This window comes from Lipophrys pholis, assembly GCF_963383615.2.
Source record: "Lipophrys pholis genome assembly, chromosome: 5".
NCBI lineage: Eukaryota > Metazoa > Chordata > Actinopteri > Blenniiformes > Blenniidae > Lipophrys > Lipophrys pholis.
This window is the reverse complement of record NC_137628.1, coordinates 13,391,326-13,463,414: the sequence shown is the minus strand read 5'-3', so window position 1 is coordinate 13,463,414 and position 72,089 is coordinate 13,391,326. Positions and strand designations below refer to the sequence as shown.

The following is a 72,089-nucleotide window of genomic DNA, read 5'->3' as shown; positions in this document are numbered from 1 at the left end:
GAAACGCTTTTTGAAAAAGCTTTGAGTCTGTTCCCCGTAGACACCACCGCCGTGGTAACTACAGTAGAAAAACACTAACAATGGCGGCTTCCAGAGTGTCATGACTCCCAGTCCATATCACTCCGTAGAAAGTCACCCGGAAGATCACTCGTTGTCTGTCCACATGATTGTCTGTGTACTTGCTAGTTAAGGTTCATTGTGTATTGTAAGCATGTGTGTGTGGTTTTATAAGGAAAGACCACCAACAGCGCCGACTCGTGACCTGGCACGCTAACTGCAGTGTTTTCAGTGTTTCTGCCGTTGCTGTGTAAATGGACGTCCTTTCCAGGACATTGCTGTGTAAGGGTGAAGCTTTTCTGAAACGAAACAGCAAAAACGCCGCGTTTTCACTGGAAACACTGTCGTGTGGGTGTGCTCTTAATCAGGATTAGGCCGGGTGTTGTTGAGTTTGCGCTCTTAATAACACGTCTGACCTCTACGTTTATTCAAAATGAAAAACGCCGTTCAGATTTCACCGTACATGTTGTGAGAGACATGGCTCACACCAATGTAAAATAGGAAACCATAAGCGGCTCAGGCCCTGGAGCATTTCCATCTCAATGTAATAATAACTGTTTGCCTTTTGCTCAGTCACTGTTGATAAAGGAGACGCCGAGAGAGGGAGCGCAGTCTATTTACCGTAGCCGGGAACTTTGCTCTTTTTTTATTGGTTCCTTTTTCCATTAATAAAGGAAAAATCAACCCCTCAAGATAAAACTTACAACTATATGTTTAAAGGTTCAATGTGAATGAAAACTATGTGGAAGGACACAACACTGACGGAACCTTTCGACTACATTCTGCTTAAAAAAAAAAGAAGACGCCTACTACAATGATCTCACGATGATCTCTCATAACGCTAAACCCTCGAGGGCGATTCGATACTTCAAATATATATGAGGTGGGGTGGGGGGCAAAATGAACTGGTGCTTCAAATGTGAGACCATCTTGGAGCTGCACAGAGAACAAGCAGCTCTCCTACTCCTTTCGAAGGAAAAGAAAACTGCAAATCTCAGCTCTGAATCCAAAGGAGTGAAGATTGTGGCAGACGGTGTGGTTTTTCTTCCCAAGGCTATTATTGAACACAGTCAGCGAGTGTCGAATCTACTGTCGGATAAGTGAGTTATGTAAAGCCTCTATGAACAGATCACTTGAAGGTACTACAGTACCCCCTTTGCCAAGAATATGCCCTCTTCTTTTTTGTTCCTTTACTATTTCAACATGTGCCGGTCCAAACCTGGCATCGGTGTTACATGGACAGATCCAACCCTCAGAGGGGAGGATTCCTTCTACCTACACACAAACTCTTGCCTGTAGTTTCTGGATCATTGTTTGCCTGACCCTTCTGTTTCCATGAAGCCTCCATCCCCTTATCTGCAAGTGTGTCTCTGTGTTCTCCGTCCGTCAGCTTTACTCAACCGAATGGAACCATGCAGACTTATTGCCATGAGAACAAACAGGGCACGCTGTTAAAGTCTGTTGCTGTCAAATTGAGCTGACAATAAACAGAAGTAGCCGATGATGAAAAGTCAACAACGTCCCGTAAAGGGGACAAACCACAGACATGCTTATATGTACATATGTTTATAGGAAAACAGTGACGCCAAGCACCCCGGCGTAAACAGATAAGCAAGGTAATGAGTGGACTCCGTGCCGGCAGCACACACTGTTTGAAGGTGATCCTTGGTCATAAGTAATAATTGTATCCTGGAGTAATTGTTGGTCTTTTGACACCAGCCAACCATAACATTGTTACCACTGACCTGTGAAGTGGAGAACATTGATGATCTCATTACAAGGTCATCTCTCTGAGAGTGGGCTAAATTAGGTAGCAGGTGGACACTTTGTTCTCGAAGTCGATGCGTTGAGATCAGGAAACGTAGACGAGCATGACGGATGGGAGCAAATCTGACGACGGCCAAAAATACCGACGGCTGAGTCGGAGTATCGTCAAAAGTCCAGGGGGCGTTTCTAGTCTGCAGTGGTCTGTGTCAAACCAAAAGGTTTCACCAAAAGACGAATGTTAAACCACTTTCTCAGCGATGAGCGTGAATCCCGGTCCTTATAGTGAAAAGACGAGCTTCAGCAGCTCAAATGTAGATGTTTGTTAGCTCTGATATGCGTCCATCGATCTGTCAATCAGGCTGCATAACATTAAGTTAACATGTGATGATCTTGTTGATTATGGCATTAACAATATGAGCGATAAGTGCAAATATTTACGTTGATGATGTGAAATCTTGGCCCTGTGATGTCTTTTCTTCAAAATGACAGTGACCTTCCTCTTACCTCCAACTTATACCAGTTGGGAATGGGCCTTGTTTTGTTTTCTGTTTTTTTTTTCCATTGACTGTTTCTAGCAATTCCTCTTTGTGTTTCTGACTTGCGACTCTTCGCCACGTGGTATGAAATAATTAGGGTTTTCAATTGGTCAAAAAAATCGATTATTTGTGATTGATTCCGGTTCGCTTCTAGAATTTCACAGTTTTGAATCTGAAGGGCATGCACCTTGAACGTATTTCAGTTGGTCTTTTTCACTTTTTATAGTGCGCATGTTGATATGCGAGGAGCCGTGCAGGGAACGCTGGTTAGCGCTCTCATCTCACGTCAAGAAAGAAGGTCATTGGTTTGAATACTGGCCGGGCCTTTTTGTGTGGAGTTTGCATGTGTTCCTTGGGTTTCCTCCGAGTATCAGGTTTACCACAGTGCATAAACATGCATATGAAGCTAATTGGTAAATTTCCAATACGTCTGTCTTTCTCTAACCTGGCAACCTGTCCGGGGTGTATCCTGACCTCGCATATTCTTTGCAAGAAAATTTGTTGTCCTTCTTTCCGGCTATAATACCGAGACATCAGACAACGACCCCATAGATGGAAAGCCGTTAAGAACAGCAGTAGGTTTACGGAGTTGTTGATGAAATGATTAAGAGTGTATTGCTTGGTAAGTCTATTTGATGATTTTATCGTTCATTAAAATTTTTCTTTTTATATCAGATACACCTGTGATGAAGATGTGATTAATTACAAACCCTTTATTATTCTTTTTTGTTTTTTATACTCACACTACCGGTGAATACTTTGCACTACCCTTTAAAAACAGTTTGAGAAACATGAAATCAGCAACAGTACATCCTAACATATTTGATATTCTGTTTCTTTGCCTTGTGTTGATTATTGCAAATATACCTCACATCTGACCCTTTATTGTAGTTTGCTGGTTTTGTATTTGAAGTATATATATATATTCATAGACAGGCCTCTTCCTTGTGAATGGTCCTGTTGTGTTGCTGCAGATGCTTTCGCGATTAGATTTATTTGATGATCTGCTCATCCGCTGGCCGAGTTCTCCGCTGTTTATATTTCCTCCCTGTGATCCAGGTAGATCTGCTTACTGACAGTATGACGCAAATCGAATGTGGTTTTAATGGGCGTGCGGGGCCCGGTGGAGTAAACAGCAGCCTGCATTTGTGGTTTTGTGCTGAAAGTAAGTCGTGAGTCAGTGTGTCGTTACACCCTTGGGTGAAACCTGACGTGAATACTTCCACTGCAGGGTTGAGTGGGGCAGTGACGCTGATGGAGGCTCTAAGCCTGTTTTATGCTGTTGTTTCTTTAAGATTCATTTCATCTGCCTTTGTCTTGCTCAGGGTGTCTTTGTGTAATTCGTAAGCAGCAGTAATACCACTGCTGCCCCATAGCTTTGGCTACCTCTCCCACCAGGATAATGGATGTCAGCCGTGTTGCCAGAAGGTTTTATTCATGTCCGGAGCTGATTGGGTGACTCATTTAGACAATTTACAATTTGATTACACTTTCACAAGCCAATCATTCGATCTCTATCTGTCAACTGGGACTGGCTTTTGTTAGTTGAAGCTGACACGCTAGTAAGGTGACCTACACGTAACCCATGGCGATGTATTCGCTTAAAAAAATGAATGAGGTCAAAAGAGGCCACTTTCAAAAAGTTGCATTCCTCCCCATTTACACGTAGGCGAACTCTGAGCATTTAAAAAAATGTCCACCTTGGAAGCCGCTTTCAAAAAAGTTGGTTTTACGTTGGCTCCAATAACAACATTTTTCCGTTTTCACTTCAAAAAGTTGTTGTATAGACGGGGCCTTAGTGCAGTTTTCTGCCTTTCAGGGTGCTCAGTGCAGCGACTCAGTTAGTGACAACGGCAATGGGCTTGAAGTAGCTATTAAAGTTCCTTCACCAGTTTCCTCAGCAACCGTTTCATTTGTAGAGTTGACCATGTTGACTCATTCAAAGGAGATCTGATTCAGAAAGTCAAAACCGACTAAATACACCCTTTGTACCTTTCAGACATTTTCACAAAATGCTTTTAGAGTCAAATCACTGTTTGCACATGTGAATGTTTCTAAAAGTGGAGAAATAATAGTTAAATATTAAACCCATCCAAATTCGAGAACTGTTTTTCCCTTTTGCAGGGAAATGGTTAAAGGGACTCACTCGCTTTTTGCCCATTGACTCCTGAATGTTTCCCCAGAGGTCATTTCTGCTTATGTTAGTCATACGTTTTATCGCTTCCTTTGCAATTAATATTCAATATTTTGCACAGCTATTGACACAGCCACTGAGAAAATCTTTATTTCATTACTGCCCCCTTGGTGACCATGAGGGTGAAACACTGATGTGACCCTCGCTTTCTGACATATATGATTTATGTATGGAGTCGTATGCAAATCTTACTTCATTCCCAGACATGTTTTTTAGACATTGTTGGAATATCAAACATGTGGTCCTTTGTTTAATCTATTAACAAAGGGGAAATATCAAGGTGGTCAGACATAAAATTGACACTTTGCACGCGTTGTGACTGAAACATATAAAACACAGTAGCTTGTTTCTTTCTTCCTCTCACATGTTTTATCTGTCACCAAATACTAACTTTTAGTGAAAAGCGGAGCTTCCTAATGTTTTCCATGTTATTAGATATGATTGGTAATGGCTGTTTGACTCTCCTCAAATAAGAAATAGAAGAAACACGAACATATTCACAATCTGCTGAATATCGTCATGCCAGATAAAGGGTTCATGAAATTTGTAATATTTCTCATCTCATCTCCTCATTTATATCTTTTTATCACGATTTCTTTTCAAAACTTTGAAGGGAAGACCTTTATGGAAAAGGAATCCCACCCTAAAATGATTCTTTATTGGTTGCCAAGGTGGAACTTGAACTGACATCTATCAAAGCTTTCCATTGATTAGTTGGCCAACGTTCGCAACCAGTATCCAACTTTGGGTCTTGACTGAAACCATGTCGTGAACCATCCCATTCATGGTGAGGTAACGCGTTTGGACTTTTAGGAGGAGCTCAACATGCTATAGCCGCTGTTCCTCCATATTGAGAGGAACCAGTTGAGGTGACTTGAGCAGCTGAAGAAGAAGCCCCCTGGCCACTATCTGTTGGAGATTAAACAGACATGAACAATTGGTACGAAGCCCCAAAGACGACTGAGGAGATTATATCTCTCAGCTGGTCTGGGAAACATTTATACTGTTACACAGGATTGGATGTTTTGTGTGTACAAGCCAGAAGTATTTCTTTCACCTCATCGGAACTATCCTCCCCAACCTGCAGGACATTTGTGACAAACGATGCAGGTTAAAGGCCAGGAAGATTTTGAGTGAGTCCACCCACCCCAGCCATAGACTGGGGCGGCAAAACCTGAAGGCAAACACAGAGAGAATGAGGAGCTTCTTCCCTCAGGCTGTCCGCCTGCTGATAGGAAAATAGACCCCACAAGTTGCCTTGTATATATTGTGTTCTCTCAATATTGACACGGGTCTACCTATATTTACAAACAAATCAAGCCGCTCTGCATTAAGCGTTTCCTGAACATGGCATACACATTGCTATAGTATAGTAGTGTATTTTTTAAATACATCTTCATTAATCGGACGTTATTCGGACTAAAGAAACCTTTTTATTCTTCAAACTTGCATGTGTGAGACATTTGATCCACAGTATACAGCCGTTGCTTTCAGGCCTCCTCTCCTCTTTAAGGACAGTCTCAGAGTGATTTCTTTAAGTCCCTTTTCACATTGGACATGAAAATGGCTTCCGATGTTTTTTGTTTTTTTTAAAATATATATTCTAGTAAAATTTTCTTGTGTTTCCTCTTCTGGCAAAACCTCCACATTCCATCTTGTGTAGCACCTTTTTATAGGTTCAATGTCTGTTGCCTCCAATACAAACAAGTCAAATCCAAATTATTGATGTACTGTCTAATAAATGAACTCGACTGGCTCTGCAGACGCCACTATTACTTACTCACGCCGCTCCCTGATCTATTTGTTGTTGGTGAGCAGATATATATGCAGCTCTGTCTGTGGTGGATGATGAGTTAGAAACAAGGAGAAGCGCTCACGTTGGTTAAAATGCTTTAACAACCAAAGATGAGGCCTTGTGTATGTCTATATGTATACATATATATATATATATATATATATATATATATATATAAATTTCAGTTAGCACTTCGCAACTTCTCACAACCCAATTCAGCTTTATAGTCAATTAATTGCCCAAAGAATTGCCCAGCCCAAACTCCTCGTGTCTGTCCTGAATCATGTCTTGAATTGAAGGATATCCATCCATCTATCCATCCATCCATCCATCCATCTTCTCCTGCTTATCCGTTTCCAGGTCGCGGGGGTGACAGTCTGAGCACCGTCACCCAGATCACATTGCACCTATTAAGAACCTTTCCTGTAGGTGGTGAGCCCACGGGAAGTGAAGGATATCTATTTCCAGGTAAATTAAAGCTAGATAGAAATGCTGGACCCAAGTTCTTTTAGATGAATAAATATCAGTCGTAATGGGAACAGACACAATCGAAAGATCGCTTCATTGGTGTTTGGTGCTGTTTCCTACATGAGGATGAAATGTGTTGATTGTTAGCATTCTCTTGCCCCTCGACTGGTGCAGCAGTCAGAGAGCTGTGACCAGAGAGGTCAGAGTCTGTGTTTCGGGGCCGGGGGGGGGGTTGACAGGCAGAAAGAGGTCAGCGGCAGTCAGACGGTCAGAACACCGCAAGAGCAAAAGGTGTGTTTGGCTGCTCAATGAAAAGCTGGATCATTTTTCATCCCCGCAGAATGAGCAATGGGCTGACTGAGAGGCTTTGACACTCTCGATGGCTGAATTGGAAATTTGTCATAAGTAGGAGCGTGAACGTGATAAATGATTACATAAAATTATTGTGCTTGCCCTGCCCTGAGTTTCAGAGTAAATGGCCATTCAGGTCGCTTCAATGTGACTTCAGTCACTTGTTGTTGGGTAATTTCCTGTGGCGGGAGGGCTTGATTTCACTGTAATTAATCACTTGGGGCTCATGTATCTCAGCTGCTCTGACACTGTGCAGTCAGCAGTAAGGGTGTGTTAGACAGTGCATATTTGCACTTACCAATATACTGGGATCGTTTCCATTCATACCTTCCGATCAGTCTTATAATTAAAATTCTAATTATGCTGATGTCAGTCATCAATTTATTTAGGCTGAAAAAGCCTGAATAGTTTAACCCCCCCCCCCCCCCCCCCCCTCCCCCCATGACGAGCACACATGAATTTTATTTAGATTTTATGGCACAATTGTCAAAGAAATGTGCAATGAATGGGTGCTTTTGCTGTTCTTTACAATTTAACATAACAGCTTACAGTTATTGTAATATTGCTGTGTCTTTTTTACGGTGAGACACATATTAAAAATTGAGCAGCTTTCTTAAGCGCTGCTCATTCTCAATTGGGAGAGGTCTTTGAGTTTAGTGTCCTCCCCAAGATCACTTCGACAAAGCCCCAGTTGCCTCCTAATGACCACTTTGAATGTAGAACATTGTCTGTTTTTATAATTTTCTGGATGTCACGACCGCTCCAGGAGTTCTATGTATGAAACGTTTGCTTGGTAATGGTGACAGGAACAGCAAGAAAAGGAATAAAAGGGCACATGTAATCAAAACAAATGTGTTCTTTTGAAAAGTTGACCAAAAAAATCACAAGGTTGTGTAAATATTGTAAATGGATCTTTTAAACCCATAGAGATACATATAAATTAATTGATGGACAAAATGTTATCATTGAATAAGCAGAATGTAGTCTGGTTGCAAGTGTAAATGTCTTTTCGTTTTGTATCGTATTACAAGTGAGTTTCATGGGCAGAACAACACTTTTAATTTTTCCTTTTGCAGAAAAGTTATGCTTCCAAGCGAAAACGGGAAACTTTTGTTGCATTTTGGTTGTCTGTTTACATGACAATGGTGCTCGGAGTCACTGAAAACACGACTTTTTGAAAACTGCACCCAAGATGGAGCATTCTGATAACGCTCCAACTCTGTCTCAGTGAAAATGGGGACAATGCAGCTTTTTGGAAACGCTGCTAGTGCACATGTGCACCAGTATGGATAGATGGACAATAACAAGAATGGCGGCCTCCAGAGTGGCATGGCTCCCTGTCAATATTCTCCAACTTGATTGTTCATCTATCGGAATGTCTGTGGATTCGCTCTTGTTAAAGTTCATGGTTTCATTACAAAAACAAACAGCAGCGCCAACTTGTGGCCTGGCATGCTAACTACATAGTTTTCCGCGTTTTTGGCATTCCCATCTTAACGGACATTGTTTTCAAAACGTTGCCGTGTAAGTACATATTTTTTCGCATAAGGAAAAGGCAACAACAGTGTGTTTGTACTTGAAACAATGTGTTAACGGAGCCTAAAAGTCTTTCACCTCTTACATACTACTAGGTGAGATAGAAGTGGTCGGCAGTGGGACAAACCACATGAATAATGCATGTGATTCAACATTTTAGAATGATGTTCACGATGGCATTTTGAGGGTACAATTTGGACAGGGTCGAATATCCAGTCTATCTAAACCAGCTAACTTACTAGGTAGAGTCTCCCATTTCAAAACACAATTTGGATTTGTCAGTAGCCAGAATAGGCTAGCACCTTCCCACTGTTCGCATTGATTAAATTGTCATTGGCGTCATTAAATAGGAATAATGGTGTGTCTGAGGCGTGATGTAAGAGGTAAATATGAAGCTTAACTGTATCACCCGATGTGGAGAAGGATTACCCTGGATTAACCTGATTAGTCCTGCAGGAAGCCTCCCATCATCTCAAGATCAGAGCTACACTATCAACACACCTAACACTCCTTCAATCTTATTAACATTGAATTGTAACGGCTTTAAAAATGAGATTCAAACCTGGTTCATATGTTTTATGGAGGCATTAGTTTGTTGGAATGTGAGGGAAAACAATGGCAGTTCAGAACAGGACCAGGACTGTAAAAGTAGCGAACATTTAATTAGCTGACATCGACACCAAGCCGGCCTGCAAACTCAGGCTTCCTTAATTGGTCCATGTCTGCTGAGAATGGTAAAGCATGATAAATGCACCTCTTGGAAAAGTGTGAAATTGTGAACACATTCCTTTTAACTCCTCTGGGGATCGGAGGAGCATCGTTGAGCCTCTCGACTGTCCCGAAACCGTCGGTACAGGCTTGACCTGAATCTGGACTTTGTAGTGTTTGTCGTTTGGACAATAAGATAAACGGTGAGTTCCTCTTTTACATTTTGAGAAGTAAGAACCTTTCTCGTGCTTTCTTCACACTGGTTATCCTGTGGTGAGATTTCTGCACTGTTGCTTTCTTTTCGACCCCTAAATGCAAGCAACGGTGAATTTCAATGTCATTCCTATAACTCACATGTGCAAAATACTTTTGTTAGTCAGCTGCTGGGTGCCCGTTCCTTTCTGCACTGGTGGTAAATTTTGAGGAAATACAGCCCAAGTGGCTGCTTTTTAGGGAAGGAAAAAAAGGCTTTACTTGTCTATTTTCCCTGGCCAGAGATTTCCTAGGCTGCCCAGAGATTCAGTTCAGTGACCTTCCAATCAAAATCCTTCCTTGTGTGACATTGAGATATTGCTGCCTGTTTTACTTCTATTTATTCTTAGATGCACAAAACCAATGCACCCATATTACTTCGTCCAGCTCCCCTGATAGATTTGTGGCTTTTCATGTTGCAAGGAGCAGACATTGCGGTTGTGGTCAAAGTGGCACTGGCCTTCTTGAGAAACCGAACTGAGTCATTCCATGAAAAATGACTTTGAATTGGGCCCCGATTATTAATACAGGGTGGGCCGCTTTTAATTGATTGAGCTGAGTCTGGATGTTCATCTCTACTATTTTTTATTGGTGTCACATTGAAAAGTGAAGGTTCTGACGTCAGTGTAGCAGGAGTCAGCAGGATGAATGAATTCATTCATTTAAGTGTCTGGTGCCAGGTCCTTTCCTAATTGCCAAGTGAGCATTTCTGTCACTCAGGAATAAAATACCAGATTTCTTTTTTTATTATTTTTTTTTTACTGTAACTGTTGTGCTTTGAATATATTTTTTTAAGTTCTATCAGAGGAGTTTACCCCACAATACATTTAGATCCAAATGTATGTAAACCATTTTGAGGTCCCTGCCTAAATTGGTCGTAAATTAGATTTGCCTGGATGTAGTCAACAAAAAGCCACACAATTCCTTTGACAACAGTAATAAACATCAACATTGCTGCTGGGAAACTTTAACCAAGCTCCTCTAGTAGCTGCTGATCGTACTTGCACAAACGTTCAGGGGGATATTTGGCCAATTTCTCGTCACGGAGCAGCTTCAACTCAGCCAGATTCTCCGGATGTCCGCTGTGAGCAGCTCTCTGAGCTTATGCCGCAGCATCTCTGCTTGATTCCGGTAAGAGTTAGACTGAGCCACTCCAGAAGCTGAATTTCTTTCTCATTTTTTACTGGATTCACATCTGTTTCAGCTAATTGTTTTGCTGGATCCCTCAACGTCTACTAAGTTTCAGCTGGTGGACAGCCGCTCTGACATCCTCCTGTGGAATACTTGATGACCTGGGTAATTTATTGTCTTTCTAAGATGGCATACGATCAAGGGTTCGACGTAGTAAAGCAGCCCAAAATTATGATGCTCCCTCCACCATACCTGAGTTTAGACTTGCTTAATCTTGCCATGGATTATCATGCTGGTTCTTTTTCAAATAGTAGACTAGTGAATAGAGATAATTCATTCACTGTTTCCGGTAGCCTCTTTGTTACCTCTCAGTATTCTGCACCAAGCAATCAATTATTATTAATGACGACGACAAATATTTCTGTTTTGGGACCGTGGTTTGAACTTTAACCTCATAGCAAGTCTGAGTCCTGAGTCTGAGTCTGGGCCAGGCGTTTCTCTGCAGAGTTTTCATTCTCTCCCTGATTTTGCTGCGTGCTTCCTCCCACAGTCCAATAACATCCATTTGAGGCATGATTGGTGCATTCAAATTGCCTAGAGGTGTTAATCTGAGGGTGTGTGATTGTTTGTCAAGGACTGGTGACCAGTCCAGGTTGTACCTCGTTGTCCTATTTATGCTTGGTCATCGAGGATAGCTTACAGTTTTCTGCAACCATGAATTGGAGTTTGAAGATGGATGGGTGGGTGGATGGACGAATGTATGGATGAATAACTCTGTTAAGGGTCACCAAAGTCTGGTTTACATACTGGAAAATAGGGAATGTTAGATTGCTGTACTCTATAAAGAAAACAAATAATGAATAGAATTGTGACTTCGTTAGGTCCACCACATTTACTGACAATTTCATGCTGAAACCCCCCAAAATTTAAATAGGGCACTTGACACTCTTTGAGACACATTCGACAATTTCACTCATGGGAAAATGTGAGTTGTAATTCCATTTTAATAATGGTTGTAACAGTTTCTGAACCAAGACAGGTGGACGTTTCAAGACACTTAGGTAATGCTCAGTTTTAAGTAGCTGAAATGTCAGAAGATCTTAGATTTTGACTTAATCATTAATTGATTTGACCGAATTATGACACATGAATACCCCATTTAGCCCACTGTTGAATATTATCCTACTCGAATAAGAAGTATCTCATTTATTTTATTGGGCAAAAACACTGCACGCAGACACTTGAAACGCGACTCTCACAGACGGTTAATTGTGAACTTCTCCACTGGTATTTACAGTTTGTGACCGAGACGCTGGCTTTGGCTTGTCTTCTTTGATGGACACCTTGTATTTATACTCTGAGGAGTTGTCTCAGCTCACAGAGCGCCTTCTCTTTTATGTTGTCATTCCCAGAGTGTGAAAGCGATGGACACAATGAGTGAAAGCGAGAAAGGATTGTGCTTCTTCTGCACGTCTCTGCCTCTCCGTCTTTAATTCACTCTCAGCAATCAGTCTTTCTTCCACTTCGTGTGTCTTGGTCACTAATCGCTTCCACTCTTTCTCACTCACCCTGCTGACATTTGCTGCCCTCTGTGCCTTTTATTCAAGTACTTTCTCCACCAGCGCACCTTTAGGCGTTTAGATGTTAGTTTGCCGTTTTCTCAAGTCATGCCTACCTCTTTATCGGCCCATACTCTCCCTCACTTCTTTGTGAAACCTCTGCGCCCTTGCTCGTGTTGTCGTTTGCCCTTGCTCTGGGTTTTTTTTTGTGCGCAGTTTCCAAGTTTGTCCTTTCTCAGCTGCTGCCGCTAGTACAACCGGACCCGTGTTATTCAAGCCCCGCGGCGTGCGCTCACGCACACCCACCCTCAATCACCCAACAAAGTCCTTACCATAGCAGTATGTCTCATCATTGTACCTGCAGTGTGTGAACGTAAATCTGTGTGTGTGTGCGGCTGTCTCCATGAATTAGTTTTCACTTTACACCATGTCAGGGAGAAATAATGTGGAATGCATTCTCAGCAGATAACTGGTGAGGAAAAAATTCTGTTTCCCCATTGGTTTGCACACTCTTCTCTCACATGCCTCTAGACGAGCTTGGGCACACTCACACTTGCACACTCAAGCAGGAGAAGAGGTTTTTTTTGTTGGGGCGGGGGGCGGGCAATTAAGTATCACAAATTAATATTTGGGGTACTGTAATTACTCTTACCAGACATTTCTTTAAGAGTGTTTCTTTATCTTCCGGTCCAACCTCTTTTTTCATTGTTGTTTGTCCTCTGCGGTTGTATCGGATGTCTGGTTTATTAATGTCCCGCCGTTGCTGTGTGAATTTCTCTTCTTTCATTATCTATTTATTTTATGTTAACGTCAAATGTGTTGGCCAACTTATCGAGGCTCAGTTCCTGAAGTTGATGAGTCTGCGAAGAAACTATCTTTGTCCAAGCATCTTTATAACAGCATGTCTTTGGGGTTTCTAGCCTTTGAGTTTGCGCACTACCAAATAAGGTGCTCAGAGGAAGGATAAATGGGAACTTGAAGGCGATTGAGGCTCATGGATATAGCTGAGGAATGACTCAATGCCACTACTCTAAAAACTTTGCTTTAAGCTGTTACAAAGTCAGTCCAAATTGCTTCTAGATGTGGAAACTGATTGCCAAAGACCAGCGAGACTGCCATTGTTGGACCTGCTCAGCTCTGAAAGTACCAACAAGGACCATCACAGTGTCAGGACTGGTGCAAATACTAATGGAAGGTGGTCTGGATTTGATCATTGTTCCAAAAATCTGGGACAATTGGTCCAAACCCCCAGTTGTAGAACAAATTGCTGGAAACACTGTTAATCCCTAGTCTACCTCCACTAATCATAAGAAATCAGAAAAGGACCTCAGAACAAAGGAAAAAAGGTGGCTAGACGTTCAAGTTTCTTTTTTTTTTTAATGTGGTCTTGACTAAAAGATGGAGAGAGACATGTTGCATTTATACAGTAACTTGACAAATGCTCCCTTTACAGTGTGGTATGGTATGGTCCAATGACAATGATTTTGTTCAACAAGTTAATCTCTGTTTGTTGCAGCTGTGCCTCAGTTGGTACAGTGAGCTGTCTTTCAATTGCACGTTTGTCAGTTGAAGTTGCTGTTGCCTTGTCCATATGTCATAGTGTCTTGGGGCAAGATACTCAACCCCCATTTGCTGTGATGTGTGTGTGTGTGTGTGCGCATAAAAGAGATGGATCTTATCAAGCCCGTTGAAACTGCTTTAGTTATAGAATATATAGATAAAAGTCAATTATTGTGGCATCAGATGGACCTAAACAATGTTAGGCCTGGTTTACATGGCAACGTTTCAAGTGAAAATGCATTATTCTTTGTTTTTCGTTTTAAAAAAGTTTCACAATGACACAGCAAGATTTTGAAAATGATTTTAGTTTACATAGAAATGGCAAAAACACAACAAATTATTCAGTTTTTCAGTGCACACATGCATGCAGAGAACAATACGGTAAAAGCATTAACAATAGCACACTACACAAGCGTACACGGACATTTGCATGGACGGTGCGAGTGTGAGCTAATTCACTTCAATGGGATCTTATAAAGTGAAATGTACTCACTCCCATTGTTTCCTCCTGGCCTGCGGTGTGTTGTGCAGCTTGTGTGCTTGGTGAGCCAGAATGACATCGCGGTGATCCACCAGTCCTCCCCTCCGGCGAATCAGCGGGACCGTGGGGTCACTGTTGCTGGCAACCAGGGATCATATAGTTGGATTGCAATTCCGGGTGACTCTCAAATATGAAACTACCAAGTCCCAGGAGAATATGGACTGGGAGTCATGACACTCTGGAGGCAGACATGGTTGTTATTGTCCATCTACTCGTGCATGTGCAGAAGAACTATTCACTAAGGTGGTGGTGCACATGTTTCAAAAAGTGGCGTTTTCCACCTTTTTCATGGAGAATATTATCAAAAAGTTCCACTTTGGTAACGCTTTTAAAAAGTTGCACTTTCAGCGGCTCCGAGCACCGCTGTCGTGTAAACGGATGCCCGAAACGCAACCAAAGTTTTCTGTTTTCACTTGAAATCAGTGCTGCGTTAACAGAGCCTTAAGGTTAGGGTGCCACAACATTTGTTCACTTTTGACAAATATATTAACACGGTTTCCCTCAGTAATTGTGTTGCACCTTCTGCAACCACAACCTTACTGTCTACTACTGGGATCAGTGAACTAAATCTAAAATTGCAGTCAGAAAAGGTGACCATTAAATCTATCCTTGCTTTGCAGAAAGGTAAAAACATTATCCTTGTGACGGGTTGCTTTCACAGAGCATGCAGCCATTGTCCCTGCTTTTACAGCTGAAGTGCATACATGATTACTTAGCATCCCTAAGATAAGCGCTGGCCGTGTCAGAGTGTCCCCCGATCATCAAAGAAAAAGAGGAAATCAGCAAAGTTCCAGATTATGTGTAGTGACAGTATTTTTATTGTCCACCGCTGACCTTTTAAACTGGATGTCTGCATAATCTCTACATGAAAGCTGGCATTTATTATCCTGACTGCAAACTGACAGCAAAATATAATTCAACTCATCCCATGTTCCTTCAAAACAAACGGAGGATTTTTACCATGTTTGTTAAATTGGCAATAATGCGTACCCTTTTAGTGCAGTGCTCTTTCTAAAAGACACCGCGATCTTCAAACATGCTGACATCGTGAAGCTGACGAACCTCTGGAAGGTGGTGTTAGTGGCTAATGGGACAATATCTGTCATGTTTATTCCGCTGCTAATACTTACCTTTGAAACTTGTTTGGGGGACAATTTATCTGTGAAAGCTCCTTACTGGAGACGTATTCAGCATAATGCTGCATTGAAGCTGCTTTATGCTGAGTTGACAAAAGATTGAGGCAACTTTTGGAACCATTTTTCTCAAAGTACTATCACTGAGGGGAACATTTTTTCAGTATGAAGACACTCCGGGAATATACTGTGAGCAGGGCTGACTTTAGAATCTTGTCGTGTTGCCTTTATTTTCCCCTCTCTAAAACCAGATTCCTCCTCTTTATACCTCAGTTGTCCCTCTGAAATCTCTCTGGACACCTCTGAAATCATTTCTTCCATTTTTCTGTCAGGTGTAGAGTTTTTCTCTCTCAGGTTATTCCCTCTGTGTTCAAGTCTGAGTCTGCCTTTCATGTTCTGCTGGTCACCACTGTCACAAGGAAAAAAAAACCAAAAAACAAACAAAAAAACCCCACAAAACATTTTAAGTAAATTTGATGCAGCAGAGCTTGACATTATTTCTTGTTTTGGTTTTAGGAGAAGTTTTGTTTTGTTTCTGAAAGTAGCGCCCTTTTGTGTCATAATATACTGTATATCAAAATATATCACATTGTAAGAAAATGTGTGTTTTCCGAAGATGGAGCCGGAATGGTCACAAAACGTTGTGTTCTCATCCGATTCCATGGAGATGGAGTCACAGAGTCACAGCCCCTTATGTACACGGAGTCCGTTTCTATGGAGATGTTTCAAAAACGCAATGAATGTTTTCTGTTTACATTTGAAAACATCCTGTAAACAGGGCCTAACGTGTATTGGTTAACGCCTATTGAGATCCATCGTCAGTAAGAAGTTAAAGGGTTTTATTTAGAAATATAATCATATAATCTGCAACTCATGATTTTGCTGTAAAGCTTATTTTGAAATTGTAATTTACCTCTGTGTGTGTTTTATTATCAAAAATAATAGTTTTCCCCTCACCCTTCTCTGCCACCTTCCTCCCTCCCTAGCTCCATGCTGTCCCCCCTCTATCCGGACCATGGCGGCTCGGTGGTGTGGCCTCAAACTTCGTCCTGCTCCTCCTCGTCCCCGGGCCTCCACCGGCCGCTGCGCTGCCGCCCTCCGCCCATCAGCGGGAGCAGCGTGGGCCCAAACCCCACGTACTACCACACTGTGTATGACGTCCGGGTGGAGCAGTACAGCGAGGTGCCCTTCAGCAGCGGGGGCGGCGGCTACGGCGTTCGCTCCGGCCGCGGCTCCATCTCCCTGGTTGCCAGCAACAGTGACCCCACGGTCCCGCTGATTCGCCGGAGGGGAGGACTGGTGGATCACCGCGATGTCATTCTGGCTCACCAAGCACACAAGCTGCACAACACACCGCAGGCCAGGAGGAAACAATGGGAGTGAGTACATTTCACTTTATAAGATCACATTGAAGTGAATTAGCTCACACTCGCACCGTCCGATATACTGTAATTACACTTTGCTTATGTACCAGTCATGTTTTGCCGTGGGTGACTCAAAATACCACCTTACCCATCAGCCTGGGACGACACAAAGGAATTGTAGAAACTTTAATGGCATGCTTGACATTATTACCTTTGCGATCTGTCTGTATGCATCAGAGAACGATGGTATCGTCTTTGACACGATAGCTCGACACCTTCAAAGTTGACTCGCGCGTTTCACTCGCTCTCTAAAGGGAGTCATTTATTGGTGGCCAAAGGTGAAAAAATCAAGGTGACCAAGACTACACAAATTGTTGTTCATCTAATATCCCTGGATGGAAGTCACTCATATGCAGCTCATGTGTTAACCGTCGCCCAATATCCATCGGCTTTAAGTGATCAAGATGTTCAAAAAGACAACACGAGTTACTGGAGGTATTTCAGGTAAAACGAAGGTAATTTATACCAGATTTGCAACGCGAGAAAATTGTTTCTGTTCGATGTGCAACATTGTTGACATTTGACTTTTCCTTATCAGTGACTTTAGGCCATTTGCACAATGTATGATGGATTATTGATCTAAATTAGGAAATAAGATGCCGTGTCTGTCGAGTGCAGCATTAAGCCGCTGTTGAGATGCATTTGCAAAAAGATTTTTTAAAAAGGCTGCGCTGACTTCCTGGTTAAACATGACGATTGTCGTGCTTGTAGCCGTGCTTTGTGTGAAGATGGGATCCTCTGTTGTTAATCTTTTCAATCTCTAATACACAATCGGATCGTATTGATTCGTGTAAACCAAAACGATCCCAAAAACACATTGAGTCATGCAAACTCCCATAGAATGGCCTCTACTGGAATTGATCCTGAAGCCTCGGGCTGTAAGACAATAGTGCTCACTACTGCGTCCTCGTTATTGGTGTACTCACACGTTTTGACCTAAACAGAATACAGGCAGTATTGTGTGACTTTGCAAGCAAAGGGAAATAGATCTGTTTTATTTTTTTTGAAGTACAAGATTGTGACATTTTCAGCGTTGTAATGAATAGATGTGAAATGGTTAATCCCTCCGATGCTGACCTTTGCGTTCATGTTTTTCATGATCTAAGCAATACCAAAGAAATCTTCTAACAGGTCATTATCATAAAAACGGACGTATATTGCTCTTTTGGCAGTATCCGTCCTGAGACACGCTGACTGCGGGTCTTGAGGATTTTTCTTGCAATTAAATTCTCCGGCAGTCGATTTGACTGACTATCGCACCATCGGGGGAGGGCCAGTAATCAGCGAAATGTAAGTGATTGTGGCGGCCATGTGAACATGCAGACTCGTCACTCAGGGCTGAAGTCGACTTAGATCGGTAGCTATGATCGCTTACCTGGGTTGACCCTCGCACCGCCCGCCGGCAGAGGTTGACTTATTGTGTCCTTGAGCCTGTCGAGGGCCGAGGTTTCACGGAGGCCGCGGCCGGTGACAGACAGACACTTTATGCTGCCTTGTTTTTTTTTTTTTCATTTTGTTGACAGATGAACAAGCAGACAGCTGCTGACCCAGTTGCGGATCAGACCAGGTGTGTCAGCGAAGCCCGGAGGGGGCGAAGCTGATTTTTATTACAGATGACAGGTTAAAACCCCACTTACCCTGTCACAGGGCAGATCCATGGATGCAGAGATCAACCCATGTCCTGGAGAGATTTTCTTTTATTTACCCTTTGGTCCCGTCTTGTGTCTCAGTGCCTCAGCGCTCTCTCTCCCATTTGCATTCTTCTTCAGGGCTCCCCACGGTAGAACGCTGGTAGCATATCACACGCAAACGGCAAATACTTCAAAAAGACCCATAGCTGCTAGAGCTCATCATCTGTCCCCTGTTTTTACTCTTCTCTAATTATGATGGAGAGCGTGCTCACAGCTTCTGCTGCATCACCTGTCTGCTGTCTCGCGCTCTCTGGCACCACGGCAGCTCAGTGAGTTCATTATTAGCAGAATACAGGACGCCATATGTTGCCAGAAAGGATGAAATTAATCAGACGACGCTCCCGTTATTGAATAACAACATATTACTTCATTAAGGTCAGTGGAAACGTGGTAAGAACCCCATAATGAGAAGGGACAAGTGTTTAAAAACAGAAAATGATTTTATAATTACATCAAATGTTGAGTCACATCTTGATTATCTCCACTGCTTGTTTTTTAGATGTTTGGGATCTTGAATTTCACCCATCCACTTTAGACACTTTAGAAAACATTTCCCACGGAAATGACAGGTTTGAATAAGGTTGTGTTTTCGAAAAGTTGTGTGATGTCCCAATTTACATGCGACAGAGTCAAGACGAGTCAAATTGTGTTTTTGTGCTTGTTGAATTTACAACCCTGAGGTGAAAATAAAAGAGTGTCTGTGAATCACTCACAGTTCCACACACTTTGAATACCGAAGATGGTGTGTTGGTTTAGGAGAATATTTTACCAGACATAACAGTACAATTGTTCAGTTGTTTAAGAGCAGAAACAATCCTGACAGGAAAACCTCAGAATTGCCAAATATAGACGTAGCATTCAGTCAGTCAGTCAGTCAGTCAGTCAGTCAGTCAGTCAGTCAGTGAATTTGGCTCAGTGGAAACTTACTGCACAGCCATGTCGGTAAGTCCCAGCAGCTGTATTTGGGTGAAACAATAGAGGTTCGCTGAGCTAACGCTGGGTAAAGGCCACAGCACACTCAGATCTTCAGCAATTCAGGCCCATGTTTACATGACAACACTGTTTTGGAAACGATGTCCATTTACACAAAAACGACAGAAAAGCTTAAAACCGTTGTAGTCAGCATGCAAAGCCATGACTCCGTGCCGTTTTTGTATTGAAAGCACACACAAATGCCTGCAGAGAACAATACACTATATACATTAACACTGGCGAGCGCACGGATATATTAATGACGGTTGTCCAAGTAGGATTGTTATTCCAGGTGATTCTCAACCATAAAAGTCCCAGGAGAATATGGACTGGGACTCATGACATGTTGTCATTGTCCATCTACTCGCACGTGCAGGAGAACTATTCACTGCAGCCGTGGTGCGCATGCGTTGTAGTTGCATTTCAGAAAAATTGCGTTTACCCTGTTCCCACGGCGACGGAGTCGGAACCTTTTCAAAAGTTGCACTTTCAGTGGCCATCGTCAGATAATTGGACCCGTAAAACGCAACACTACTAACTATTATATGACTGTCCGCTTTCCTCTCCGCTTAATTTTGTTTTCTGTTGGTAATATTTTACATTAACATTTATTTTTGTGCTTTTTTTTTTTTTTTTTAAACTGAGCAGAAGAGTAATATCAGCTTTTCATTTCATAGATTCCTGCAATATCCGACATCATTACATTTTAAACCGCTCGAAAAAACCTGAAAAAGTACTCTGTCCATGAACTTACCGGATCACGGCGTCTTAAACTATCACCATTTTCCCAGGAAGCCAAGCCATGCTTCGTTTTGCTGTTTTCTCACGGTGGTCTTGATGAGCTTTGACCTTGAGTGTTGGGAAATCCTGACGTGACAGGAAGAGCATCCAATGACCAGCCAAGTTGTCGTTGGAAATTAAATGACTTCCTGTTGGAAAAAAAAAAAGAAGCAGCCGAATAGACTATCATCATGATTTTAGATCTATTCAAATGATTTTTATTATTTTTTTTAATTCTTTATTTCAAAAGTGGTGAAGTACAACAGGTTGCAATAAGACAAGTCATCACATTATCCACTTTCTTTTTCCTTTTTTTTTTTTTTTTACAAAAGAGAAACAAAACAAAACAAAAAACAACAACACAGAAACGGAAACAAAAACAAAACAAACAACAACAAAAAACAACAACAAACTCACCTATCCAAATGATTTAAATACATAATGTTCAGGTTTTTTTTGTGTTGAGAGAGAAGTAACCCTTCATTTTACTTACTGACCGTTTATTTCCCCCCCCCCAAAAGCCTTGAAAGTGAACCCAGACTGCTCCCTGTCTCACTCCTCTTGCTCTCGACTGTCAGCTGCACTCGGTTACTGTAGATGACTTTTCAGCTGTGACATTGCTTGAGGTCAGAGTAAACTGAGAAAGCCTGTGGTTTGTGAAAAAAAAAAAACACAGGGCAAAAATAGGCCAAGGCAGGGTCGGAGGGAAGAGTTAACCGCAGCAGGTATTGACTCGTCATGTTGTCCTGAAACGACGTGAGGGTTTCACTCCTTTCAAAATCACCAGAATAATTCATTCCTAAATGTTTCAATGAACTCCACTCGGCTGATTCCTGATGAACGACGAGTTAGAAGGAAATGCGTATTTACACAACGTTATTAGGATGAAAACAGAACACTTTCATTGTGTTTTTTTTACACAACAATGTTGCTCGGAGCACCTGGAAATGCAACTTTTTGGAAAATGGCTCCCAAGGTGGAACTTTCCCAAAACACCGTGTCTCCGTGTAAACGGGTGTAAAACGTAACTTTCTCAAACGCTGCTCCTGTGCATGACGGCAAAATTGTTTTGCACCATTTCAAACCCCCAAATACTGAATTATTTGTGTGAATGCATTTAGGTTTATTCATCACAGTGCTCACTTGAACTGAACCAAAAAAAAACGTTCCCAAATGATGCAACAAGCCATGAGTTAGCGAGTTCACCACAAACCGAATCACCGCACTTCTTTTTCCTTTTGAACGTTTCCCTCTCCGCTTCTGTCTTCCCCTCTCTTGGACTTGACTGATTTCTCCACTCTTCCTCGGTAGCGACCATTTGCAGTGTCCTCACGCCGAGGCCTTGAGCTCTGTGCCAGAATCGGCCGCCGCCACATCGCCAACACACACTCGCAGACAGAGTTGCACAACAAGAAACCTCTGCCCCCCCCCCCCCCCCCCCCATCGAGTACACAGCGTAAGATTTCATCAGTCACGTGACCCGTTCCTGTAATTCACTCATCGGCAGTTTATCATCCTCACACTCTCGTACAGTGTGCGATCATCAGGGCTGAAGGGAAGAGACGTACCTCAGCACAATCACTCACGGAGACGTGTCCTTACTGGACGACTTTCTTTTGGAAGAGCACCAGCTCTTCCCTTGTTTTTATGTCTGTCTTGTGAGTTTCCTCAACAGCACATCTTTTTAAATGATCCCTTTGCCTTTTTTTTTTATTGAGGATAAAAATGAAGAACGAGGGAATATTTCCCTCCCGTCTGCAATTTTTCATATGCGTTTTGCGGCACCATATCACTCATTCACAAAAATCCCTTCTTTTCTTTTTCCTGAGAACTACAATATGAGGGTCTTTCAAGCATGTTATAGAGTCCTTAAGAACAGGACACAATACTCCTGATACTATACAGTATATAATCAAAACCCACTTCATTTGATGTACTCACAACTTAACACGACCCACTGACAGCTCTGCATGAATTCCAGCGTTTAAAGAGGTGATAAACCTCAGTTTAGCTTGAGATTATTAAATGTAGTCACCGGTACATATTTTTAGTATAAGGTCTTTTTTTTAATGAAGGAAAGGAAATAGATTCTAATTTTAGCATTCTCCAAGATAATTGAGTTCCTGGTTTGGATTTTTTTTTTTTAAATATATAGTACTGTATATTATACATAAGAGAGCCTACAATATAGGAAATTAATGTTCATCCATTCATCCATCGATCGTCTTTATCCAGCTTAGGGTTGAGGGGGATTTAAGCCAATCCCAGCTGACTGTGGACAACGTGAGATTGCACCCTGGACAGGTTTCCAGTCCCATCACAGGACAATCACATGGAGACGGACAACCACACGCACTCTTTCACACCTCCAGGCACATTAAGGAACTGTTTACACGACTACATTTTCAAATGAAAATGAAAAAGTTTTTTTCGCGATTGGGGTGTTTGTTGACATGGCAACATCGCTCGTCCTATTTCTGGGATGCGGAGGCGCAGCCACATTGACGCATTCCAGGGAGCTGATGGGGGTCAAGGGTCTTGCTCGGGGACCCACAGTGGTGACCCGCCAGCTGTAGGATTTAAACCTGCAACCTCCAGATCCCAAGTCCACTTCTCTAACCTCTAGTCCACCACTGCACGCATGTGCATGTGAGTTCATTACAAAAAGCAACAATAGCGCCAACAATTGGCCGAACATGGAAGCGACATAATTTTCAGCAAGGTGTTAGTGTAAACGGACGTCGTTTCGAAACATCGCCATGGCAACGCAGAAGTTTTCTTGAACGACATGCGAAAACAAAATGTTTTCACTTGAAATGTTGTCATGTCAATGGGGCGCAGCAGTCACACATTAGCCTCAATTGCATGTTTTTGGACAGTGGGAGACAATCTGAATACTCAGAGGGAAACCAAGGAAGGTCTCCAAGTCTGAAGTCGGGCAATATTAACCGATGCAAACTTTTAATACATTCATGTGTTATTACATTTTGCCTCAGTTTTCCTGAAAAGACTAAATATTAGTCACTTGATTGGGCATGAAAAGGTCGACGAGATTGGATGTGCATTATTCCGTAAAGAGAACAAAATGCCTGGAGTTTGAAGGGTTCATACGAACCACAGACCTTTCGTCTTTCAGACACCGTGTTGTGAGAATGGCTGTTGCTGGGGGGGCGGGGGCGGGGGGGGGGGGGGGGGGGGGGGGGAGATGTAAAGCGTCTCTGTCTCCGTCCCTCCCCTGGTGGCTGTCTCTCTGTTGTGTTGTATTAGTGCCAGCATCAGTCAGTTAGTTACGCTGGCTTGACGACGCCACTCTGCTGCCAGCTGCACTTTCTGCCCGCAGAGTGCACATCATTCATTTTAATATTTACCACCTCTCCTTCCTTCCCGCGTCCACCTTTCCTCTTCTCGTTCACTCCACAGTCCTTTCTTTCCGCCGTTCCACCATTTCTTAAATCCATCTATCACCTGACCACTGCTTTCTCCACTATCAATTGCGGCCGCTTCCTTCCTTTACTGTCCACATCATTTGTTCATACATGTCACTACTCTTCATCCTTTGTCTTCTTTTTGTTTTTGTTTTTTTAAACATGCATTCCAGGTCATAGAAACAGTTTTTGAGAAGGAAGGGTTGTGGTTCGTTTGTTTATGAGGCATATTAGTAACATCAGTATTTTCCCAAGGTGAACTAAAACATGATTTATTGCAATAGACGAGGGATATTTCAGTCACAACCGTACAGCCCGTGCTCATTTCAGTGGCTTTAAAGTAAAACTGATGTTACTTTGTGAATGAGAACACTGTTCTGGTTAATTCTAAATATGATCTAAATATGATATGATGGGAGCCAGAAAGTAAAGTATCAGCATAATAATCTTAAAAAAAAAAAAAAAAAAAAACAACTTAAAAGTGTTCCCTATGTTTAGATAAACCCATGTGAATTTTGAAATAGTTCCCATCACATGAACTTTTTGAAAAATGTATGAACAGCCTAAGCTTTACAATGAACTTCAACCTGGAGTCCTGCTTGTCTCTGCTGAACTCAGCTGGCTGTCAATGCTACTATCTGCTATTCAGCCCTAGACCTCTACTCTCTGTGCAACAGAGTAATCCCTAGTAAAACTAAGCTGCAACAGACTTTCAAACTTTCACTTTTGATAAGAAAAATTACAGTCAGTCATTTTTTTGGTCATGGACTTTGCTCGCAGACAATCTGCTTTTGGCCCACAGATTCTTCACTATTTTGACACGCAATGTTAAATGGACTTCGCAGGCTTCCTGCCATGTTGAGAACGTAAGACCAAATAAATAGTCAGCGAGGAGACTTGTCAGCATTCATATTCAAACACATAAAACCAATCATTTTGAATCCAGCCAGCTAGTTTTAGTATTCAAACTGGACAAAATAAGTCATTCCAAACCTGTTTTGTTTTTTTTAACCGTGATGATGGACCGTGTTGCTACTCTGCTGGTAATCTCTTTTGATCGATCCTGTCATGCTGTTTAGGTGTTATGACATGTTGGTCCCGGAGGGGTTATATATTCCTTCTCACCCCTTGGTCACCTCACATCAGAGGTCTACCAGGCATATCTAACTGGGTCCCATTTCGAAAGCTGGAAGAAACGAGCGTTGTGCTGGTGTATTTCCACTGGGAGCCCCTCTGGACTAACAAGGAAAAGGATGAGAGGGTGAATAGAAGTTGCGCTGGTGATGTTTCGAACCCAAGTCCAACCACTGACCATATCGTCTCTTGACCTGCTTCAGCCTATCTGCCATCATTCATCCTCCGCCCCAAGTACAGATGAAAGAACAAATCTGCAGTGTTCGGTTCTTAAAAATGCAGGACATAACATCCTGCTGTACAGAATGATAACATGGTTGCTTACATGAAAGACTTCATTGCGAACTCCGCTCTAAAACATTCCTGACGGTAACAGAAAACTACCCCGGAACAGAAGTGTCTGGAAAGCATCGTTTAAAGTAGCCTCTCTCAGAGGCGACTATTCTCTAGCACAGAATCCAGCGCCGATTGAGACTATCGCCTCTCCCTCAATCTACAACCCTCTTTCCTTAGTGACCAACACCCAAATCCTCTGTGATTCATTTCTTCCTCGCTTTTATTCTGCTTCGATCAGTCTGCCTACCGACACACACCCGACACCCCACTGACAGTCCAGGTAGATCAAAGCTCTGACAGCTCAATACTTCTTTGAGTGACGACCGCCCCGAGAGTCTGGCGCAAGCACTCTCACCATGTTTATATGTATACATACGTTACATTCCAGGTACATTGCAAGGACTCACACTAGTTTACTCTAGATATACTTTAACCTCAGTGATACCCACTTCTACCCAACCAATACTCAACACATATTAACCTACATGTGTTTTTACTTCACTTTTAAAGATAAACAGGTCCTCATAATGCCAGCAATAAGTACCGTTCTTTCTTACACACAAACATAAGGGCTATATTTTCGTGTCACCCTACCCTAACCTTAGCACTAAATTCTTAAATTAACCTTTAAATATATGTGAATAGTTGTAAAGTACTGTATTTTAGGTCCATTAGCGCTCACACATTACAGATGTCTAAAAGAGAGAACCATACAAGACAGTCAGACACACACAATGTATGTTTAGATGCTTTATGAGGACAATCTGACAAATAACCCTAAAAGCCACTTTTCTAAACCTTACCTCGAACTTACCTGAATGCCTTCACCTCAAATTTTATTGATTTCCCCAATGGGGACCTATTTATACCCCTATAATGACATGAGTCTCTATGGTCAAGGGGGCAATTGGGTGACGGTCTCTACCATTACAAAACACACACACACGCGCACACACACACACACACACACACACACACACACACACACACACACACACACACACACACACACACACACACACACACACGCACACACACGCACACACACGCACACACACTCGCCTTCAGCGATGGAGTGTTCTGATGGAAAAGTGCTGCCCTCTTGTGTTCATGCTGATGAAGTGATTTTCACCCACAATGACGTTCGTTTGATTTTATGTGCTCAAGAGAATAAATCACAGTTCTTTCAGTGTGCGTGAGTGTGTGTGTGTGTGTGTGACTGTGCGTATTTGCTCCAGCAAGGTGATACAGGACTAAATGCGTCATGGTGACACACACACTGACGCAGGCAGGCTCTGTGCCCACACAGTGGACATGATTCAAGGATTAGACTAACACTTTGAAGGGTTTTGAAGGTCTGGGGTCTGTGTCCGGGGTGGTTTTTCTGTGCAGGGGGCCCCACATGGAGCTCATCTGCATTGTATCTGTTCAGAGGGCAGAACAGACCGTATGTTTTATTATTCTGATTTGGAGCGTTGTTCTTCCTTCACTGAGCCTCATAGTTATTCTTCACCTTGTTAAATAAAGTGCAGCTAAAAACCATTTAACATCCAAACTCATTGTTGTTTCTGACATTTGTAACCATTCGGAAGCTAGAAGGAGTTGTTTTGTGTTTATACATCCTTAGAGTAAGCTGGAAACCAGCTCCTTCAGGGCAGGCTCCCACAGCCACCATCCATAGGTCACTCATAGCTGCTTCTGTGAGCCTTTTCAACAGCAGAAACTGAGAAATAAAGTGTGTAAATACCACGGTCAGTGGAGGCTCACTAGTGTTCTCACTAGTGTTTCAGCATTTAAGACCGGTCTTGGTCTCCAAAACATATTTTCATGGTCTTTGTCTTGACTCGGTCTCTGCCCCTCAAAGTCTTGGTCTTGACTCGATCTCGGTCCCTCAAAATCTTGTTTTTGTCGTGGTCTTGGGATGCTCTGGCCTTTTACTGATCATCTCTTCAGCCCCTCTGGAGTGGCTCCCTGACATTTTCAGATAATTATTTGTAAATAAAGATTTTGTTTACATTTTTGTTTTATTTTCATTCCACACTGATTAAAAAAAAAAAAAACGGTCAAATCTCAGTTAAAAACAGCTAAATAGATTAAAACAGCTAAAACATCCAGAATAACTAACTAACTAACTAACTAACTAACTAAATGAAATTGCTAAAACTACTGAAAAAATACAAATTAAAATGAATACAGTGAAAATTATTAAACTCAAATCATCAAAATTGTAGTATAAAAGTATTTTTCAGCAAAAGAAAATAGGTAAAGTAAAGATTTTCTCAGAAAAATAAAAATACATTTCTTTTTGGTCAGTTGTACTCTTTAGTACAACTTTCATGGTGACATAAATGGTGTAAAGGTGTGTATCGTTGCCCTGACTCTAAAAACTAAGCTACTGTTTATGAAGTAATTACAGTACTTTAACTACTTTTCCTGAGCTAGACATGCTCTGAACTTTTGCGCTAGTATTCATGTTTTCCTTCACTGAGAAATCCAGAGGTGTTGCAGTACTCGATGAGACCACTAGGTGTCAGGAGACACAAATGTATACAGCTGGGAGTTCTACTGTATCAGTTTGAAGTTGCCATGTCTGAGGAAGTTTATTTCTAAGGTTCAGGAGCTGGTTCGATCTGGACAGTGGCATTTTTTTTTTTTAACCTCTCCTAAATTTGCTTTATTAGATTATTTTTGTCCAGCTGCAGATTATATGATACAAATCATGGGATAATGTTGCTGCTGTACACTAAATGAAACAAATAGGATGAATAGAGTACCTCCCTTGGCAGCCACCATTGGTGTGTGAGTGCATGTCTGAATGTGTGGGTGTACGGGTGAATGTGATTAACAGTCTAAAGCACTTTGGGGGTTCAAGCGGTGGAAAAGCATTATATATGTGGAATGCATTTTAAGCATTAATGGCGAGTACACGCACATTCGTATGGACAGATAATGAAGTTGGATTGCTATTACAGTGACTCTGAACTATAAAAACCACCAAGTCCCAGGAGAATATTGACGGGAACTCGTCACACTCTGGAGATAGCCATTGTCCTACTCCACATGTGTAGAACAACTGTCTACTACAGCCGTCGTGCGCATGCACAAGTTGGGTTTGCCCACGTGTCCTGTCCACAGGGACGGAGTCTGAGCAGTTTTGAAATGATTCATTTTCATGTAACTGGACTCCCAAAATCCCAAAAAGTTTTGCGTTTTCACTTGAAAATGTTTTTTTTTTTCTTCTTAAAAACATTGACGTGTGAACGGGTTCTAAAATGCTCTTGTTTATCCTGGGACTCATCGGGCAACCCGGGGGTCCCCACAGAGGAGACGCCACCTACTGTCCTGTGACCTCCTTTGTGGAAAGAAAATTGCCTTCCTGCAGTTGAAAAGAAAGAAACACCAACAGCCTCGACAGGTACTTTACATTTGGAGAAGATTCAAGATACATACCCTCACTCAATGACAGATTGGACGCCTGCAAATGAATTTGAGAATAAATAATCTCACATTTGCAACCAAATTGAGGGAAATGCATATTAGCACTTGATGGGTGCTAATCTTATTTCATTTAGAATTTGTCCTCCCATGCTTCAGAATGTGGTATTATGGGTACATTGTATGCCTCAAAATAGAAAGTACTTCCGCCTAAAATCATCTAAATGACACTGGAGGAGTTGCATTGTTGACGGTCATTGATCCTCACAGCATAATATCTCAGAATGGGGAAGCACAATCTAGTTTCTCCTCACACACTTTGAAAACTGTAGAATCCATCTGCAGTATCTGCAGGTATCCGCAAGTCCTCATGTGACCACAGAGTGTCAGCAGAGCTCTGCACACAGGAATCAATCCTTTTTGTCAAACACACACACACACACACACACACACACACACACACACACACACACACACACACACACACACACACACACACACACACACACACACACACTGAGTACAACGTCCTCGCATCTGTGCTATAATGACTCTGGAATAAACATGGGGAAGAGGTGTGAATCCTTCACATTTTCAACAAATACCATGTTTTCTGTGGGTGTTTTAGGCTGCTGAATACGTCTAAGACCTTGTTCTTGTTTTCAAAGTTTTCTTTTTTTTTTTTTTAATTTTTCCACTAGATGAGCCAAATCGTCAACAGGACTGGGTTGAATAAAGTGGGAACATTTCAGATGTAAATATAGGCGAGATGTAAGGTGTGTAAATGTGCAGCCCACGCTGTGAAGCTTCTCTGTAAGAGAAAAAAGAAAAAGCTCAGCAATTTGTTCTCCAGGATAAATAGAGGGTTTAGAAATCATCGATTCGTCCTTTATTTTAATGAGGAGAAATCCACCGAGAGCGTATTTGTTTTCTCAGAGGAGTGAACTCCGTACAAGGCAAGCAGTTTAAACAACCGTCAGGCACGCACGCACGCACACACGCACGCACGCACACACGCACGCACGCACGCACGCACGCACGCACACACACACACCAACCATGTGAAAAGAAAGATTAAATACAAGCTTAGTCACTGCGTTTGGATTCATCCTTTTAGTTCTTCTCTGAAAGTTTTTGGCCTTCCTTTCGCATTTTTTTTTTTTACCCCACAAAGCAAATTTCTGCCTCCACTTCCTGTTCTATTACAGTCGGGGCTGTAAATCAAAAGGTGTGCTCAGATGTGGAGGTTTTGGGTCGTAGCCCAGCAGGGGTTCATTCTTTTAGGAGGGATCATTTGGCGACTTCATCTACTCCATTTCCATCAGACCCCTTTCTCTTTTTTTGGCTTGCGAGAGCATCTTTGCTTTTTCAACATTTATTTTGACAGCATAGACAGGGGCGTCGGTCGGCGGCAGGAGGCAGGCACAATAAAATTTCCGCGGGAATTTTCAATTTCTTTTTTTATGTCCACTGTGCTGGAACACCCCCCCCCCCCCCCCCCCCCCCCCCCCCCCCCCACACACACACACACACACACACGCACACACACACACACAACACAGAGATTCAAGAAAACCATCTAATTTTATATATTTTTATTTTTTACTTTTCTTCCTTGTATTTGCCGCAGCAAAAATACGTTTTTCCTTGACGTTGAAGGAAATCATCTCCCGGAATCCGGAGCGATTGTTGCAGTGGACCGATCTGGTTGGTTCTGTTGTGTCAGCCTGGACTGACGACGGCGGCGGCGGCGGCGGCCAACACAGTCAGCCTATCAATTAGCTAATAGTCCCAGGCACAGCTATCTCCCTGTAATGACACAGCTCTTTCTATGCCGTGGAGACAAGGTCTTGGACGACGGTGCGTTTCAGCTTTGGAAATTTGGAAGGCGCCCTCCTGTTCCTCTTGCAATGAAACTGCGGCTACAAACTGAGTGCAGGGCAAAATGATCAATCCTAATGTTGAAATTCAAGCTGGACTCTCAACAACATGATAACTATAGCTTACACAAATACACTGATGAGCCTGTAAGACGGGTCCAGCTTAGATCGCCTGAGCCTCATTCAAGTAGCAGGTTAGGTCATTTTGACTTGTCGCCTAACGGAGAGTATCAGAGGTCAGCCCAGGACCCACTGGAGAGGTTCGCTCTCATTTGATGTGGTAGAAGATCAAACTTCTAGAAGATGCAGGGGACATTGACATGCGGATTTCTTACATCTCCATACTGTCAACGCAACCCCAACGGGACAAAGCACGAAAGAAGATAGACAGACATGTAGTAGTTCTGTGTGTTCGCACTGATCAGCGCCAACAATAAATCCTCCTTAACTTAACACAGATGCTTCACAAACAGTTCTGATTCAGCGAGGGAAACGCATCAAGCTACGGGGTTTGTTTTTTAAACTGAGAACCAAATTTTAACTAACTGACCTGGTAGAATAAATGTAAAAAAGAAATGCTCTCTGAGGTTATCCAGTGACGTCAATATGTTAGCAGCTGGCAGCGGATCCGTCACGCTCTTGTCCCTTCAACCCTGGAAGTTCTGCGCCAAAGTGTGTATGTGCTGTGAAGTAGTTCACCGCCGTAAGGGTGGAGAAGGCTCTGTCACAAAACTGCATGAAAGTTGTTAGTATATTTTTCCGATGATTATGAGCAATTTGGTTCAAAGATTAGCAGAGATGATGCAACGTTTAGCTTTGGAGGCGTACAAAGCATTATGGACGGCCCCAAAAACCTGAATCTTTTGCTCCGCCCCTGGGCAGTGTCTGCTGCTCGCTCTTGAATTGAATAGATTCTCCAATAAAGTGCACATCTGCTACACCTTCATCTGATCACATTTGTAGTTTCTTAACACGCCCCATGACGTAGTGGAGCGGACCAATCACAGCCTTCGTGGTCTGCGTACTTTCCTTTGTGTTCTGGGGTCTCAATTATTCTTTAGTAATTCTTCTATGGGATCAGCCCATAAGTGGCAAATTATACTCTTAATGTATATTCATTTACACAGATTAATTTGACATATCTTACACATCCATCGCATTAACATTTTGTTTATCCACAAGCTCTATACTGATTTCAGAATGCATTATAAAACAAAGTCACAGAAATCAACCGCAAGAAAACAACAAAAACATTAAAGCTCCAAGCAGCCCTGATCGGGACCTTGCACTTGTCCTCTGGCCTGTGGGGTTTGTCCTCATCATGGCTTTGGCCCATTCGTACCCTAAATATTGATCAAATATACATTTTGAAGGTTTTAACAAAAAAAAGAACTTTTATTTCGAAAAAAGTGCGGGGCTTTAATTTGAAAGCCAACTAAACTCTAATGTGGCTCGTGGCGTATGGGCCACCAGCTAACACCAACTCTATCCCGAATTTATCTGGTGTCCAGAGATGAGGATCTACTATAGTGGGCGTGGATGGTGGAGGGTGGTGTTTAGATAAAGTAAAGCAAGCCGCTGTCAGCTCGGGTTGGTCCTGTAACCCTAACCCTAGGGTGGGGCCAACATGTGTGACATCGTCTTGTTCGTCAGGTTCTTGTTGCGCTTCTGATCTGCTCGCTTTGTCGATCCTAATCATAGTTTAACCACAGTCCCTGCTTGTTCGAGGTGTTCTATCGGGGGAGATTCTTGATTTATTTTTTAATTTTTTCCATGTATTTGAATGAGCGGAGGGAGGCGGAGGGAGGCGGAGGGAGGCGGCGGGATTCGGCGTTCGGAGCTTAGACGAATAATAAAATCAAAACCGCTCGACTACGTCAAAATTTGAACAGAATTTCTGAGCAGAAGCGTCTCCTCTATCATTTAATCGTGCTATGAAGCCGATACGATATTCACCCTCAGAGGAGATAACATTTGCGTGAGGGCCTTTTTTGGGTGACAATCTTATTTTGAAAGGCAAATTGTGGACTTCCTGTTGGATTTAGATCGGGGGGGGGGGGGGATCAGCGCGTGATTTTTAGGTCTTCATGAGACGAACAACTGACGTTTGGTTTGATCTCCCTACGGCATTCAAACAGGCCGTGGTGGCAGTTTTAGTGTTTCTAGGTGGCGCTAGAGAGCACATTTTGGGCACTCTGGGGGTTCTTTTTTACATTTCCTTATATTTTTCGCCAGTCTTGATAGGCGTGCAAAATTTGGTGAGTTTTTGAGCGTGTTTAGGGGGTCAAATTTGGGCTCAGTGAGGTGTCAGGAGTAAGAAAAAACAATAAGAAACATTAGAAATACAATAGGGTCCTGGTCTCCAGAGGAGGCCTGGCCTGCTCAGTCTCTAACCATGTAGCTACTAGAACAGCTGGTGCAGCAGTTCTTAAAACTCTCCAGAGTACAACCCCCCCCCATCCACAAAATAAGCACAGTTTAGGCACATATTGTCTTCCACTCTGTTTTGGAGTGAGGATTCTTCGGGGAGCCTATAGTCTGGGTATCGTAGGGGAAAGGTCAAATGACTTGACACGTCAAGCGTGCTTCTCTGGTCCCACATGATCTGCTCTGTCATTCAGCAAATGTACGTCTGTCACAAGGATATAGAGGTCACAGCCCCAGTGTAAGGGTCAGTTTTCAATCACGGATACTTCCGAATCACTTTTCTGTACCGTTCATGGTGTTTTGTCACTTACCACTCTTCACAAAAGGTGGATAATTCTGGGTTTTATCATGAGTTTTCTCATTTCGTTTAAAATCTCAATTATCCTGTTGCCTTCCAGATGCAGTTAAAACTGATACCAAGCAAACGCTACAAACAGACAGTGAAAGTGGAGCGTCACTGGTCCTTTTGACTCTTTGGGGATTTAAGCAGGGAGTGTCAGAAAAATCTGGGATAATGAATGCTGCAGCAGGATGGACAAAGTGTCTACGTTTACTGAGTTCACAACTATTTTCAGATAAAAGACTGTCATTTATGTACTCCTTGTTTTCACTTGTTGTGAAGTCATTGTTCTTCGCTGGACCACTTTTTGTAGGTGGTGGTTACCATCGCCATCGCCTTTCAACACATCAACTTCAAGAACTGATTGTGGTGTTTTTGTAATGACGAGATAAAAACCTTCTTTTGAGTGCAACACACGCTCATGACTGACTAAAGCACCTGCTATTACTAATTTAGCCATGTATTTACATTACAATGCAAAACTTCCATTGTGTCTTTGGGGTCCGTTTGCAAAATAGCAGTGCTTTGAGCTGCTGACAATGCAACTTTTTGAAAACAGCCCCATGGCCGAGGATATGAGGGGTGGGGGGTTCTGTCCATAAGACGGTCTGTGTACTCCCGCTGTTAATGTTTATCTATAGCATATATGTGCGTGTCGTTTCACCACAAAAACAAACAACAGCACCACCTAGTGGGCCAAGGTGCAAAACTACAGAGCTGTCAGCGTTTCTGCCGTTTCCATGTCAACGGACATCCTTTTCAAAACGTTGCAGTGTGAATGCAAAACTTAATAATGTATTTTTTACTTAAAACGTTGTAGCAGTGTAGCAGTTTGTATTAGCTGTGGACAGGCTTTGCTTGGAGTGGATTCCCCTACTTTCCACGACGTAGCACAGGTTGAATCGGGCAAATCAGGATTAACTTAAAACTTATTTCCTTCTTAGTTTTTTTAAAAACATGCCTACTGGTTTCAATTGTCAACCACACCATCACCACCATCGCGCTTCTGGTGGGAACGGCTCATCGAAATCTGACCACACGGCTCTGAGATTGTGACAGACGTAGAAGTTACCGCAATGCAACACTGCGCCTTAATGGTTATTCAAAACGATGACTCACATTTTTCCCAAATTTCAATTGACTGCTCCCCGTAGAGTAAACTAGAGAGCGTTTTATGAAGAGAATAATGAATGAGTCAACAAGGGAGTACTCCATCCTGATTGGTTCAAGGGTGACCACATCATTTAGATGACATTCTCTCTCTCTCTCTCTCTCTCTCTCTCTCTCTCTCTCTCTCTCTTGAGCTGTCACCCCCTCTTTGCAATTGGCCGGCTGCCAGGCACTCCCATTTAGTGAGGGTGCCGCCGTACACTTTGTGCTTCAGCTTTTTCTCAATGAAATCTTTTCACCAGCGGCATTTATAACGCACGCACGCACGCACGCACGCACGCACGCACGCACGCACGCACGCACGCACGCACGCACGCACGCACGCACGTCCTACATGCAAACACATCCACTTTATTCTTGCTTGATGTATTGACTTTATAAATGACTGTCAACCAACAATGGCTTTCAAACACATTGAAGCACGACTTTCACTTAAAAATCCACCTGTGCTCCTACAAAAAGTAAATATTGGCTGCATGTTTGCCCACCTGTCCTCTGTGCGAGATCATATTCAGTCGAGCTTTAGAGCTACGAGCACAATCAAGTCTTTACTGGTCACTTTATTTCGCTGTAGGTGCATTTCACGAGATTTTCCTCTGTACAATGTCATCTGGTTGATGTCTGAATGTGGGAATACTGAAGAATTGCAAGCCACCAGAATTGTAACATTTGTGTAAGTCATAGTGATTGAGAAACGTGTGGCCTGGAGTGTGGAAGTGAAAATGCCACGTTTTTGGCATTTTCAATTCAGATTTTGCTCTTGAAAACGATGTCCGTTCACACAGAAATGGCAGAAATGTAGAAAACAATGTAGTTTTCGGTGGGTGCTGTCGTATTTATTTTTTTTTTTTAAATGAAACCAGACACATTTATGCAGCGAACAATACGCAATCAACATCAACAATGGAAACGAACATTAGCATAGACAGACAATGAATTTGGTTGGCTATTACGGTGACTCTCAGCTATAAAACTACCAAGTCCAAGGAGAATCTGGTCTGGGAGTCATGACATTGTGGAGGCCGCCATTGTTGCATGTGCAAATCGCTGCTCGGTAAACGCAGTTTTTTTTTTTTTTTTTTTTTTTAAACAAATGCAAACAAAATGCATTTTGACACGGTGCGCATGTGCAGTTGCAGTGTTACAGAAAAATGTTGTTTTCAAAAAGTTCCACCTTGAGAGCCATTTTCAGAAAATTTACAATTTCAGGGGCTGAGCGTTTGTCATATGAACTGACCTCCAAAATGCATTTTCAATCGTCGATGTTGTGCAAACAGGGCCGAAGTGAGCTTGTAACCAGACTTCACTGTGCCATTTGAGGCATTGGTCATATTAATTGTGCAAAATCATAGATCAAATGATTCGTGGAAATCTCACGAAACAAAGGCGCAAAAAAAAAAAACCCCAACCACATCACGACTAGGATAGCAATATATATAACGGCGTATACTGTAATTAAACATCACAGAAAAGGCTAAGTAGGGTACATTTCCAATGTGCTTCCAATGCTCTCTCTTCTTGAGGTTGTGTCCTTAAGCAAGACACTTTATGACTCATTCTCATTGAGAAAACAAGCAGTGTTCGGGATGTTGAACAGCAGCTGTCACTAGTCTACAGGTACTCAGGAACAGCTGCTGGAGAAAGAAGCGCCGGATTCTGATGTGTAATCTGACTCCCAAGCGGCCCGGAGATTGGCACTCTTAGTCATGATGGCCTCGGCTTTACTTTTTGCAAAATGACAACTATCTGCACACAGGCAACAGCTGTGCAGGGCTTTTACAATCATGGATTCAAGAAAAAAAAAGAAACAAACACAGCATGTTTGGTATATTTTAAGCAACTCTTTGGTTTTGTTGTAAATGAAAATCTACTTTGTAAAAAAACCAAAACAACCTCCTTGGGTCTAAAACAACCTTGTTTGTGGTTGTTTCATGCTGCTCTCATCAAATCCATCCAGGACTCGTTACCGAACATCATCGGGTCATCTTGCATTTCCCCTCCGGGTTACATTTCACAGAATGCTCTGTATTGTGGCGACACAATATCCAGATTTCACAAAGTAGAATCCATTCTTTCACATCCAGACTTCAGAAAGTACCATCAGAAATGAAGTGTTTGATTATTTAGAGTGTTTCTTTCCTTGTGTAAGCAGAAAAACAAAAATGATAATCACATTTAAAAATGTGAGAAGCCTGTCCCCTTATATGATTTGACCTCATCTCCCATTGAAAAAAGGAGTGTGTACATCCTGATTGCTCTAGATAAGTGCTGGACTTTGAGCAAAGTGTAGGGAGGAGTTTCTTGGGCATTTTAAATTCTGTCCTGTCGTGTGCTGTAAATATGGAAAACGTGAGATCAGATGGCGGACTGAAGACTTCCTGAACATGCTTGAGTGGGCAGAAGGGGAAGTGGGGAAGGGAAGTGCAAGGAAAAAGCCGAACGGAAAGCAAAATTGAGAAACAGCAGATGTAGTAGGAAGGACAAAGGAGATGTGTGGGACTGAAGGGAACGAGAGAGAGATGTTAACAATAATGTGGAGCGGACATAGTGAGGTATAGTTCGGGGGGGGGGGGGGGTTAAAGAGTTGACCAAGTGAGGAGAGAGGATAAATGATAAGGCAGGTGGTGTGGAGAGAAAGGGAATAAAAAGACCAAGAGGCATGCGAGGACACCAAAAGCAGCAGAGAGGCGAGAGCACCAGCGAGAGGCACAGATTGATCCCGTCACTTTTATCACTGACTGGTTTACCTTTGTGTGCAGGATTACTTACTGAACACACATACTCCTGCAGGGAGGAGAACGCCGTGCATCTCACAAAAGATGAACGTGTAGAACGCTGCGCTTCAAACAAACCTGTCATCGTACGCTGAAAGGGCCTTTATAGCTGCGTATTGTGGGGAAAAAGAAAAGAAAAATCCCAAATAAGAGGGACATGCTGACAAACTCAGTAACTGAGGATGAACTCAAAGTAAAGGCTGGAGGAGAATTGAGCTTAAATCTGGCTTAATTTCTTCATGTTTCCTCCTGTTAATCCTTTCATAACCAATAATCAGGATGTGTGTTTTTTTTCACTGTACTGTGAAGCTCACATTATAAATGTGTGACACACTGTCCGTCCTGTCTGGAATTAGATGGTTGTAATGTGGACGTCCCAGAGGGGGAACGTGTCTAAATATCATCTCTGGTGTTGGAATTATGCTAATTGAACGTCTGTATGCCTGATTATGTCGATAGTGACAGGATAGGACTTAAAGGGTTAATCTCTGTAGATAAACCTTTGGTGATGGAAAGATGACTGTGGGTTCAGATTGTAGTAACAGTTGAACAGCTCACAGTATGTACTCACAAAGTACGTGTTGGGTTTATTGACGGTGAAGAGAAAACAAGTTGCTCCTCGACCCTCCCATCCTGTTCCCTGCCTTCATATCAGCTCCTCTCCTCCTCCTCACCCTCTCTCTATCTCCCCTTCCGTCCCCGCTCATCTCCTTTTCACCTTCCTCCACCTCCTTATCGTTCCCATCCAATCGCTCGCTCGCTTGCCCCGCTCCTCTCCTCGCATCCTTTTTGTCATTTCGCTATCTCTGCTCTCTCTCTTCCTATCTGACATTATTTCCTCTGCCTCCTCTTCGTCGCCCCCCTTCCTCCCTGCCTTGTCTTTCACCTTCCGCTCGGTCTCTTTCCTCACACTTTCTTCTGAGCGTCTCCACTTTTTGCTACGCTCTCATGGTCAGATGTCTCCTCACCTTCTGGTGTTCCCACCCTCCCTCTCTTTCTAATGTCATCCCTCCATCCCACTCCTCCTGGTCGTCCATTCTTCTGTTTCCTAGAGTTCGCGTTCCTCTTTGGTGTTTTTTCTTACTTGACTCGGCCTTTCTAGAAGTCTTTAACTCTGTTGTCCGTCGATGTGAAATGGAAACTCCTTCAAAACATTTCAATGTTTTATATCTTGCTTTTGTTTAATCGTTTTCATTTCATTCTCACCAATAATTAAATTCATAAGCGATAGTACTTAATGGACTTTTTGTGTCGCCGTGCACATTTTCTGAAGGAAACCACTTGAAAAGAAAACAATCCAGTCCAATTAACAGCCCAAGAAGAAAAAAGACAGGAGGTTTGATGGACGTACGGATGGACAGTCCGTGCGTTGGTTGAAGATGCAGAGTTTACTAAATACTCTGAGTATTTAGAACCTTAATGTTGGATGGCTTCACACAAATGTGTAACTTGAAGAGAGAACTCCATGTTACTGACACATGAGTAGGTCAAGCCGGTGTAGGTAACCACAGCAGCAGGCAGAGGTGATATAAGTAGGACAACAGGACAAGACTACACAAGGTTCAGACGACAATAGAGAGGACATGATGTGATGAGGTGGGAGATTCCGTAAGACTCACTGCCTGACTGTATGTTTTAAAGTGAAAACTTTCTTTGTGTTTTGGGTATCCGTTTACACGGCAATGGTGCTCAGAGCCACCGAAAATGAAAATGAAATGTAAAGTTGTTGTTGTTTTTTTTTTTTTTTAAAATGGCTCGCAAGGTGGAACTTTCTCGAAAACGCTCTGACTCTGTAGCCATGGAAACGGGCGAAAACAACACTTTCTAGATAATGCAGACAGCTCTCACTTGTTGTGTGAATGGAGCTTTTGGGAACAAATGAATGACTTTTATTTTGCCTCATGGCATTATCTTTTAAAGAGAGCTGCTCAACGCAGACACACCAACCCCGACAAGAATCAGGACGTGAAATCTAAATCCAGCTGGACAAGATCAACATGTGTCCCGTTTAATAAGACAAAAAATACTGAATTGAAGCCACTGGACAAAGCTTCTCGTCCCTGTGGGTACTCAGTTTGTTTGAGCAATCCAGATACATTAAAAAAAAAAAGAAAAGCCAGTGTCAGAGTCTGTTCTGTCAGCAGCCTCAGAAATGTGCTCAGACAACAATTCTGTTTGGGGCTATTTGAGAGACGCACAGAGATTTTGGTTGCAGATTTAAAGAAATGACATTGCACACTGGGATCATCGCTGCTTTGTGAACCTTTTTTGCACGTTGGATTCTGCATCTGCTTTGATTGTTTGATCGGTTGAATCACATCATAGTATGGGCTCATTCAGTGATGCAGGATCAAATGTCTACGGCTGTAAACTCGAACTATATGAACATAAGACCTGGCTCCAGAAGATAGTTCAGTATAAGAGATTATCTCAGTGTCTTTTTGTCAATGTCTCATACTGGATCTTATGTTGCCTAATGGTACCTGTCAGCATTGACTGCCTACAGCAAGAAGACGTTCACATTCAAAATTTACATTGAAAAACATTGATTTACATTTTGGTTGCGTCTGAAGATTTATAGCATTATGTTACTCCGAGTGATATTACAACACGAGGAGAACATTAGCATAGCCAGCAACTCGATGAAACGAGACAAGACTAGGTTACTGAAAGTAGTAGCTGAAAACTGAACTTCTAACGTGAAAACACTCCGTCTCTGTGTAAACAGGGTAAACGTAACTTTTCTGAAAGGCGTCACTGTGCATGCGCTCTACAGTAAATAGTTCTGCACAGACGTTTGCCAATAACATTGAAGGAATCCAGCTGCTGTTTGTGTTGTTCAGTCTTTACAACTAAATTTACTACACCATCCTCTGGATCACATGCATGTGGAGGCAGGTCTTTTTTCTTATAGAATCGATACTCGGCGTCGAAAAGAGACAAAGAAAAGCCGTTTTAAAGGAGCTTGAATGTTTTCTGTTCTCTGTGTGCACACATGTTGTTGTATTACATGATCAACAGCACCCACTAGTGGCCATACGTGAAAATAATTTTCATTGTTTCTGGCAGTTTCTGTGTAAACGGACATTGTTTTCAAACAGTTGCTGTCTTGAAGCAAAACTATTCTGCGTTAACAATGCGTTTTCAGTAGGGATGTCCCGATCCGATCGGTAGATATCGGATCGGGGCCGATATTAGTGATTTGTGAGTGATTGTGGATCGGCAAATCCAGCCGATCACCTCGCCAATCTAAAAAAAAAAAAAAAAAAACGCGGTCCGCAACGTCAACTAATGACCACAACAATCACGGACTACAAGCTCCGGTCGAGCTGCAGAAGCTAGAAGCAGGCGGAGCGGGGCCACAGACCTATAAAACTAGAGTTACATATAGTGGTTTATGTGTTTATGTGCAGAAGTCTACTTATAAATTTCTATGTGGTCTGTCTTCTTCTGCTTTTTTGTTGTTTGGTGAGTCACAGCACCCCTAAAGGCCTGGCATGTGTACTACATGCCCTGAAGCCTAGAGTTGAGCCGTGTTCAGGCCAGGGAGAAAAAAGAAAATTTTTACGTCGTGTGGATGTACCCTCAGTTTACAACAACAACTAAAGAGAAAGAGAAGAATTTTGATTCAATAAGTGAGTTTTACAATAATTTCTAGCTAAACAAAGCTTCTGCCAATAGTGCTTTTAGCTTCAGACATCTTAGTTGCTCCAAAAATAGACTATTAGCAATAGCAACGTGAGTATCGGATCGGGAAAGTATCGGTATCGGCCGAAAAAAGTCGGGCAAAAAAGTGTGATCGGGACATCCCTAGTTTTCAGTCAGTCATTGTCATTTAAATAGTGTCTAAATGACTGTAATAAAAAGTGGTTGATATATAATTAGTTGCATTAACACCTTGATTGATTAACATCAACTTACATCTCAGCCAATAATTACTTTAATGGAGTGACCAAGGTGGAATATCTTAAAACCTTTAAGCAGCGCTTCGTAATCCACCTGGCATTACCAATAACTCACATTTTCCTTACACGAAACTGGCATCTGATCATCTGAGCAGACAGCAGACTCTCCAGCGTTGGTGGCAGGTCGGACTTTACTCAGCAACCGTTGTAAATGGAAACGCAGCATGTGAAGTGGTGACGATACAGAAAAATGTTGCTGATCTGGAAAGACGCAGAGACGAGGGAGAAGCATTAATATACTAAACAGCCCCACTTCTCCTGGAGAACAAGCTGGTCTTGGAAAAACAAAACCAAAATCCAGCAACAATAAACATAATCAAGTAATTCCCTCCCACTCTGATGACATCACTAACTGCAGCTGGTGAGAACACTGTTGCATCATTCACACCGAGATTTATGCAATACGATGTCAATCAAACTATGACCAGTTAACCTGCACGTCCTGACTTTCAAAAGACAAGCCCCCAGACTCCTTCAAAATAAAAGTCCTTGTTTATTAAAAATTACACCTAAAACCTTACAAATTTATATTTAGGGTTTAGCTGGATTAGAGTTTAGCTGGCTTTCAAAATAAAAGACACAAATTTCTTCCTTGGTTGTTAGAACCTTCAAAATGTATATTTTTTCAATATTTAATTGGGCCAGAGGTCATGATTGGGCCGACCTCGACGAGTGCAAGGTCCTGATCAAGGCTGTTTGCGGCTTTAGTTTTAGTTCTAATTGCACTCCGTTTCTGCCTTTTCTGAGTAAACAGACATCGTCTTTGAATTGTCGTGTAAAGGCAAAAACTTTTCTGAAATGACAATGCAAAAATGACTCGTTTTGACTTCAAATATTGTCCTCTTTAACTTGGGATTAATTTTTCATCCATCTGTCCATCATCTACATCACTTTACCCAATCTAGGGTCTTTTGAGCCAAGGAGTTAATCCCTGATAATTACAGATGAAGGCGAAGTACAACCTGGACAGGTCACCGAACCGTCACAGGACAAATACAGGGAGACGACACAGAAAAATTCTAATACTTCTTTCTAAACTGTCTTGGTTGTCATTTTCCCTAATTAGTGGATATTCCTCCAGATCCCAGTAAAGAGTGCAGGTATTTTTAACATCAATCAGAGGCTCTTGTTTGAAAACACAGTGAAAAGGGGGAAACCAACCAGAGCATATTTCGCAGTCTTATTTGGGCTGATTGTCTCGTAAATTTAACATTCCTCCAAGTGGATGGTTCTTACAGCCCCTCGGTGGGCATTAGACATCCTGAGACATATGGACTTGACGCGCTTGACTTGCCTTCTTGTTGGCGATCCCTCACACTCCTGGCAGGCTGCCGCGCATTGTGCCGCACTGAAACGAGCGTTTGGGGTTTTCTGCCGAAAGGTGCAGGATCTGGGATTGGTCTGTGTGGGATTCTGCTGGATAATTGCTGGTGATTTTATACAAACGTACTTTCCACTCCTGAGGAATCTTTGCCTATAAAAGATGCAGTGTTTTTTTTTTTTTTGTTTGTTTGTGGATGAGCTTCTATTCCCAAACAAAGGCTGGATTATTTATTATTATTAACTGGAGATTATAGAAACATCTTCTTGTGAACGCTGTCCACAAGTGACATAGTGATATCAACAGTTGCATAGTTCAATGTGCTTTGTGAACCAAATTATGTGGTGAAAAGTGGAGTTTCTTTAAGATTATGTTGACCAAACACTTTTGAATCACATCGTGTGCCAATTCTTAAAGGTATCATTCCGCTCTTAAAGTTATTTTTTTTTATTTTTTTTTAACTTTGTCTCTATCAGACAATAAAATCAGTATTAATAATGAGTTTATTTGAGGTACTCCTCTTTCCTCTAACAATCCACAGGCATGCTCACACACGGCATGCGATAACAATACTCCATTAACGGTAGCAATGGCGAGTACACGGGCATTCGTACGGCCCAAAGATGAAGTTTGATTACTATTCCAGGTGACTCTCACATATAAAACCGCCATGTCGCGGGAGGATATCCACTGGGAGTCATGACACTGTGGAGGCTGCCATTGTTGTTTTGCTACATTTCTCCGTGCATGAAAACAACTTTTAGAAAACGGCTCCCAAGATAGAGCGTCGTGAAAAGGCTTTGGATTCATCACTGTGGAAACTGAGGAAAATGCAACTTTTCAGAATTGCTGGGATTGCGCATGCGCTCGGCCGTAGTAAATAGTTCTTATGCGCATGCACGTGGAGATGGACAATAACAGCAATGGCGGCCTTCAGCTCAAGTCTCAGTGTTGTTCGGTGCACACATCCAGAAACATTCTAATCATCAGTGAATAGATTAGAAACTGCAGCGGCTTATTTCAACAAATTCAAGTCCCTGTTGTCTTTATAAATTTGGACTTTGCAAGGTCATGGTGTGGGTCGGACTGGACCTTCTAACAAGCTGTGGTTGATTGTGTATCAAGACAAACAGTCTCATCCCATGAAAGTGTCGCAGGTCCAAGTCACGAGAATGAAAACGTTTTGCCAGTTTAATGTGGCATTCATTTAAAAGCGTCACCTTGAGGATGAAACTGAACAATTTCCATAGGGTACTTTTTCTTATTCTCTGATGCAGCTCATTATAAATCATGAGAACCTGTTCCTTTTTGTCACATTCAACCCCCGGGTCTCTGATCTCCCTCCCTCCCTGTTTTAACTTCTGTCTTATAGTGCTGATTCTTTGACGAGAATGCTTACTCCACACGCCAAAGCCAGGCCCATTAGCTGAGACCAGCACACTCATCTTCCTCTTCTCTCTCCTCCTCCTCCTCCTCCTCCTCCTCCTCCTTCCTCTCTCCTGCGTTCCTCCTCTCCATTTCCATTAACCAGCCAATCAATTAATCCAGGTTGAGTTGGCGAGAGAAGCAGCCAAAAAAAAAAGAAGCAATCATCTAATTACCTTGGACGCTACATCAGCTCGCTACATCTCTCTGCCTGTCTGCATACCCCCCCCCCCCCCACACACACACACACACACACACACACGCAGATCCAACCTCATCATTCATCCTATCAGATACACTCATTTCATGTGTTGATGATCAATAAATCATGATAAAGATGATTTAAAGTGAATGTATTAATGTATTTTCTGGACTACAAGTCTGGACCACTTTGTTTTACTTTAAATAAAGCGTTTCCATCTGGGATTTGGAACCAGAAACCCTTGTTCTAAAGATTTGGGGGAACTTAAGTAACTCTTTTCCGGTTGGTTTCTTGTTCTTCCTGGAGAATTTCTTAACAAATGTGAGAGAGAGCCATTTTAAGAATTGTGACAGGTCATTATCATGATCGTACCAGCTACGTTCATATCTGAATTAATCTTAAGACAAATGAGCATTTTTCTTAATGAAATACAGAAGTTTTTCTGTCAAATTCAATCCTTCTTTCGTATAACTGAACTGTAACTTGTCTGGCGGAGCATGGAGCACTTTTTTTTGATTAAAAAAAAAAAAAAGTTGTCCTTCACATCATCCTGTGTGCGAACAGTGAACAGTGCACACCGCTCTGTACAGGATGTCTGCTCTCTTTGGGATAGTTATCTGTACTTTACCTTAGTACTCGCAAACAGGCCAGCCGACAATTTGCTGGGGTCCAGGATGTGTCTTCTATGTCCCCCAGACCTCTCCTGTTCCTCTCCTCTCCTGTTCCTCTCCTCTCCTGTATAGAAAGTAAGGACTTTTTCAGAGCTGTTATATATATATATTGTCCAGTCCCTATTCATTTTTTTCCGTCCACTGTGGGGGCGGGAAAACCGTTAAATAACGTGTGAATTCCCTGGCCTCTGCATCTGCTGGTAATTATTTTGCTCATGTGTGATGTCCACTCTCTGTCGGTCACTTTATTTGGCCAAAATGCAGGATAACTCAAATCAAGTGTCTGATCAGTTGTGATCCAGTCTGCTCAGACCCTCTGACCCCCACTTCACGCTGAACTGGACCTGCCGCTGCTTAAACTGGTTTTAACAGCCAAAATACTGCCTGTGTTCTGACTCTTCACACTGAACGAGCATGAGGAACTTAATGTGCCGACCCTGTTCCCTGGGCAACAGACCCGTTTCTCCCCACCATCGGCAGGTGTGTGCAGGACTCTGCTGTGAAGGCGGAGACTTGCAGCAGTGATGTATTTGTGACAGTTAAAAAAAAAAGAAAGAAAAAAGTGGCAGCTAGGATTTAGGAATGGTCACCCGCCTCTCCTAAATGAATGTAGAGGAAACACCGTTATCGGCACTGTTGGTTGTTGTTTTATAATGAAAGCACACACACACACACACACACACACACACACACACACACACACACACACACACACACACACACCCACGTGCGCCAACTCGTGGCCTGGCATGCCAACTACATCCTTTTCAGCGTTTCTGCCATTTCTGTGAAAAAGGATGCGTTTGAAACATTGTCATGTAAACAGGACCAAAGGTTAAGCTGTTGAAAATACCAGATCATTGTGCATGAAACCCACAAATGCAACTTGTTCTGACCTAAACGTGGGAGTAGGAGTTGAAAATTCTTCCATGGGTGACAACTCTTCTTTATTTTGATTTAAAATGGGTTTATTTAGATGTATTTTGTTGAAGTAGCTTTAATCTATGCAGAGGAGTTCAACTTTAACAGTAATGGAGCACAGATCAGAGAAGGAGGGGTCTGTCCTCTCCCTTCCCTCGTTGTTAGAGTGAATTTTTAAGCATTTCTCCTTTTCCTCTGTTGGAAGGTGGTCTGCCCCCCCCCGGCCTCCCGCTCATTCTCTCAGACAGCGCTGTAGCTCTGGCCTGCTGCGCGAGATCAGAGAGGGATGGATGAGTAGGGAGGAGAGGGGAGGAGGAGTGAGGAGGGGGGAGGGAGGGGGTAAGGATGGGAGAGAGTAAAAAGGAGGTGGGGGGGGGATTTCAGGAGGAAGGTGCCAGGGCTTCCTGCGGGGGTTGCCTGTGTGAACGCTGCCTGAATGATAATGCTGCGCATTGGGGCCTCAGCACGACTCCCCCTCGGTAGCACATGCACTGATCTGAAACCCTCTCTCACACACACACACACACACACACACACACACACACACACACACACACACACACACACACACACACACACACACACACACACACACACACACACACACACACACACAGTGCCTGGGAAAGCTGCATGGCCATGCAGCAGCTGACGAGGCAGAGAAATAAGAAAAAAAAGCAAAGAAGCGAGACTTGAGAATCAGCCCCCCCCCACCCCAGAAGCCGTCACCTTCCACTGCGTCTGTCCCCGAGTATTAGCGAGGCATCGAGCACCTCGTCATCGGCCCACCACCCCCACCATTCTACAACCTCTTCCCGACACTCTCTCTCTCTCTCTCCGCGCTGTCAGCGGGCTTTTATCAAACCCTGTTAGCAGCCGCTAGTCTGCAGGAATCGGATGACGAGCTGCACACGTAGTGACGCTGAAGAGGCATCTCGTAAATACCGGCAGAGCTCTGACTCTGCAGCGTGTGGGCCGAGCAGAGCTCTGACCTCAGGCTAACGCCGCAGTCCTCCTGTGAAACCGATCTGTTGCATAGAGAAGTGATCTTAAGCAGCTTTAGGGAACGTTTCAGACCGGATTAATCCTCACCGATTCATAAATTTTCAGTTAGTAAAATCTTCTCTCTATCTGTGACTGGGAAGTGGGAAAGTGCGGACTTCTCAATGGGGGAAAAAATACATCTGTCAAACTGCAAATGCTCTAAGTCGCGAATTTAACATTCACCTGTTAAAATCCACACGTAAAAAAAAAAATATATATTGCTCAATGTTGCATTAGGTAACAATGAAAATGTCACATTTGTGTTCACACAGGTGGAAAACTAAGCAGTTAGGTGACGGGAACTCGCCACTTCCTAGTTTACAGAAGACACATCTATCACATCAGTCCAACATCATTTCGCAGATTAATGCCAAATTACGTTCTCATCACCTATGTAATTAATCAATGACTCAATGGTTGAAACATCAATATTATTTTTAACGTTTACACAATCAGAATTAGTGGTATCGGAGTTGGGAAAGTGAGGCCTGTCCACACGAGAAATGCACACCGCATCGTTTTTGGCCGATCATCCACGCGGCGAAGCATTTTAGGAGCCCGAAAACTTATTTTTTATTTTTTTGGTTCCATAACGTAATGATCCCGAAAATATCTCCACTTCTGCTGCCCAGCATTCTCCACCTTTCCTAAAGTAGTTTGTGTTTCACTTCAGGAGTTTTGAGCCGTCTGGCTCTTGATTTGCTTTTCCATTGTGATTGTTCAGAGACGGAGGATCTCCTCACGAGCGTCCAGTAGGCTCTGGTGCATGCGCAGTCGGCTCGTCTCGTCGCGCACAGGTCGCGCGGTCACAAAATTTGGGCTGCACGGGGGCCACCGCAGAGGGGTCGCACGGGGGCGGATGACGATTTTGATGTCAGGAGTACCTTGCACACATGCGGACACTCGCGGACATGGGCAGCATGAGGAGGCTTTAATGCGGAAATCATGGAGGGGCTGACGAAGAGGAGCTTTTAGGTTTCTTTATTATTACTTTTCATACTATTTTATAAATAACATCTCTTAGTTTGCTTTTCCTTGTAACAAAGACAAATAATGGTAAAACCGCTTTAATTCTTACGAAGAAACACTCAAACTGTTACTTATATCTACAGTAGTCCACTACATCCATCACAATATAACAGCAGTTAAATTGTTATAGATGCATAAATACCCGTCTTCTACTCCATCAATGCAGTTTTAAAAACAATTCTCTTTGCTTTTGTTAAAGGACTGGTTTTGAAAAGTAATTAAGTTAATAGCTTAAAATAGTACTTTCCCATTAGGGTTTTATACTAGTCATTGTGTATTTCTGCCTCTGAGATGTACATACATACCAGCAATAAAACAATGATCAATCAACACAAAGCTTGCAAGTGACCCTAATGTAATCCGTAGATTATTTACAATTGAGTCAAAAAGTTCACAGGAAGGACTTAGAAAAGTACAAGCATCAAATAAACTGTCTATTTATAAGCATGTTAAGAATGTGAGCTGCTTTTGTAGAAAGGAATCCTCATACGTTACACAAACTAGGTTATCCCCTTTCATGAAGTTTTGTGACACTTTTGGAGCTTTTTCCACCGTCGTCCTCCCTCAGATTCCTTTAAGGAATCTACCATATGGGCCTCTTTTAGTGTTTTTCAGAGCAGAATCAGACCTCCAAACAATGTGTGGTTATCTGCCAGAGGAGCTGCCGGATGAGACAAACCTGCAAATAGTCGTCAGCATTTAACAGATGGTGGGACGTACACTCACAAACCCACCCCAATGCATTGTTGAGCCAGGTGGTGGTGGTGGTGTTGGTGGTGGTGCAGGGGGACAGCCCTTTATACTTTCAACACTCACCAAAAGGACTTTGGAGGCTGTTTCAGCACCAAGGACAGCGACAAAGTGGCCAAACGTGGCGGATTTCAGCCTCCTTTACCTTAACTGCTCTTCTTAATCTCCTCGCTCATGTACAAACATGCACACACTACCTTTCTTTTTTTTTTTTTTTCTCCCTGAGCTGGAGAGGTGACAGCTCGGTCGGTTTAGCCCAGGCAAACAGCTTGCTGAACTGCTTCAAAGACGGCTCAGATGCCTCAGCCAGGCTGACAGACGGCTCGGAGGAAGAGGAGGAATGAAGAGATATGAAAACCTCTTTCAAATTGTCCTCAAAATAACAGTCCGTCCTCAGAGAACAAAAAGAAAAAAGAAAAAAAAGAAACCCCAAAGTCTCCCAAAAGTTGGTCCAACTTATTGCATTGACAACCTTTGTTTTACATATAAACTAATGGAATGCATTGGTAACATGTAAGTGTTGTCTTCGAGATCCCTTGACTGTTAGATTTGGCTTAGCACTCTGATTATATAACTGTCTGTCAGATGAGGGATAAAAGTAGTTGCTCAGGAAATATTGATCAAACATAATCATCCCTGTGCACTGGGCCAAAAGATGGCAACTGAGCCCAACTCGCCTCTTTTTAGTGTTTGCTGAGAGGATCCCATGAAATCTCCTGTCCTGCTTCTATTTTTGGACAGAAACCTGATGGTGATTCATTTAAGGATTCCTCCTATCCGTCCCTCCACCTCCGTCTCTAAACCCGTCTCTGCTCATGGCAGAGCTTTCTGCTTTGAGTAAACAGCGAGCAGGGCGAATTGGACCGGTGCTTTTGACACTTGGCATCCATGAGAGGAAGCCGCGAGCGACGTTGCCTCGGGGCAATTTGATTCACTGAAACCTAAAGCTCAAATTAAGCATTGGCAACCAATACTTTCCCAAACATACTAATGAGGGAAGCATCCATCCATCCATCCTCTATACATCAGGGGTGTCAAACTCATTGTAATTGAGGGGCCACACACATTCAGCTCAATTTCATCTTGAATGGGCCATATTGGCCTTTAGATTTAAACTTTTAACTTTTTTTGTTTCTTTGTTGTAATGCAGATTATACCAGATGACAACGTCTAACTTTTCGTGAAACCAAACAATTGTTATGGTAAATGACAACAATTGAACTTTCTGGTGCAAAATGCAGTGAAATGTTCTAAAAACTCACGGTTGCATTATTTTTACAAACTCACCCCGCATGGCTTTGAGGCTAATAATTGTCTGTATTTCTTAATGAGGTAGCTATCTTTCATGTCAGCATTACCAATATCTCAGCTGAGGTCGAAGTGTTGTGTTGTGTCTGCGACTCTTAACACATTTGTTCATCAAAGGAAATATTTTTCTTTAAAATTTGTACCACTTGGTGGTTTGTCAGACTGTATGTCTGACCTATGGCATTTTCTGAAATGTATGGTCTTAGTAGTTGGTGCCAATCCAATTTGACTTTGTTTGAATGTAGGACAAACGTGGATAAAGTCACCAAATGGCTTTAAATGCATGGTTTATGGCCTGCAGCAAGAAATATCAGTAAAAGAGAAAACTCTATGCAAACACTGAGCCTCGTTTTGAACTGGGATGCTCTTTTTGCGAGATGAAGGCACGAATGTCTACACCACTGTGCCCCATAAAGGACTTAATCCATCTTTATTAGACCTAAATAACAAACACTAACCTTAGATAAGCGGTTGATTCCCTTTAGCCTTTAGAGGTATGCTGTACCTAATCTAATGCAGGGAATGCATGGTTGAGTGGGGTCACCTATGGATTTACAATGGTCAAACTTTGAGTTCTTCAAGGAAAGGGTTGGGTACCACTATTCTAGCGCTACAGTATATGCTCTTAGGGTTTGGTGCCAATCCAATCAAACTTTTGGTGAATGCAGGACAAACATGGATAGAGTCACCAAATGGCTTCAATTCAAGCTTTATTGACTTGCCGCAGGAACAATCATTAATATAGAAAACCAGCATGTAAGCATTAAGCCTGGTTTTAATGCTCTTGATGTGATTTGAAGGTGCAAACTTCTAGTCCACTCTGCCCCATAAGGGTCTCAATCACTCCTTTTTGGACCAGAATAGCGACCGTCAAAGGCCTTCGGGGCTCATGATTAGATAAGAGTTTGATTCTCTTGAGTCCTTTGAGGTATAGGGGTCCCAACCCGACGCCCATACATCTCCGTCGTGCGCTATGGGGAGTGGGTTGGAGTGGGTTAAAGTTGGGAGTAGGGGGGGGGGGGGGGGGGCTCCAAGGAGGCGGCTTGTGTCGTGCGCTGCAAGGCTTGGCCACGGATGCGCGCATCGCATCGCGGCGCAGCGCAACGCTCTGTTCCCGTCACACCGATGAGGTGCTCGGCACCAGAACCCGCTCAACTAATCTGGGTTCATATTTTTATTTGTTTAATAATTTTTTTAAACTAAAGCTGAGCACCACAACCCCGGCCACTGCACCTGGCTGCGCTCGGGCTGGCTCGCGTCCCCTTGGAGGGTCGAAGGAGGAAAGGGAAGAAATAAAAAAAAAAAAAAAAAACACCAAAAAAAAAAACGGAAGGAGGTAGAGAGTGAGAGAGAGAGAGAGAGTGAGGTAGGGAGAGAGAGAGAGAGAGAGAGAGAGAGAGAGAGAGAGAGAGGAGACGCTGGACTTGCTTTGGCTCTGCGGGGCTGACCGCCTCTCTCTGCTTCGAGGAGCGATGCCTCTGGGCGGGGATGCTTCTCGGTTTCTGCCCGGTGGCGGAGGAGACGATGCGAGTTGCCGCCACCGCCGCTTCTGCGGCCACAACACACCCGCACCGCCTCCGTCGTGTTTTCCGACCAAGAATTGATGATGATGATGATGGTGCTGCTGCCTCCCCTCACAGTGGTCTTCTTCTGCTCCTCCGGATCCGACGCGTCCGGGATTCTCCAATCGCTGGATTATAGATGATTGATGTGGACGTCCTTTTTTTATTTTACACCTTTTTCATTCCATCCATTCATCTTGTGTTCCATTTTTTGGGGAAGTTGAAAAAGGAGAGAACACAACAAACCCCCGGTGGGAGGGGAAGGAAAGACATAAATTTGATAGATTGACTTATTTTCGTCCCTCCAAGTGCCGCGTAAAATCACGCCCAAAAATCGGTGACCGACGCCTTGGCGAGGAACAGGAGGGGGTGGAGGAGGAGGAGGAGGAGAAGAGGAGAGGAGGGAGGAGGAGGAGAGGGGGGATGCCGCACCGTCCATCACCCAAATATCAACAAATGTCACCAGGCTCGGATTTTTGGGGAAGCCCCCCTTGGTTGGCGTTAACCGGCGCGGCGGCCGGGAGCGGGGCGCGCCGCATCCAACGCTGCAGATATATGGCACAAGAATAAATTAATTATTAAAGGTTTCACTCTTATCTTTTTTTCTTCTATTTTTATCCCGCTGGAGGAAGAAAAGAAAAGAAAAGAAAAAAAACAGAAGGTGGGGGGACCTGGGGAGGTAGAGAGAGAGAGAGAGAGAGAGAGAGAGAGAGAGAGAGAGAGAGAGAAACCTGCAGATCCTGTCAAGATGCTGGTGTGAGAGGGGAAAAGACGCAGTGGAGATGATCGCAATGTTTATTCTCACCCACAGCTATGCATCTTGACGGCGTTAGTTTGAGGCGATTGATTGGTGTTTTTTTTATCCACAGTCATCACTCCTGGAGAGGTCCCCCCCCCCCCCCCCCCCCCCCCCCCAAAAAAAAAATAAAGAAGCATCTGAATAAAATGATGCCTTGCACTTCTTCGGAGATCTACATTTTTGGCTCTTCCCTATGGTGACAAGCTACTAAAGCCAGTACTGATTGGAAAGAAATTACATAAATCTGATCCTTTATTTCCCCCCTCCATTCATATTCCAAACACACGATCAGAGACACCTTGAGTTTTCCCTCTCCCCTCTTCTCTCTTCTCCCTCCCCTTTGCTCCCCTCCCACACTCACAAATGGAGGTATCTTCTCAGCGCTGAAGATCTTGGGAAGGAGACACGGATAGATAAGAGGGGGAGAAAGACAAGGGAGAGAGAGAGACGCGAGGCCTCAGAATAAACTTCATTCTGCATGTGTGTTTGGAGCCGAGGCTGATGGGGTGGTGGCATGTGGAGGTGTCACTCTGAGGTTCCCCCGCGGCTCCTTCCTAACCTCTGGCGTTTGGTGTCTGCAGAATGGCGCGTTTTGGAGACGAGCTACCCAACAGGTACGGCGGAGGAGGAGGAGGAGGAGGAGGAGGAGGAGGTGGTGGCGGTGGTGGCGGGGGTGCCGGCGGACAAGGGGGGCCCGGCCGTGGTGGCAGCAGGCAAGGGGGGCCCCCCGGAGCGCAGCGGATGTACAAGCAGTCGATGGCCCAGAGAGCCCGGACCATGGCCCTGTACAACCCCATACCCGTCCGGCAGAGCTGCCTAACGGTCAACCGCTCCCTCTTCCTCTTCAGCGAAGACAACTTGGTGAGGAAGTATGCCAAAAAGATCACCGAATGGCCATATCCTTTCAGAATGCAAAGCCAAGGTACTGTGCTCTGTGTGTGTGTGTGTGTGTGTGTGTGTGTGTGTGTGTGTGTGTGTGTGTGTGTGTGTGTGTGTGTGTGTGTGTGTGTGTGTGTGTGTGTGTGTGTGTGTGTGTGTGTGTGTGTGTGTGTGTGTGTGTGTGTGTGTGTGTGTGTGTGTGTGTGTGTGTGTGTGTGTGTGTGTGTGTAGGAGTGCTTGGCTCTAAGGTGTGGCCTAGTGTGGAGTGCTCTCACTGGATCCAGGAGTGAAAGTTGTTTGTTGTGCATTGAAATGCATGTTTCCTCAATCTGAGAAGTTGCATGCTGTGTTTTACCCTCAGCGTTGATTGATACATGACGGAATCCATGATTCCCCCTCTTCCTCTTCCTCTTCCTCCTCCTCCTCGTTTCTCCTTCCTCCTCTCCCTCTGCCGCCCCGCAGGCTGCAGGCTCATCTGATAAATGAACTGAAGGAATGAGAGATGTTGTTGATGATGATGGCGGCTGTCATGACACCATGCCATCACAAACTACACTGATGCTGCTGTTGATTGAGATGCATCTTGAATTTAGCTGTTAGTGACCTGAGTGTGTGTGTGCGTGCATGTGTGCGTGCGTGCTTGCGTGCGTTGGGGCTGTTGTAGCTGAGTGCTGATGTCAGCATTATGAAGGCTTAAGCACCATGCCACCAGAAGGGAGAGGAAATGACTCTCTCCCACTTTCTCTCTCGCTCTCTCTCTCTCGCTCTCTCTCTCTAATTACTACTGACCATATATGGGTTTTGGCCTATGGCTCGTCCAACTGGACAGCAGTGGAAGAAGCTGTAATCGTCAGGACATGTTGGTCTTCTGCTGTTGGAACACTGCTATCAAGCAGAGTTTTAGGAAAAAAGAGGATAATAGTATGTGCTGCAGTGTCGAAGCTTATTTTGCAGTTATTTTCAGGGCATTTTTGTTAGTTTTGGTGTCGTATATTGACTCGGCATGAATGTAACTTAATATTTCAAGCCTGTGATTTGAGCCCTGGTAGTTATTTGGTATAAACATGATCAGAACCTTTTACTGGGAAATTTGCAGTGATAAACACATTAATTTATAGATTTCAGTTGCAGTCATACTGTTGTATAAGAAAATTCACTTAATCCTATATGGCTCTAGATAATGAAAAACATTGTTACATGTAAAAATAAATCATGCTAAACATTCTGTTACAGGGCAGCAAAGTTTTATAGTTGAATGAAAGTTGTAGTGAACGTACATGCAGTTGTGATCTGCCAGTAATTCGTTGTAAGTGAGTCTTTCTCACACATTTAACGGCTTCAGCCGTGGTGCATATGAGCAGTACCAGCGTTTCCGCCATCGAGCATTTTCTGAAAGTTCCACGTTTGAAGCCGTTTTCAAAAAGTTGCGTTTTCGGTGACTCCGAGCAGCATGTCGGGCCGCTATTATACATGTAAACTCCTTGCACAATTCAGTGCAATTCAAAGTCAAAATTTTGGCTACTTTTAGTGTTTCTCACAATTTTCAAAGTTGTGCTGACTCACAAAGACAGAGGCTTTGATGTCGACCTCTCCTTTACGGACACAGAAGCTGTGGGTGCCAAAGTGAGTCGTAACATTTGATGTATGCTATACTTGAGACTATTGTTATGCTGCCCGAGTTCAGCTAGGGACGTCAGAATTCATCCGTCATTGTTTTGAGACTCCAGAGCATTCAGAAAACCCTGAATCGTGACCAGAGATGTGCTCATTTAGTTTTTTTAAATGTCTTGTTTCCAGCTCAGAATTTTGGGCTGCTTTGGAAGAAGAAAAAAGTCAAGAGTGTAAACACTTCTCCGGGAATCAATACACCAGTGGCAACAACCATGTTCAAAATCCAACAGGAATGGTTGGATTTCTCTGAGAATACTAATTAGGAACACCTGCTGTCCGCAGAAAGTAACACAAGTCTGAAAGAAGTTGGGAAAATGTTCATAAGGGCTTCAACTGAGCCATCTGATACATTTAGTGGCGTATTTGTGTTGGGAACACAGTGTCCAGTTAGTCGAGTGGTAAAATGTTTTGCATGAATAAACAATTTTATCGTAGGACTGAACAATATCGATACAGTTTGAGATGAATACTAACACGTATGAAGATGTTGTTCATGTCTTCGCCCTTCAAGAATTGTTCCTTCATGAAACAGTGCTGTTTCTCTTGCCCCTAAAATTTATACCAGCCGTGACTGGCCATGGGTTTTTTTTTTTTTAGGGGCTTTTGACCCTCGAATCTTCCTCGTGGATGAGGATTTAGTGCGGTAACGGCTTCATTTTATTCATAGTTCTTGCAGTTCAGTTGGTCTTCTTTGACTGTGGACGTTGCACATGTTCATATCAGGATTACGATACACCTGTGAGATATTGTGTAACCCTAGTTTAGCAGGCCTGATGTTGGGGTGACGGCTTCCTCTATAGCTCAACTACTGGTTTTCGCCAATATCATCACACATTTCTGAGGGGTGATACCACAATAATAATTCAGCATTCTCGAAAGAAAGGTTTCCTTCTGAAAAGTGCAGTAATTGTTTAAAAAAATGAAAAAGTCAAGTTTTCCTGTGCCGTGTTTTGGTTTTCCACCATAATGTGATTGTAGCATGAACTTGTTTTTGGCGATTCTATTATTAATCAGGCAACCGTCCATTTCGTAGCGTTTCTTTCCGATGACGAGGGTGTGAAACATAGATCCCCAAATCATTTCGCCACCATAAATTTTGTGTTTGTGTTTCATTGCTTGTAAGAAACGTTTTGGACAATGTGTCCAATGTCATGATAGTGAAACCAAACACCGGCAATCACACTCCCTCTTACAGACTTAAAGAAGGAGGCCGGTTTTCTTATTTTTGTCGACATGTTTGAACAACCTTGGAGCAAACAAACCTTTGGTGCCCCCCTATGATCTCTATGTGCCCTTTAAGCAGGCCCCAGACCTCAGGTTAGAAATCGCTGGTTTAAATGAACCCACCTGGAAACCGAGTCTGTTAGTCGGAGCTAATCTGATCCAACACCTCCAACAGTGTTTGTGATTTAACTGGAAAATGAATACGTCTTAAGACGACAGTTCTAGCACGTGGCAAGGCGAGCCGGTGTAAATACATCACAGGACTGCTCTCTATTCATTTTGTTGCATATTTTCCAAACGTGTGTAATTAGTCAAATAACTGTGAGCTGACCGGAGCTTTCAGGGCCTCTGGAGGGCTGAGGACCTGGAAGGGTTGAGGCCAGCTTCAGGTGGAAACAGGAGCTGAGGTTGGTTGCGTACGAGAGAGAAATATAAAAACCTTGGTTTCCTTCACCTGCTGTTGTTTCATTCATCTTTTTCTTTTTTTTTTTTTTTACCTGCTTTGCAAGCAGCCAAATATAGAAGGTTTCCATCCATTTTTGCTCGGCATTATGGGAACTGCAGGAGCCACATACATAGGAACCATAATTGTGTCGGTAAAATAGTGCCCTGATAACCTTTACATTGAAACTTTAGAGGCTTTCTTTGTTGTAGCGCCAAGTATCCATGAGGAAAATGTCTGTGTTTTCACAAAACAAAAGAATTAGTAGTGAAAATGATGACGATCCAACATAAAGACAATTTTAATGAAACCTTCTGGTGCAAAATACAGTGACATGTCCAGAAAACTTCTGCTATAACTGTTGCATTATGGGTGTTTCTTCAAACTCACCCTGAAAGCATGACTTTTAGGCTGATGTCTGTTTGCGAGCTTTCATGGCAGCGTCACTGATATCTCAACTCGGGTCTCAGTGTTGCAGGCCGGATTAGAGCCCACAGGCCTTATGTTTGACACCCTGCTGAAGAGGGGGTCATGTATTTGTAAGAGAGCAAATATGTTTCACCAGAATTCCTCCATTCATTTATGTCAGATATTTTATGATGGAAGGAATTCTCAGCCTGGATCAGACCTGAGTCGCGCCCCATTATGAAGACATCACACATGAACACTATGTGACCTTTAATGGATTTGCTGATTCTCTTCTAATTCCCAAACTGATCAAATTTTACAGCTTTTTGTGTCACTTTTTTAACTTTTTGTAGTTTGTACTTTTTCCATCTCCCTCTGTTACATTTTTGGCATTTGAATATTACGACCTATTTAAAATCTATTTTCTATTATTTAGTTCTTTTTTTCAATTCAACTTCCACATTGAAATCCTTACACATTTAAATAGTTCACTTTTTGTGGAGAACTGCTCACATATCTTTGAAGTGTTTCAACTTACAGGATGTTGAAACTGCTCGCCCTCCACTTTTGGAGTGCAGCGTTGGAGAAAAGGTTTTATTGGAAGAGAAAGGGAGCGCTGTGTTTTTGGCAGACCGCCTTCGTAAAGGTTCCTTATCGTTCTGCCAAAATGATTTTGGATTTTCTGAAGAAAACCCAAACTCTTTTTTTAGGGAAGCCACCGGTTTGCGCTGTCTCTGCTGCTTGTTATTTCCAGTTAATAAATGCCAGTTGCAAAGTGAAATGTTTCTTTTTTTTTTTTTTTTTGCTTTCACCTTGTGATTCAGAGTCTAAAAGTGTACAGAGCCGGTGAGTCGTAGTTACACTCAGCAGTGTTCTGTCAGACTACGAAAATGTGAATCATAATGCTGAGTGTCTTATTTTGGATTTGATTCGTCATCCTGAACCTATGAAGAACTGATTACAGAGGACCTGCTGTTGGTAACGGTCTCTAAATACATAAAGTATTTACACGTCGAGGTCTGAAAATGTTCCATGTTATCACTTTGTAGAATCTATAACTGGGATGATCAGTCAGGTTAGACTAGGATATAAATTCATAACTTAAAGACGAGAATTTTTAGAAAGTAGAAAATTTGTGAAAACTTAAGTCTTATGAGTCGTTAGTGGCTTTGCTGTCAGAAAAGCTCTCGAAAAACTAGAACCCAGGCCGTGTTTGAAGGACAACGGGGACAGTGAAGTCGTTTATGTTTCAGAAAAGTTTAGCGTTTACACGGCGATGTTTTCAAAACAACGTCTGTTTTCATGGAATCAGCAGCTGTGGCTACTTCCGTAGTTTACCACCATCGAGTATGGAGTGAATGAATAATGCAATGCAAAGCGTCTTTGAGTGTCCTCAAAAGAGCTATATAAAACCTAGACATTATTATTATTATTATTATTATTCTTAGAAACACTGAAAATTATGCAATTTGCATGTCGGACCAGGAGCTGGGGCAATTCTTTGTTTTCGGAATGAAACCACACAGATGCACACAGAGAACAATACAACATGAACAGGGATGAGTTGGATTGTTATTACGGTGACCGTCAACTATAAAACTACCAAGTCTCAGGAGACTGTGGACTGGGAGACACTCTGGAGGCAAACATCGTTGTTATTGTCCAGCTGCTCGTGCATGTGCACAAGCAGTGTTTATTATGGCCGTTACGCGCATGCACAGTAGCAGCGCTTCAGAAAAGTTATGTTTTACACGAAACGGTGCATGGAGCCGCTGAAAACGCAACTTTTTGAAAATGATTCTCAAGCTGGAAATTTTTGAACGTGCTGTCAACTCCATGAAAACGCTACCAGATTTGGGGATTTTCTCTTGAAAATGGCCTTACACCAATACCTCGCTGCCTTTATACCCTTCACACCATTGGCTGGCTCTAGGAATCCTTTACTACGCTCTCCAGCTAGTAGAGCAGTTGTTCTTTTAATTGCAAAGTTTCAGGTTCAATTGAATATCCCACCCTCTTGGCATGTCGAAGAGTCCCGGAGAAAGATGCTGAACTTCAAATTGCTCCCAGTGTCGGGTGAGTGCCTTGCATAGCAGCCAAACCCATTGGTCTGCGTCGGGTTTTAGGACAATTGAAGCAATTAAAGGAAAAAAAAAAAAAAGTGCTGTATGAGTTAAATCCATTTTACAAGTGACTAAAGTCCTATTTAACACCTGTTAAGTTTCATCCTCGTGCAAATTAGATTGTGTTTTTACTTCGCATGAGTATTAAGGGTGATCAACTGTGACGTGTGATCAGGAGTATTTAAATGAGCGTTTTCTGCATGTTTGTTTGCATTTACCATGCAGTGATTGGATAGAACACTGAGAGGAAAAGAAAAGCGTACTCTGGGGAGACGATCTGTCACAAAAGTCAAAGCTGTGCGAAAAACAAGAGCAGTAGAAGAGAGTTTGAGAGAAATGGCAAGGAAGTCAGAAAGAAATAATTGTGTGGAGCCAGCTGGGGAAACGTGTCTCTTGTGAAGGCTGAGTTTATTCACACCTTCTTTTCAAACACATTGAAAATGATTGCATTGTTTATGATTGCATCTGCTTTTAAACGTTGCAGCTCTTAATGCTCGATGTACATTTATGGATCAGCATAAACTCCTCCCAGTATTTGTTGCGATCTGGAAAATGCCGAATATATTTAGGAAGATACAAGCCTCAGTGAGTCCCGTTAGGAGATCATCCTCCTTACGTCTGTGCAAGAAATACCAAGTTGTGTCCATTTTCATAACCATATACTCCATTAGGCCTCATGATTTATGATCGTGAGGCCTTATTAATTCTTTTCAAATGGGGTTGGTTTCACGTTAGTATTATACATTTTTGTGTAATTTCTGTGTTACTACACATGTCCTTTGGAAAAACTGACTTTCAGATCATATCCACCATTTCTAATGTATTTCTAATTGCAGAATTATACCTTTATCAAATATATAATAGTCAAGAAGTGATAGTTGCACCCAACAAGGATTCTTCAGATTGAACAGAAGGAAGTACTTGCTGGTGTTGTGGTACTCCAGAGTGGTCTTGGGCTACTCTGGTCTTGGTCTTGACTCTGTCTCCTGTCCAGAGGTCTTGACTACAACACTTCCACTTACAAAGAGTTGTTTCCTCAGAGTTAGCTGTTTCTTGCCCGATACTCTGAAGTTGAAGTGTCAAACTGAATCTGTTTGTCTGTGTTAAGACAATGATTCTTGCTCTTCTGGTTTAGTTTGAACATTAATTCCGCAGCTGCACTTTGGATGCCTTACATTTCAGATTTGAAACATAGTTGTGTGGACTTTTGGCATGTTGATGTGCTCTTAGTTTGAATGTGGGGAACACCTTAGATAACCATAGATAATATCTAGATAATCTAGATAATATATGTTTTCTAACACATATTATCTAGAACTGTTTGTGCGCACTACATCAACACGTCACTGCTGTTAAAACACAGGAATCATCTTCACCAAATCACTGTAGCGTTGTTTCTCTGTGTGAGGATGAGAAAACAGAGAAAGTCATGAGTAAAATGTTTCCTCAACTGAAGTTCTTTTTTGAGAGTACAAGTTATGTCCTCTCCCTGATTTATTCTATCTGTGCTGATCCAAACAAAGTTAACGTCTGTATTTCCAAGGGCAACCCATGGTTTGTGTTTCGGTACACAGCCTTATGTCCAGACAATGCAATAAGCCACTATCCAGTGATATCTATCAAGCTGACATGTTTCCATTAATAAGTACCAGAATGTTAAATTTGATCATGGATGAGTAGCGGGTACAAGGATGCAAGATAGTCAATGTCATGGGCGGCTATTTCTCAGTTGGTCATGCAGGTTGTCTCTCAATCCGAATGTTAAAGGTTCAATCCAAGTTGCTCCCAGTGGACGGGCTGAGCACGTTGCTAAAGTGTTACATAAGTCATACCCATTACCATGGTAACACAAGTTAAGTTAATCTGAATGCTTTGAAACCGTTTGATTTGTAGATTGAAGAAAATGGCAGTGTTAGCGAGTGATGCTACATGCATCCTGTACTGTCGATTGAATGCATGAGTGAGATAAGTTCTAATTACCTTTTGTTTGCATGCCGACAAACTTCAGAGTGAAAATCCAGTGATTGGTTGCTATAATGACCCTGAATTGACTCCTCCTCCAATCATAATATAATAGCAATCTTAGACCCTGTTTACGCAACATTTCAAGTGAAAACGTATAGTTTTTGCATTTCATGTTTTACATCAACGTTTTGAAAACCAGGTGCATTTCCAAGGAAATGGCAGAAACGTTGTGAACAATGTAGTATGAATGTCTGACTACCACACGCACATGCGCGCAGAGAACAACGTGCAGTAGCCATTAACAATGGCGAGTACACCAACATTTGTATAGACAGGTGATGAAGTTGGATTGCTCTAATGGGTGCGCGTGTGCGGAAGAACTATTTACTGCAGCCGCGGTGCGCATGCACAGTGTTTCAGAAAAGGTTGTTTCCCCCTGTTGTCATGGAGATGGAGTTGCGTTTTCAGTGGCTCCGAGTTGTTGTGTAAACGGACACACAAAACGCAACAAAAACTTTTCTGTTTTTATTTGAAGATGTCGTGTCAGCAGGGCCTCGCTGTCCCCGTTGCTGCTGTCATAATAGCTCCAGCCTCAAGAGGGCGCAGTTAAAACGTTGATTCACACATACATTTGTCGGCGCTAATTTGTTAAAACCTACTGTGATTATGGGACGACGATTAATTCTTCAATACACTAAGCTTAACATTCACAAAATGGAAATGTGTGTGCTCAGGGTTGTTTTTCTCCTCATGTTAAAGCCAAAAACAACATTTTCAAGTAAAAACTGATAACTTCTGTTTTGTTTTGGGTGTCTGTTTAGAAAACAGTATTTGGAGCCACTGAAAACACAACTCTTTGAACAAGGGCTCATGAGGTTGAAGTTTTCGAAAACACTCCATCTCCATGGAAACGGAGGGGAAAAACACAAGTAAATAGTTGACCTGTAATAACAATCCATATCCAATATGTGTGTCCCTCCCATTGTTAATGTTTCTAACGTATTGTTCTCTCTGTGGTTTCATCATAAAAACAAACAATTGCACCAACTGCTGGTCCAACATGCAAACTGCATAATTTTCTGATGATTCTGTGTGAACAGACATAGTTTTTACAACATTACTGTGTCATCGTGAAATGTTTCTCAAACAGAAACAATAAGCTACTACTGACTTTCTATTTATCTACTCTATGTGCAGTTGTGTGACGCCACTCGAGGCTGTAAGGAATTATTTTCAGAAGTAGTTAGAAATACCGCACCTCAAAACAGATTTTTTTTATTTTTTTTTTTTACTACCAGTATAGGAGGAGTTTGTTCTTTTTATCGCAGGGCATTTTCAAATGTAAAGAGCATCCACTTCCTGATTTGAAAGTGAACCGAGTGTCTCCCAGCATGCTGCCATCTGTGCAGAGCCGGGCTGTGTTGGCTGGCAGGCGCTGTGGCTTCTTCCACCAGAGACCCAAAGGACTTCATTATACCTCCTTCCTCTCTCTCTCTCTCTCTCTCTCTCTCTCTCTCTCTCTTCCTTTCATCTCCGCTGCTCCCCCCTTGCTGCAATCCAGTCTTAAATCTACTGTCCTCCATCTTCGTTCTCTCTCACTTCTCTTTACCAGTTTACATTTACGTAACCATCCCTCTCCTCTCCCCACTTCATTGTCACAATGCACAGATTTTCAATACAGGCAGGAAAATGACTATTGCATAGGGTGACCGTGCCAAATTTCTACTAATTCTGGCGAATTCTGCAGAATAAAGCGACATATCTGCATTGTCAGGAGTTTGTTAAAGTTTTATATTTTGTCTGCCAATGTTTTAGTTTGTCAAACGTTTGAGTCACACTTTATTACTCAGTTTCAATCTCTCTTTTAAAGAAAAAAAAAATAAACTCATGAATAGTATTTCTATAACCAGTTAGATGTACACCACTAACAGAAAGCACTACTAACTCACTAAGGCCCCATGTACGCAACAACGCCATCAAGTGAAAATAGAAAAATTGTATGAGTGTCAGTTTACATGACAACGGTGCTCGTAGCCACTGGAAACGCAACTTTTTGAAAACGCTACGACTCCGTTTCCATGTAGATGGTGGTCACTGCAACTTTTTTGTAACGCTGCAACTGCGCAGGCACACCACTGCTGGAGTAGTTTTTCTGCCTCCAGAGTGTCTTGACTCTAAGTCGTTGACAGTCACCATTATAATAATCTAACTTGGTTGTCTGTCCACATGAATGTCCTTGTTCTCGCCATGGTTCGTGTTTACAGTGTATTATTCTCTGCACGCATGTGTGTGTGGTTTCATTACAAACATAAACGACAGCACCCACTAGTGGCCCAACATGCTAACTACATAATTTTCAGTATTTCTGCTGTTTCCGTGTAAATGTGTATATCTTTTCTGGAAAGTAAACGCAAACACAATGCATTTCCACTTGAAACGCTGTCGTGTAAACGGGGCTTAAAACATGAATGAATTCTGGTGATTTGAGAATCTTTTCATTTGAATATATATATTTCTTTTGAATACTCTTCTACTCCCAAAATAAAAAAGTAATATTTTGATATTTTGAATAGTATTCAACTTTTTTCTAAATTCGAGATTAATCTTTATACATTTTTCAATGTAATGGCATAAGATAGATCAAATTTTCTGAGTTTGCATATTTGTTTTTAATCTGGTTAAATCTTTTAATAGGATTTAATCTCTAAAGAGCAGGGAGGGGTTTTGGTGGTGAGGAGTGGCGGAGGGCAGGGGGTGGAGTCAGCCAAGTAAAGAAGTGCATTTACAGGATTATAGACCTTGATAATATAGCGTCGATCAACTGCAGAATCAACTGATTATCGGAGGTTGTGGCAACTTCTCACATCATTGTGACCATTACATTTGTACCGATCCCTGTTATGTACTGTGTTACAACCAGTATATCTTAAACTGAAGCTGCAACTCGAAAAAGGTTTGAGTATTTAGTGCCTGCAACAACAGAAATCTGATAAATTCAATAATATAAAATCTCATTTTATTTGTTAGCCTTTTTCCTCAATTAAAGTTTATAATGAACTGAACTGTCAGTGTTGTCACATGCACACACACATTGATGAATCTTTCTCCATTCCCCCATGTGATTAGAATCCACATTTTCTCCATTATTTCTTCAGCTGTCATGAAAGGCATCATTCATTCCAACATCCTGCTTATCTTTGCTTCAATCACTTAAACCAGGTTTAAATCCAAGACGATTATATTATCCTGATATTTTCACCCAATTTCTTCCTTGTCTTGAACAGAAAAGTATTAAATGCCTGTTCACTGTCCGAGCCGGACACAATGATCTGAAGTGACAGTACCAGCAGCCGTCACCTCTCTCTATGTCTCCGACTCGTTCTCCGACCATCTGTCCCGGTTCTCTATCGTCTGTGTGGGTTTCACACGTTTCCAGCCGGGTTCTGGCTGCGCAGCCTGTTGTTATGCGAGTTCAGGGATTAAAGATAAATACCAAAGGCAAAATAAAATCATGCCTTTTTATTTCTATATATTTCACATGAATAATCTGGAGATAAAGCAGATGAATAGGCCTTTAAGATGCTAATTTTAGCTCTATAGAAAGAGGAATTCAGTTGTAGGAATCATTATGATGTTTTATCAGTCATGTATCAGATTTGGAAAATTATTTAAAAAAAAAATGGCAATAAAAAGCGTCTGCATTTACAATTAAAAATCTTATCTTAGTCGAGTAGATTCAGAATAAGTTTGCTTATGTTATTTATGTATCATTAACCCTAACCCTACATGTTGTAGTTTCAGAAAATTCCTGACAAAAAGCAGCAACAGTTAAAAACCTTTAAAAAATCTCATTAAAACAAAATTACTTTTTTTTTTTTTTTTTTTTGAAAAACACCACTAAACCACGAAGTAAACGGTAAAAATTTCAAAGAAAACATTGATTTTTTTCCGATAGTTCTTGACATTAGCAGACACAACAGGATACTGAGACCCCAGCTGCAATATAAGTGTTGCTACCTCGTTGCTATCAAACTAGCCTCAAAGCCAAGCTGCCAGGGTGAGTTAGTAAAAAACATGTATAATACAACAGCGAGAGGAGAGTTTTTTTTTTTTAACATTTCACTGTATTGTACCAACATATTTCATGAAAAAATTTACATTATATTGAGATTGTAGTTATTATTGATAGCAATTTTGGTGAAAATGCATACTCTGTGCCACAACAAAGAAATTATTTTACTGGTGCGGCCCACTCAAGATAAAATTGGGCTGTGAGTGGCTGCTGGGCTGAATTGTATTGGACACCATTGGTTTAGATTGTGAAAAGGAAGTGATGCTTATTTTCATACAGAAAAAAAATCTGCCTCTGTATGTAGATATTTCAGGATTTGTTTGGGCCGCTCCCGGGCTAAAATGTACAGTATTGAACTGGCCTGTTTGCTGTGATCCAGGACTGCTCTGGATGGATAAATCGCTCAATGACCTATAGAAGCAGCACACAAAGTCACATGACTGCTGTAGCCTAACAAGGGAGAAATCACATGAGATACCTGCTGAACAAAATTAACAACAGGGGAGAGTGCAGTACGTTTTTGTCCGGTACTACAGAAACCTTTAAATTACAAAACCTTAAGTGAAACTAACCAGAACAGTCTGATAAATGTGTAAGATATTCAACTTTTATTATGATGGAAATGGTTAAAAAAAACAAAAAAAGAAGATATGAGACTGCAAGGCCGTCTTCACAAATCAGTTTAAAGCTTATCAAGCAACCATCGCAGATTAAACAGCAGATCAACACTGATGGAGAAATTAGCACCGTGTGTGGAGACCGACTCAGCATTTGTTGCCATCGCCACAAAATCTGTTGTTCATTTGGTGAAATAATAGCTGTGTGTGTGTGTGCGTGCGTGCGTGCGTGCGTGCGTGCGTGCGTGCGTGCGTGCGTGCGTGCGTGCGTGCGTGCGTGCGTGCGTGTGTGTGTGTGGAGAAAATCCACATAAAGAACAGCAGTGTTGAGTTGCAACCATCAGATAAAGTACTGAGAGGATGCACGCACACACACACAAAGAGAGCGGTGGATCAGCTGGTGGTTTGGCTTCATCCGTCTGGTGTGGAGCAAGCAGATCTGTTCATATCAGTCACGGCTGACACGGGCTCTGGTGTGTGTGTGTGTGTGTGTGTGTGTGTGTGTGTGTGTGTGTGTGTGTGTGTGTGTGTGTGTGTGTGTGTGTGTGTGTGTGTGTGTGTGTGTGTGTGTGTGTGTGTGTGTGTGTGTGTGTGTGATACTGTAACACCTGTTCAGCAGGATCACTTACCTCAGGGGGCTTTGCTGCATCCCCTACACACACACACACACACACACACACACACACACACACACACACACACACACAAAGTCAGTGCAGCCCAGTGGTTGGCAAAAAAAAAAAGCACCATTTGGAATGTTCACGCTCCGATGTACAATCTCTCTCTCTCTCTCTCTCTCTCTCTCTCTCTCTCTCTCTCTCTCTCTCTCTCTAACAAAACCTGAAGACACAAGACACACATCACTCCATTACACTGTAATACCACCTAATGCTTTAAAAAAATAAAAAATAAATAAAAGACTATCCAATGAATATAGAATACAGTGTCAGGAAATTGGTTCATATGCCCTCAAAGTCCAAACAAGTCCAGGAATCAACGAATTTACATGAAGGACCAAAGGTGGAGTTCATCTCTTTACTTCAAATGCAACTATTTTGATTGACCCCCTACAATTATTATGAAAATCACGTGAATTCAACACCAGGCAAAGCTCGAAAAAAGGCCCCGTTTACACAAAGTTTTTAAGTGAAAACGGAAAACTGTCATGCATTTTGGGTGTCCGTTTACTGAAAACACAACTTTTTAAAAACGCTCTGACTACGTCCCCGTGCAAACGGGGGGAAAACACAACTTTTTTGCAAGCTTCTCAACAAAACAACACTGTATAAGAATGTTGCTGCTGGTAACTCAAAAATAAGTCAGAATCCAATAAGCTTAGGATAGCAAGTGAGTGCAGTTAATTTCAGTGGTAAACTTCATCTTTATTAAGGATACCCTTTCTCGAGTGTATTCCAGCTCGCGGCATCAGTCAATAGGAGGTAAATCCATCCGTCTCCACAGCTTTTATCCAATTTAGGGATGCAGGAGCAGCTGATTGTGGGTGAAGGCAGGTTACAGTCTGGACAGGTCACATTTAGTCTTCAATTAACCTCAAATGCATATTACTACTGTTGGAGGGAACCGGAGGCAACATGCCATGTACACATCTGCTGGGTTCATGAACTCACTGAAAGTAAAGAGACGTCTGCCAGACGAGGTGACCGAGGCCCTGTTCACACGACCCACATAAACCCAATAATCGCTCTTAAATCTTTAAACGTAGTTTTCTTTCATATCCAGTAGGGCTGGGCAAAAAAAATCGATTTAATCAATTAAATGAATTTGTCGCTAAAAAAAGATTTTTATTTTGAAAATTCCAGTTTTTTTCTCCCCACTGTTTTTTGGGGGCATTTTTTTGCTTTCCGTTCCGTTTCCGTAGTTGCTGTTGCACTTTTCGTTAAATCTGGATTAAAGCTTGAATTTGTTGAACGACAGCGGCTCATTTACTTTATATTCTGGGATTGTTTATATGCATTTAAACACTGAGGACAATCCCAACAATAAAGTTGCACTTTTGACAACGTATCTGACGTCTGCAGCCATTTTTATGTGCATTGAGAAAAAAAATGGAATCAAAACTCAAATTTATTTTAAGGCCAAATTGCCCAACCCTAATATCCAGTATACATTTTAAGATGTAGGCACTGTGGAGAAGTGGTTAGTACTTTTATCATACATCAAGACCAACTGTCAAGTTCGCATAATTACACTTTGATTTCTTCACACAAACAAAATGCTGAGAGGCAACTCAGGTGTTCCTATCGTGGTTCAATATTTGTATATTTAAATAGTAAATATACTTCACTTATATTACTGGGTCAGCAGTCCCAAAGCGCTTTACATAATACATACAGTCACACGCCAATGGATGCTGCGATCATGCAAGCTGCTGGCAATTCCATTGGGAGCAATTTGGGGTTCATTGTCTCGCTCAAGAACTCTCCGGTAGTTGTACAAGTGGAGATAAGAATTGAACCTGCAACCTTCCAATTGGGAGACGACCACTCTTACCAACCAATTCATGCTGCCCCATATTTATGGACCCTTCACCCGATGCTCACTTTGTGAGGCGAACATACAAAAATATTTCATGGTGTGTGTGTGTGTGTGTGTGTGTGTGTGTGTGTGTGTGTGTGTGTGTGTGTGTGTGTGTGTGTGTGTGTGTGTGTGTGTGTGTGTGTGTGTGTGTGTGTGTGTGTAAAAGTGATCCTAAAGAGGTCAAGGTTAAGAAAATCTTCAATCAAATCATCCCAAAGGGATGGCAGAAAAAAAGTGAAGGTGTGGGTATGATGAAGATGAGGTAGCGATCGAGGGTAAGAGGGGACAAAAGATTGAATAAATAGAAGAAAAAAAATACACAGTTCAAAAGAATCAGTAGCTCGGAGAGAGATGAATAGTAGTGGAAGAAAAGAAGACTTGGAAAAGTGGAATAATGGATATGATATGCTTAAAAACTTTAAAGGCGGGCGATTATCCTACTTTATAATATTTTGACAGTCCGCTGAATTTCCTTTTTCATACAATAAATAACCTTTTATATTAAATTCCAAATTCTTTGACGCAAAGCCTTCCATGATTGCTCTGAATGAAGCGGTCATTTTGGGCATGTAATTTGACACCAGCCCCTGGGGTCTTGCTGTTATGCAGGTCAAACGACCATAAAAGGAAATCTATAACAGTTGTGTGAACCGATACTAATTAAATTATTTTGTACATATTTAGTATTTTCCATCCTGCGTTTTGTACCCAGACTATTTTACCAGTCCGACGCACTGAAGATGAAATTTTGCTGTATGTGGCTCCTGAATTAAAATGCATTTTACACCTCTGGTATTGCTTGTGAAAAGTCAGAAATGCTTATTTTCATACTGAAAAATCTGCCTCTAGTGGATGGAGGATTATAATTTTTTTCCCTTGGACTTGAAATGTTCTGCACTTTTCTTCATTTTGTTTGCACATCATCAACGTGACTGTCCTTGGTTCTGGCTCAGATCAACAATAGAGCTTAGTTTGAGTTTACGTTTATATTTTTAAGCACACATGTATAACACACGAGCTCCGGTTCTTAAAAAACAATGTTTTAGTAAGTTAATGCAAAAGACTGTGAATCACCTACATCCCACTAATTCAGATTGATTTCATTTAGGTATGGGGACAATTTCATGTTCTTTAAGCTGTAGAGTGGACTTTTGTCATTTCTGCAACCAGAACTGGTTAACAATTACAAAGCATTTCATGTATCAGTCATTGTCAAACCATTTTCAGAATAATTTAATTAGGATTTGATTTATATCAATATATCAATATATATATCAATATATATATATATATATATATATATATATATATATATATATATATATATATATATATATATATATATCAATATATATATATATATATATATATATATATATATTGATATAAATCAAATCCTAATTAAATTATTCTGAAAATGGTATATATATATATATATGATTATATCGGTATCAACAATATTTTGTTTGAAAAATATCAGCATATCGGATATTGGCACACATCCAGTATTGTGTGTCTTTAGTTATTTCCACCCCTGGTTGTTTTTCCTGGTTCCTGTCGATTGTCTGAAAAACCATAAAGAGAAGAGGATGGACGTTCAGACCGATAGGGATGAAGCAGGGAGTCAAAAAAAGGGAAGAAGGTGGCTGGAAAAGGTAGAGAGAGGTGAAGAGGAGAGAAAGAGTGATATAGAGAAAAGAGGAGAATTAAAGAGCCGTAGAGGTTGAGAGCCATACTGTTTTCCCCCCATGTTGAGTCACTGATCTACATTCAATCTGCACTATGTGAATTATTGATTGGCCTTTAGCCAGTGTGTGTGTGTGTGTGTGTGTGTGTGTGTGTGTGTGTGTGTGTGTGTGTGTGTGTGTGTGTGTGTGTTTGCTCGCTCCGAGATGCTTTTTCTGAAAAGCACAGTGGTGCTGTTTTCTGGAGGGTGGGACACGTAAAATAGGAATGAATAGGACAGATGGACACACAAGGACATGAGTGTATGTGTACACAACACACATAGCCATTCATGCATGGGCACACACACACATTCACACACGGATTTGCAGGTGTCCAAATGCACAAAGGACATGAGCACATTCATCCACCCATTTACATTATACACATGGCACATTAAACACGCACACACACACACACACACACACACACACACACACACACACACACACACACACACACACACACACACACACACACACACACACACACACACACACACACACACACACATGTAGAAACCAACAACCTCTGACGCACAGCCGGTAACTAAATACCCCACGATGCGCAATAAAACACGCATGGCAGACAACCTTACAGACATTGTGTCCTCCCAGGCCAGACCCAGACCCAGACCCTGACCCCCCCCCCCCCCCCCAAACAAAAAACAAAAAAAAACAAGTGGTTTGCTGATAGCAAACATTTGAAATCAGCTTTATTTCTCTCTCTCCTTTGTGCACCTGCACAATGTCTGAGCTGGCACATCAGGATGTTATTAGTAGGCACTGCTTCTCCATGTGGGTGGCTTTTCTATATTTGCAGACTGTCTCATCTCCTTCTCTGTAGTCTGCGTCTCAGGTGCCCAAACAGTATCTTAGTCATCTTCTGGAAATCCATTATGCATCTATTTATGCTCCAAATTGTGCGAAGCTTGTTAAAAATGGCCGTCGGTTAAGACGTCTTCATTCCATCTGTATGCTGTGCCTGCTTCATCAATCCAGCAGATTAAAGTTTGGATTGTGGCAGCAAGCTGGAAACCCCGAGACTGAACAGTTGCTTGTTATCAAAAAAATCTGGAATGTATTGCACTTTAAGCATTTCATTTTACATAGTTTTTTTTTTTTTTTGTATTTTGTGCCTGAACCTACCAAAACAACCAGGTTTTTCATTGCCATGACGACGGTGCTAAAAAAAAAACAAAAAAAAAACGTTGCTCTCAGATTATTTTTCTGACACCAATATGTACATTTAAGATGAAAATACGTGGTTTCCTGAAGCATTTTGAATATTGTTAGCATAATTTTCTAAAACATGTCTTGAAGTCAAAATAGAAAACATTGTGTTTTGCATGTCTGATTACTCCGTCTCCATGGAAATGGCGGCGGGGGGTGTCAACTTTTCTAAAATACACTACTTGCGCACCGTAGTAGCTCAATTACAACGTTTGTCTCCGGAGCGTCATGACTCCCAGTCCGTATTGTCCTGGGACCTGGTAGTTATATAGTGGAGCGTCACCCGGAATAGCAAACCAACTTCATCGTATTGGTTATCTAAAGCTTTTTGAAAATTATATGGAGAACACATTTCCTCCTGTTATCTATTTTAAAATGTTATTTGCATAACTAAGTCAATTTGCATACATAAGTCAAAATGGCAAAAACAACCAAACTATAAAGTAGGATAAAACAATGAAACTGCCAAAAATGGCTACAAAAGTTAATACAGCAAAATGAATTCTAAATTATTGTAATGAAATGTCATGTTTAGCAAAACTAAATACATAATTTAACATAAACGGTTCTTTTGAAAGGTTGCAGACCCCTGGCGTGTCCATAAGAATGTCCGTGTACTCGGCATTGTTAATGTGTATTGTGTATTGTTTCTCGCATGCCTGTGTCTGTGGATCCATTGCAACAACAAGGAATAGTACCCACTAGTGGCCCAGCATGCTCACTACATTGTTTTCAGTGTTTCTGCGAGTTCTGTGTAAACAGACATCGTTTTCAAAATGATGCTTTGTAGATGATGTGTTTTCATTTGACCTCTCCAAAC

General features: G+C 42.2%; 1 protein-coding gene across 1 annotated transcript; it reads left to right on the top strand.

Moving 5' to 3' along the window:
- Positions 1–16,578: 16,578 nt before the first annotated feature.
- LOC308109803 (uncharacterized protein) lies at positions 16,579–53,630 on the top strand (the record flags this gene model as incomplete). The annotated part of the gene is made up of 3 exons (XM_080463609.1): positions 16,579–16,967; positions 52,955–53,295; positions 53,614–53,630. The coding sequence occupies 3 exons, from the start codon at positions 16,579–16,581 to the stop codon at positions 53,628–53,630; spliced, it is 747 nt and encodes a 248-aa protein (XP_080319735.1).
- Between the last annotated feature and the right edge of the window lie 18,459 nt (positions 53,631–72,089).